The sequence below is a fragment of the Plecotus auritus genome (genome assembly GCF_963455305.1).
Source record: "Plecotus auritus genome assembly, chromosome: 6".
NCBI lineage: Eukaryota > Metazoa > Chordata > Mammalia > Chiroptera > Vespertilionidae > Plecotus > Plecotus auritus.
In genome coordinates, this window is record NC_137773.1 from 60859581 (window position 1) to 60931669 (window position 72089).

The window sequence follows — 72089 nt, forward strand, 5'->3', positions numbered from 1 at the left end:
GAATCATTGATTGGCTGCCTTCTGAGCCTGCAACCCGAGCATGTGTCCTGACCTGGAATTGAACCATGACCTCCTGGTTCATAGGTCGATGCTCAACCACTGAGCCACACCGGCCAGGCTCACACTACACTTTAAAAGCAGGATGCACACGTACTAAGTTATTACTGATCTGCCAGATTAGTTTTTAACTTGTTAAATAATCACAATCCCTGCTCTTTCTGAAAGCTGGCATTTATTAAGCTTACAGAGTTTCCCATGTTCCTGATGTTAGTTATAATTTCAGGGGTTTCACCTAAGTTAGAGTAATACATGATTACTCTCATTGATTGCTTACTGTTTGTAGTATCCATATATCATTCATTTAGTCCATCCATGCTGACAAAAGAAGTGGAAAATGTGAGGAATAGGCTTTTTGTAAAATGTCCAGTTACTTACATATAAAGCACCAAAGGCCAGTGATGATAATGTGGTGTGAGCTCAGCGGTGTGATTAATGGGTCCCTCTGTACCTGAAGTTCAATTGTAAAAAGAACCCGTCCACCATGGGTTGTCTTAAATAGTTCAACATTATATTTATAATCTTGTACAGAACTGAAATTAAAGTATTGATGTTATTATAAGCATGTTGGTTTAGGAATGTAACTTCTTAAAATATCATTTCAAAAAGAGCTGAAAGCATCTATAAAGTTGATAAAAAAAAGTTTTATTTTATATAATTGTATGGATTGCTATCTCATGAACATATTATTTATAAAAGGTAACAGGGCAAAAAAAATAAAGCCCACCAGGCATCTACAAATAACCACCTTCAAAAGGACTAAGAGGAAAATAAAAAATTGGTGCTAGATAAGACAAAGGCAAAGTCAAAGAACTGCTCAAAATAATAATAACAATAATAGGTCATTTGGTTATGACATTATTAATAACCAATTTGACTAATTCCATTGCTCACTAATATATAGTGACTCTTCTGGTTATTATAAGATCCAAATAATGTAATCTATGATGAAGCTACTCTGGACTGTCTACAATAGATACTAAATGGAAACCCCAGAATTCACCCAGAGTGTCTTCTGAGTGTGAAAAAGTGCCATGTGTACGTAAAAAAAATTTTAAATCCAACTTTTACCCACACTGAGAATTTTAGCAGTGTCTTCCCAGTGTAAAACCATGTCTTATCACTCCACTATATTCAGAATTTGTACTAATCCTGACAGAAATTGAAACCAGAGTCTCCATTTTATGTTTACTCAATAAAGGGCCTTCTTTCAGAGCTGGTGCAAACTGATAAGTTTAAACAACCAAAATAAATGAGTAGGTAAAAGTATTGTTTAAAGCACCCATTTTCATTGCTAGCGCTGTGAGGGTGTCAGTGGAAGTATCTGTCACTCCATGGATGTCAAGGTTGATCCAATGCTGTGTGCTCGTGTTTGGAATGACAATGACCTTCTTAGAGAAGTCACATCACTGGGTTAAGGTAGACACTTGTACATACTTATTAAAACAAGTTTCCTGCCCTGGCCAGTTTGGCTAAGTGGATGGAGCTTCAGCCTGCGGACCAAAGGGTCCCAGGTTCGATTCTGGTCAAGGGCACGTATCTCAGTTATGGGTCCTGGTTGGGGCTCATGCAAGAGGCAATCAATCGATATGTTTCTTTCACATCGATGTTTCTCTGTCTTTCCCTCTCTCTTCCACTCACTCTAAAAATCAATGAAAAAATATCCTTGAGTGAGGATTAAAAAAAACCCAACAAGTTTCCTAAAAAAAAAACACCCCAAAACAAGTTTCCTTAGGAGTTCAATGAGGCAATGTTATTAACCTAGTGTGCTTAAAATGTACAAAAATGCAATAAAATATATATCTCTAAAATATACTAGTCAGATTTTGCTCTGATTGACTACCCAATTTGGGCAAATTGATTAGATTTTCACAAACAATAATCTGAAATATAAAATTAAATTTGGGTTTAAAGTTTCTTGACATTATCATAAACCTATGATATCTATTAATTGGATGGTAATAAAAAAAGACACAGGATGCTGGAACTGACCCTTGACTGGTTTGACCCATACTAATTTCACATATCTTGCCAGAATTAACTATATTTTTAAAAATATAGTTACACTGTGCAATTATAGAGGTTAGTACATTTTTCAGACATAAACTCAATGACATGTTGCTGAAGTTGGCTTCTTCTAGAATTTGAAGTTATTTTAAATAGTGAATGAGAATATTTTTAAAAGATCATAAAATATTGCTTCATTGAATCTCATCAAAGTAAGACTCCAAGACCCTTATACTTCTCAAAACTTCTAAAGTCCATTATCTGTTTGGGTTGAGTGAAATTTACAGGTCAAAGTGTTCAGCAAAAATCTTAGCTACTTAGAGAAAGAACTGAGACTCTTCTGAGAGTCACACATTGATGAGAAACAAACTTAAAATAACCAAAATAGGCAGAAACAGTGATTCAGAAAGTGGCAATGTTGGCATAACTATCTGACAGTCACAAGTTGTGGACCACAAGTTGAACATGAATATGTAAAACAGCAGTGGAAACAAACAAAAATGCCATATTAGGCTGTCCCAAAGAGAATATGACAGATAAATCTGTTGAAGTTAGATACCACGAAGACCGTCTTTTGCCAAAGCTCTATGCAGTGCCAGGATAGCATAACAGCGGTGGTTAAACACAGCCAGACAGTTCTATCGTTCACTGTGGGGCAAGACCTCCCTGATTTGGAAGCCTGCCTTTAAAGTTAAGGGCATAGTTCAGAAGGCACATACTAGGTAAGGGATTCTGACAGGGAGGATGGGCCAGGTTTTGTTATTCGTTAAAACAGCCTTTCAAACACAAGGTCCCAAATTCAGCAGCAGATGTTTGGTGAACCTTATCTCCCCTCAGTGTATATGAGAAGCAGTAAAATAAATAAAGCTTTTATTCTTTGTTTCTTTCCTGGAATAAAGTATCAGGTGGCATAGATGACCTGAGGACTCCCCATTTGCTAGATTGCTTTAAATGTCAGAGTTTGAAAATTAAGGATTAACTGGAGATTGATATTACGTGAGTGGGAGTGATAAAGTGAAACTTCTGCATTTTGTGCCATTACCTCTAGCTCGAGGATGTCAACAAATACCACGTAGAAATCACGCAGAATGTCATCTTGGACGGGCTGATAGTGACTTCCTGGAAAGCTGAGATGAGGAGGACATGAAGCGTGTCCCAACACCGAGTGCGGTAAGTGACATCGGCCACAGATATTTGCTATTCCCGTTTTGCTTGTTTAAGTGACCTTAAAGATCTCAGAGACATACAAAGGTGGCAGATGACCCCCACTACCCATTCTCCCTACCTATATACTACATGCAAGGGAGCTGTAGTGAGAACAAAAATGAGCTTTGAGGACATGTGAACAAGTAGGGGACTTTAGCTGAGAAATAAAACGTTTGCTCTGTCATCGAAGATTCTTATGCCTCTGAGAAGTCCCCAAGAGTGACTCGATCTGGCTGACGTGGGTCCACAGGTCACCAAACAACATCTCCTCAGGACTGTGGACTCTCGCTGCATCCTCCTGACAGGTAGAAGCCAGTTTATCAACCTCCTGGGATGGTGTAGATGTAAAACACCTGCTTTGTTTGCTGTCTTCTCCGTGAGACACTCGCCTTGAGAAACCTTCCTGCTGAGTGCAGGTGACCTATCACTGGACTAATCAGAGGAAATTATCCAAGGCTAATGAGGTAACAGTGTGACCCAGAAGGAAACAGACAGAACAGCTGCCTGATTTAAACCCTGAGGAATGAAGCAGAAAGGTAACAAGGACGCAGAGAGCATGGCCAGAGTGACCGTAGTCAATGAGAGGTTGGCTGAGAGGAGGGAACATCCTTTGATTAGAGGTGACTGTATCCTATGGCTCCTCCACCCTCGGCGATGGATGTCAGCCAGGCCTTTCCCTTGGGCTTCTCAATAGCACATTCTTCCAAGTACAGGTGATGCCATCCCTAGGAAGAGTGGGCGTTGGGAGAAGCAGCAGAAGGTTCTTGTGTCTATGTTGATTTGAAATTAATTAAATCTGTATCCTCTTCATCCTCTGTTGGCAGGCCCAGTGGGCTCCCCCGGGCTGCTCCTCTTGGAGAACATTAGCACCATTCAGTTTTAGGATTCATTATCACTGCAAAAAAACAGAACAGTCAGTGTGTTTCCAAGAAGCTACCCAGAGCTGGTCACTCCACCATGGAGGTGACTCATGAGAGCATAAACAGTCAGCAAGCCAACAGCCTTCAGTTTACAATTTCTAAAACAAAGGTCAATTAGGATATTTTATTTGATCCCTGAGAAGAAAATCCATGAAGGCCAAGAAATAATCCCTAACTGTTGCTGGAATATCCTTCCCCCGTGCTGACGTGGAGGGAACCAGATGCAGTCGGGGGTTCCCCTTTTAATTAAATCTAATCCCATTCTCTATGAATAAATGCCAATTGCCTTTTTTTTTCTTTTTTAAAAAAATTTTCATGTGTTGTTTTCCCTGAAGAGTTTGTGGCTGGGGCATGATTTCCCCCCACCCCCCACACCCATTTTGTTCATATCCATAGGATCTGGAGGTGCCCTCTAGGGGTCCTTTAGAATCCAATCATCAGGCATCCTGGGGTGTGAGTTGACATTAATTATGGACGTGGTATTTGGACATGACCATGCTGGCTGGCTAACTTGTGCTTTGTTTCTAATGTGGCTATCTTTGCCACATATCTGGCTCTGTGGCTTTTCCCCAGTAGGACCAAGCCACTATTCAAGTCTCCTGGAAGGCAGGCCACTCTACCTCTCCTCTGCATCTCTCTTTACTTTGGTGTCCCTTCACTCAAATCCTAGCACAATTGAACTTGAAGTGACCTCTATCTCCAAGCAAGTGCCTGAATGAGAATAATCAACATTACCTGGTGTCTCCTTAGTTTATAGGCATACATAGTCAGCAGGAGATTATTCTTCTGACTCCTGCTTCGGTGCTCTCCTGCTCTGTGAAACACCCCGTGTTCCAAAAAGGACTCTGAAGCAACTTGATAGGTATAGACAGATAGATCCACGAAAAAGGAGGGAAACGTTGTGTGTGTGTTTGTGTTATGAAGATGGGGAAGATGTTGTGATAAGGAGGGACGATCAATGGGAAAGAAGGGGCAAGGCAGACATTGTCAAAAGGACAACTTCTGTACCAAAACTTATTTAAAATGGAAACCTAATTGAAAATTAAGACCTTTTTTCCTCAATCCTCACCCGAGGATATTTTTTTCCATTGATTTTTAGAGAGAGAGAGTTGGGGGGGGGGGAGGAAAGAGAGAGACAGAGAGAGAAAACATCGATGTGAGAGAGACATTTACTGGCTGTCTCCCTCACCCTGACCACGGACTGGGGATCAAACCTGCAATAAGGTACATGCCCTTGACCAGGAATTGAACCTGAGACCCTTCAGTCCAAGGGCCAAGGCTTAGTCACTGAGCCAAACCGGCCAGGGCTTTTTATTTTTTTAAATCTGAAGAGTAGATGTAACAACACACTTCACTTAAAACACCCTGAGCAACTCTTAAACTGGGCCAAGAAGTTTCATTTCTTGGAAATTGGTGGTAGCAAGATAAGATTTCTAAAATCCAGAGTTCATCTCCACAGAGCATGTCTCTTAATTCCATGTTTTCCTTTTGTTTACCTTAACATTTCTGCTGCTCTAAGCTGAGTGTATGACAAAGCTGGCTAGGAATGAGCACAATGTCTTTTTTGTCCACAACACTGATCCATGTCCAGCAGTTACAATAGAAGTGATATTAATTATATAACACCAATCCATATTCATTGTTGAAAAAATAGAAAATACAAATAAGCAAAACAAAAATATTAACAAGCTCACAACATTTAACATTTTTATGTTATCCCATGCATTTTTTGGTTATGTTTATGCCTGGGTATTTCACATCTTGTGTTGCTCTTATGGTAGTATGAATGCTGGATGTGCTAACAGTGGCTTTTTAGCCTAGTAGGTAGAGCACAGGGTCCGATGGCCAGATCTTGAACCATGGCTCAGCCACTTCCGTTTTCTGTTCTCATCTCATCTGTAAAACATACCTAATAATACCATGTACCTTATAGGGTTGTTGTAAAGAATAAAGGAGACTCTCAGATGGAATGGGGGGGGGGCAGGAAGAGATTAACCAAAAAACGTATATGTATATATTATATGCATAATCTATGAACACAGGCAATAGTGTGGTGAAGGCCTGGTGGAAGGGAGAGGGGCGTGGGGTGAAGGGGGTCAAAGGGGAAAAACAGGGACATCTGTAATACTTTCAACTTAGATAAAATTTTTAAAAAAGAATAAATGAGAAAATATAGGTAAAGTACTATACCCCAGGCCTAACATACAGGCATTTGAATGCATGTTATCATTATTAGTTTTTAAGCCGATAGCACTTGGTATTCCCAGGCAATCTCCTATCCAAGTGCTAACCAGGCCCGACCCTGCTTAGCTTCTGAGATCTAAGGAGATGGGGTGTGTTCGGTGTGGCATGGCCATAGACTGCATGCTATTCTTATTTTATTTTAAAGATTCTACACTAGCAAATATTTGTCTGTGAAACAGGAGCTGGAACATTGCCAAATTTCCAAAGCCTTTAAGAAACCATCTTCTGGAACAATCTTTCGATTTTTGAGCAGAATGTGCTTAAATGTGGTTTCTTTAGAACACTCTACAAGCATTTTGAAGGCTTAGTGTGTGACACTGCTCACCAACCAGAACTCACTTACTTAAAGCACCAAAGAGCTCAGGAGCTCACGCATGGCGCTTCCACCTACAGCTCTGCACACCCTGAGCAACGTGACAGACCCCACGACATGGGACAGTCCCAATGTGGGCACAAGTTGCTTCAGCTGTGGGGCATCGTGTCATTCCCAGTGTCGCAACTCTCACATGCAGACTTTCAGCAGTGGTTCCACAGCCTGTTAGTAAGTCAACAACCTGGGATCTGGCCTACCATCTGAGCCTGGAGGCATTCTCTCTCTCACGCATTCCTTTATTTAGTTGTGCTTCCTGCTGTCTTTGTGGCTATTTATCATCTCTGTGAAATAATCAAATAAGCCCAGACGTTTTAAATTCTGGCAAATTCTAGAGTTCCCTGTTAAAAATATCTTGGCAAGCTGCCCCAGAATTGCAACAAATAAAATAAGTCATCTTGCCTCAGACCTCTATTGCTTGCCTTGATGTTAATTCGTTAGGTCTTAGTAACTTATTTATGACAGCAACATTAGTGAGTAATTTTTCTAGGAGTGTATATAGATATTTTAAGAATATGGGACAGCTTTCCCCAAAGCCTGTGTAGTAACAAGCCTACAAACTATAAAAACAAATTGAACGGATTAAAACGCATCATCTAATTATTTTTAAGAAAGCACTTAATTGGAATGCTACCAGTTAAATGAGGACAGATGCAACTCTGACACCTTGTTTCATAACTGCCCCTTTGTTGCTGTCAGGATCAGATAAGCCATCTTTGTTCTGATCAGTTTATCGTGTAACAATCCCTCTTTATGACCACAGTTAATGTTCCCCTCTCTTCGAAGATGACAATAAACCTACGTTAAACCTTTCTTGCGATATGATGCTCTCTAACTTGCTTTTTGGAGAGTTCGGAGTTCAATTTAGCACAAAGTCACGTAACAAATAGATCATGCTCCCTTTCTCTGCATCAATATAATGTCCCTTCTCCTTCCCAAAAGAGGCCTGGTCCGGGTGAAATTACAGAGGTCACGCATCTGGCTAACATCAGAGTCAGGCCTAGAATTAGTCCAGAGTATATAGATCATGCTCATAGTGTAGATTTAATCTGGGCCACTATTCAAGCAATGCTGTGGTTTATTAAATTTAGTACATCTTCCCACCCTCCTCCCCACACACCTGCATTTTAACAGTGTTACTTGAAGTTATCATCTTGTAGGATTATAAACTGTTCCATTGTATCCCTCATAATACTTAGCTTAGATTTAAGGGAAGCCAGTTGGCACTTAATACACTTAATATTCAATCCTTCTTGACTTATGACTTTTGATGGACTAGAGAGGAAAAGAGGAAAGAGATCATAAAGAAAATAATCGGAAGTGTACACAGAGATTTACTTGAGTGGAGAGGCCAAAACAATTCATGCAAAATGCCTGTTTTCTTGCAATTAATGGTTTGGGTCTCGTCAACGACTGCACTACATGATGAACCATCATCTGCCAAATTCTTTCATGTATTAGCCTCATAGTAGCTGGCTTTCTTGCTGCTAAGGGTTATTGTTGTTGTTTTTTGTCTCCAATTTGTCTTTTAATTTATGGAACATCTCTTTTATTTTAACTAATTAATAAAAGAAAACGAAAAATGCAGTTTTAAAAGAAACTCTTCTCTAGATTAACCTTTATCATAAACTGATTGTATAAACTTGGACAAGTCAACTTCTCTGAGTTCCAGGTTTACGCAGATGAATTATTTCATTTTCAACTGGTTGTCTTGGCATGATGTAGACAGTGCCAGACACATATTAGGTGCTCAATAAATGTATTTTGAAAAATTACATCAACAATTGTACTTTCTCAAAAAAAGAAAAAAGACAAAGGGAAGGGAAGAAATAAAAAAAAATATATTAAACCTGGATTTTCCTGAAAAATATCAAAGTGATTCATTTTTCTAATGTCATTGAATTCAGACATGAATCAATAAACAATAGTTATCTTGCCCTGGGCTATGCTACTCTGTGGTTAGAGCATTGGCCGAAGGGTTTCAGGTTCAATTCTTGATCAAGGGCACATACCTGGATTGCAGGTTCTAGTCCAGGCCCCTGTTGGGACATGTGTGGGAGACAACCAATCCATGTGTCTCTCTCACATCCATGTCTCTCTCTCTCTCTCTCTCTCTCTCTCTCTCTCCCTGTCTCTCCCTGCCTTCCACTCTCCCTAAAAATCAATGGAAAATATATTCTTGGGTGAGGATTAACAACAACAACAACAAAAAAAAAACACCTAAGCATTGAACTTATAGAAAATGCTATCTATATAAGTGTCTTATTGTTGTTATTACTGTACTTAACAAAATTATAAATCCACTTGGAGGGTACCTAATCTAATTTTCCTCCTAATCTTTTCCAATGATTTACTGTGGCCAACAAGCATACAGGGAAAGAAGATAGGCACTTGGCTAATATTTGCAATTTCTTTTCTACAATTATTCACCTAAGCTTGCAGAGATAAAAACACCAAGCTTTCAGGAAATCATCTAAATATAAAGGCCTCGGAAGAAGGAAGAGGCTGGCTAGCCTGGAAGCACCGTAATAAAAAGGACTCTACCTTGCTTGCTTTTACCACTATCTAGTGGCACTCAGGAAGGTGTTGTGAGGGTAAGGTAGACAGTGAGGGAGTGCATTCTTTAGAAAATTTAAACAACAATGAAACCAACTCAGTGGGTTTGTTTTTTGTTATCACCATGAGCTGGCAATGCTTAACAATGTCAGTGATGAAACCTCTCCAACTCTAAGGCAGACCTCTCCCACCACCCGGCCCCACCCCTTGGACACTATTCCACTGACACTGTTCCCAATACCTGAGACAATGCCTGGCACATAACAAGTATGATTTGCAGGAGAAGGTGATAATTCGAGAAATAAGAATCTAGAACTCAGCCTCCCCTACAATTCCTTTGTCTTTTCATACTGAATTTTTTAGAAACGTGAAAACCATAATATAAATTCCCCATATACTTTGTACATCTCTGGCCCTTATTTAAATCCTATGCAAACTTTTAAATGAGGACAGGGCTGGCTAATGGGATATGTGGGGAAAGTTCAGAAAGACCTGAGAGTATGAATCCTAACAAGAGAAGGTTGAAGGGTTGAAGTTTCCGCACACAATGTGAAGCATTAAGTTTAGGATGGTGACCAGTTGAACTCCCTTTCCCCCAAAGCACAAAAGACAATATATAACAGAGTTTCTATGTCAGGCTGGCTTTCCAGCATCAAGAAGGGCTTAACTCTGTAAACAGACTCTGGAAGTCATCATTAGCAGAAGGATGGGGAAGTGTGTTTTCTACTGAGATCAAGCCTCAGTGACTACAATATACTTTCTGAAGCATTAGAGTCACCTGTAACTGCTTAAATGGTAGAGGAAAGGTGACTCATGTTGGTAAAAGCCAATGGGGAATTTGGGGGGGTAATGATGTGTCCAAGTAGGTTAACTGATTGTCTGGTGGGGGATCTCACTAGTGGGGGAGTCTGTGCCTGTGTGGGGGGCAGGGAATATATGGGAAATCTCTGTGCTTCCTGCTCCATTTTGCTGTGAACCTAAAACTGCTCTAAAATTTAGTCTTTTAAAAAGCCAGTTGGCAATGGAATACTACGCTGCGGTAAAAAGGAAGGAGTTCTTAACATTTGCAACAGCATGGATGGAACTGGAGAGCATTATGCTAAGTGAAATAAGCCAGTCAGAGAAAGATAATATCACATGCTCTCACTCATTTATGGAATATAATGAACAACATAAACTGATGAACAAAAACAGATCCAAAGACAGAGAAACATCGATCAGACCCTCAAACCTCAGAAGGAAGGTAGGGGAGGGTAGGGGTAAGGGAGAGAGATCAACCAGAGGACTTGTATGAATGTCTAACCAATGGACACAGACAACAGGGGGGTGAGGGCATGAGTGGGGGGGGTATTGGGAGGGTAATGGGGGAATGAGGACACATATGTAACACCTTCATCAATACAGAAATTTTTTTAAAAAGCCAATTGGGGGGTGGGGGAGCTGTTGCCAGAGCGTAGAAGAATTCTTTTCATTTGCATGATGGTTTAAGACTTACAAAGCGGTTTTTTTCTCTCATGAGCCCATGAAAATGGAAGAACAGGTGTCATGATTTCAAGATCAGGAAACTGAAGCTCAGCAAGTTAAAGTGACTTGTCTTCGCATAAGGAACAAATGACCATTCAAGTCATGTCTTAAAACTAGTCCTCTGATTCTAAGTCCAATGACCAATGCACTCTCCACCTGTATCTCTTAGGATTCACAAGCTTCTAGAGAAAAGAACAAATCTTATTTCTGCCCTAGATTACATATTCAAAGTTCTGAAACACCTGAGATAGTGGAGCCTAACAAGAGGAGGTTGAAGTCTTTGCACACAGTGTGTGCATTAAGTATAGGGTGGTGACCAAATCCAGTAAAAGTAAATTTCACCGATTATCAATGTAATTAAGACAGTAGTAGGAGAAAGAAATGTAAATGAAATCACAATGGAAAGTAAAAATTATCTAAACTATAAAATTATCCAAACTATATGCATATCCTTTGAAAAGCTCCAAACCGCTAAGCGGACTGTTCTGAAATTACCAACATTAATGGGCCAATGCTGGTAATGGAGAGGAATCAAACGTCTCCAGGTCATTCCTAGAAGATCAAACAAATTCCTCATTTCTCAGATCAGTGAGGTTCAGAGAAGTCACCTGGAAAACCAGGTGCAAAAATAACGCCCACCCGACAATCTAGATGTGCCTGGGCCTTAGGACACAGCCACTTAGCCCAAAAGACAGTGAGTCTATGTACCTCAATTTTAATTTATTAATAATAATAACCGCCTGACCGGTTTGGCTAGTGGGTAGAGCATCCGCCTGCGGACTGAAGGGTCTGGGGTTCGATTCCGGTCAAGGGCATATACCTTGGTTGCAGGCACATCCCCAGTAGGGGTGTGCAGGAGGCAGCTAATCGATGTTTCTAACTCTATCCCTCTCCCTTCCTCTCTGTAAAAAAATCAATAAAATATATTTTTAAAAAATAAAATAATAATAATTCATACTTGTTGAGAGCTTATTTTATGCCAGGCTTTGTTCTAAGCACTATATTTTCTTAGTTTTTGCTGAATAAAAAATACATTTGCTTTGCAATATTGTAACACCCTTTGAAGTAACCAGAAAGTGCCCATGGCACCAGACGTGGGACTTGCCACTCTGGTTTTATAACTCTGGTGCTGGCTTCATAGAGAGGAATGAGTGAAGGCCTGACAGTCATTCTGTGAATTACAGCCAGATGGTTCTGGGCCATCAGAAGAAGGTAATCGTTTCCTTTAAAGATAATAATTTAGCCCTAGCTAGTTTGTTCAGTGGATAGAGTGTCGGCCTGCGGACTGAAGGGTCCAGGGTTCGACTCCAGTCAAGGGCACATGCCTGGGCTGTGGGCTCAATCCCCAGTGTGGGGTGTGCAGGAGGCAGCCAATCAATGATTCTCTCTCTTCTTTGATGTTTCTGTCTGTCTCTCTCCCTCTCCCTTCTCTTTGAAATCAACAAAAATATATATTTTTAAAAAGACAATAATTTAGGATAAAGCAGATCTCCAAATTAGTTAGGGAGTTTTGCTTTAAAAGTAGAAATGGGCTAGAACTTATTTCTAAGAATATTTAGCCGAAACCGGTTTGGCTCAGTGGCTAGAGCGTCGGCCTGCGGACTGAAAGGTCCCAGGTTGGATTCCGGTCAAGGGCATGTACCTTGGTTGCGGGCACGTCCCCAGTGGGGGGTGTGCAGGAGGCGGCTGATCGATGTTTCTCTCTCATCGATGTTTCTGACTCTCTATCCCTCTCCCTTCCTCTCTGTAAAAAATCAATAAAATATATTAAAAAAAAAGAATATTTAGAAAATATGATTTCTAAACTTGCTCCATCATACAAGGCTCTAATGTTAAGCTTCAATGCTGTTAATAATTTAAAAAAACAAGAGAGACAGGCATATGAAACCACTGGCATTTTACATCATTTGACAGTACCCATCAGAGATACAGTACTTAGATATTTATAGGGTTTTAGTGATGACTTGAGCCCTATACTGGACATACCTAGTGGCTCACTTTTAGGTAAGATAAAAATGCAGGGGAAATATTCCTTTGTAATGTCCTTTGTGATACTCCCCCTAGCATTTTTTCTTTTATCTGTTTATTAATATCTGGTGTCTCATTTAGATAAGTCAGAATCTTTTCTGAAGCAGCAATACATTTTAACATGCAAATACCTGGTGAGGTAACAACAGGTAACAGCTGCGATAAGATATATAGACTCTGTATCAGAGCAGAGGTTTGCCGCAGTAAGATTGCGGTGGTTTGATGTGGGGACAGATACTATAGAATAGTGACTTCTTCGGTAAGGTTTAGGGAAAGGCGCAGAATAAGGGTCCAAAAGACGAACATCTGATTGCTCCAATAATCGGTCTTTTCCTGCAATGCTCTGACCTAGGGCCCCAATGATAAGTGGCTGCTCTGTGAAGATGATTGGCACAGGACCTCTGGTCAGCATGGAGGGAGCGAAGGTGGGTGCTATTTACCCTGCTCTGAACATTTATTCTGTTTATTCTGACAGAAGTGTAACGTCTCAGTCATGGGCTCAGTCAAGTTCTCTGCTCGCTGGTCATCTCGAGTCACCTCTGTCAACAGTTCGGTGCCTTCCAAATCACAGCAGTGCTCTGCGCAGCAGTCCCTACCCGTTGAACTGTCAATCCTGTTTCCTGCGAGCACTTCCCACGTCCTGACCAGACAATTTTCTTATCAAAACACCTCAAACATGGTAATGTCTATCCTCACAAAAGATAATATAATTTAAATGAGATTGTGGAATGTTAAAAGACACCCAAGCCCCATACACTAAAATTTTCTATCAAGCAGAGCCACCTAGTGGTAGAATGAAATTTTTTTAAAATTCTCCTTTAATTTCTCTCATATAATAATCCCATCCAGATGGGGTTCTCTCTTTCCCTCCCTCCCTCCCTCTCTTTCTCCCTCCCTTCTTTCCTGTTCATTTTACTCACTCCTGTTTTCAGCTACCCCCTTTGAGACTATCACCTCTATTTTCCTTACCGAACATCCACTCATCCAAGATAAACAAATCTACAGTTCGTTATAATGAGAAAGTTTTATAACTGAAACAGAAGCGGACTTAAAAGTCAGTGTCTCTTTAGAAGGGCAAGAAAATGTCAATACTAAATTATTTCTAAAGATAAAGAGTAACTATTTACTTTGTACCTTTCTATTTTCCAAAACTCACACTTCCTTTTCTCCACACTGCACACATATGCAGCCATGGAAAATGTCACATAAAATGTACAGGCAGAGAGAAGGTGAGCAAAAGTGCTCTGCTGGGGTCTCCGGTCCCCTCCCGTTATGTACATGGAATCTATGGCAGAAATTAGAAGTACCTTGGGTTGTGGTTTGACTCCTTTTCTTCTTTTAAAGTAGGTAAACATTCACTGTCGGCTAGGACAGAATGAAAGCAAATGCATTGTTAGTCACTGAAATTCTGTTTTCTATCCATAAAACTCACACAGTTAAACATCACTTTTCCCCAGTGATTTTGCAGAAATGGCCTCGCCAGGGAGTTGCAGAGGTTCAGAGATTAATGGTGGCAAGGCTCTTGAAACGGACAAAGCACTAAAGCACAGATGCAAGACTTCAGTGTGTGTCTAGCCCTGTTGGAAAGAGCACAGATAATGGTGGCTTGGTCATTCAGTCCCTGCAGAACCCCACTGTGGCTCCAAAAGCCCGAATCTGCATGATTCAGGATGCTCGCTGGAATAAAACGGCTTCACCTGAGGTCCTGATGTGCCAGGAGAATGACTCCAATCAGGATGCACCATCAGAAAGAAGCAGGTAAAGTGGGGAGCAACTAACCTTAAAGTCATCAGACGTCCGTTACACCACTGCCATTTTTAAGGGAAATAAGGAACTATTGGGTCTATCACCTGTGTGTCAAAATAACTGCTTTAGTGTAGAATAGAAATGCCTTTTCCCCATTTTATGCTTTTAGTGAGTGTACCAGGATCATGGGTTTGTATTTAAATGATCTCACCAAAAGGGAATACACCAAAAGTTTAAGAGAGGTCGTCTTTGAGTGGTGGAATTCTTTTCCATTCTACTTTTTTTAATTGTCTAAATTCTACTGTGTATGTATTTTACTTTTATAAACTAAAAACAACAAAATGAATCTACTTTAAGGATTGTTCCCTTTCCTCACATGCTTTCTAGAGTCATTCAATCCTCAATATTGGATTACGAAAAACTTCAAAATTATGCAAGTTAGTTAAGTGGTTCTAATCTTTTGGAAAACTGGTCTTGATAAGCCTCTGGTACAATAATTCTAATAACAAATCTTTAAATTATATAAACTCCATTGTAGATTGTTGAATCTGACAGACCCAGGGGTATTTTTTATGATAAGTGTTAAAAATACAAATGATATGACAGTATAAATAGTGGGTTTTATTAATTTAAGCTGAGCATTAAAAATAATTTATTGATTTTTAAAGAAATTAGAAAAACAGCTGTCATTATTTTTAAGTCCAAATATTTAGTGAAAACCAAGAATATATACTGCAATTACTGCCAGATATTAATTGGAAATTAGGTTATATGGGAATATTTATATCACTATTTATGTTAGTGCTGTCCAGTAGCTTTCTTTACAGTGATGGGAATGTTCTAGATTTTCACTATAGTAGCCACTAGCCACAAGTGGCTACTGTGGCTAGAGTGACTGAGGAACAGTATTTTAAATCTTATTTTTAAAATTTTAATCTCAATAGCCACATAGGGCTAGTGTCTATTGTATTGGACAGCATTGATCTGTCAACTATATTTGATAAAGTTTATAACCAGATGCAGATTAAAATCATAAATCTCTAAATATAAGGTGATGCCGAAAGCTAACTTTTTCCAGATAATTTGGACTCCGATTTCCTTGCCTGAAAAAAGACCATTTTCTTCTTGAAAAAGATCATTTGAGAAACTTGTACAAAAATAAAAACAAGCAGCAATGATGCGATTATTAAACTGAATATTTAAGGATGGTCAGACCCAAGTGTGTTATCTGTGTGTACCAGAGTGTATGTGGACTGGGCTCACACGGTTCCACTCCAGGATTTATGGGGGATTTATAAAGCTGTTGCAGCCTTCTGTGAGTAGAAAGGACAGAAAAAAAACAAGGTTACCACATACCATTTCTATGCATGCTCATCCATTTATCAAGCTCTTCCATCTCTATTTCCATAACAGAGGGTGTGTCTTCCTCAAAAATAGGGCTAGAAAGAGAGCAAAAAGCTTGCTGAAAGAAAGGTATGGTGGGCTGAATTTCTGTGGGGGCATCTAGCATGTTGTCTGTGAAGAAGATGAACTTGATTCAGTGTCTTACACTCCAGGGTAGATGAGCCTGTGCCCTGTTCAAATGTACCAAACTCTAACAGGGAGAAAATAACAACAATCTTGACCTAACACTGGTCCAAAAATGGAGGGCGCATAACCCAGCACAACCCAGTGTGTTGAGGGGGCGCGGCGGGGAGGGAGGTGAAAGGGAACCGGAGACTCTGCTCCCCGGAAGGCACACAGGGGAGCACACAAGGCTTCCACTGTGCGCTCCTCCAGGGAGTTGCCACATTTAGCATGTTCACCTTGCTTAATTTCACTTCCCTTTCTTTGGTGTTTTTGATCAGTACCCCCAAGTCAAGAGGCTACAGTCAACGAATTGCTTGCATCACTTCTCCCTTCAATTCCCATGCTTTTCTGTCTTGGAGAAAGCGAGCAGTTTCTTTGAGAAATGCACTGCCCTCATTTGCCAGGGTTTAGAGGTTAAGAGCACCCAGTTTGGAGAAAGAAGCCCCTGGTTAATGGAGGTGGGGACGAGGAGGGGGGTCACCAACTCTGAACAGCTGCAAAGGTGTTACACCTTGAATAGGAAGCAAGCCAAGTGTCTGGAGTAAGGCCGCTGTGGTTGGGGTGGGGGCTGGAGGAGGATGTGGGCATCGCTCTAGAACATCCTCCCTCCCGCCGATTTTTCTTCCTTTCCCCTCCATTCCCCTTCTACCAGGGATCTCCTTCCTTAATACCAGCTGAAGTATCTTCCCTGGTGATAAAAATTTTAATCCAAATAAATGAAGCAATGTCTTTGAAAACCACCCAGCGTCAGAATATTTACGATGCGTTTGGAATTGGCAGCAGGAGTCAGAAAAAGATTCTTTTCTGAACAGAGGACCCTGTCCTCAGCCCAGATCCCCTTCCAGGTTGAGGTTTGAAGATAGGAACATCCTTCCAAAGGCTGTAGACCACGACAGGCTGTCTTCTGGGGCTCAGGAAGCAAGAGGTCCCCACAAGGAACAAAAACTCATAAGGACTGATGGTCCTCTAATCTGCTCCCCTCCCTTACGTCCTTGTCCACGCTGAGCAGGGCCAGAGGGAGTGGGGAAGACTTACACTTTCAGGTTGTCGCCTCCCGGTTCATCTAAAAGGGAATAAACATAAAGGTCATGCTGGCTTTGTTTGTCTGAAACAGCTTTTTATTTCAACAACAGCCGAAATCTGCTTCACAAAGAGAACAGAACGGCCTGAAGTAAATTGCGTTTTTAAAGGAGCAATAATTAACCTCTAAATCAAACATGTGCTGATTGCCATATTGAAATGAGGTCCCAATCCATTGGAAATCTGTTTTTTTTAGACATGAGGTGCTCCGAAAGCACTCACTTCAGCTCAGATATTCATCCCTCTTTGTTTTCTCCACACAAAGAGGACCAACAGTGGTAAGGGGGGAAGAAAAGGGTCTTACAAGAGGGCTCGCTCCTTGGCCCCCTGCTCCAAAATGTCCCAGTTCAAAGCACTGCTTTTCATCGACTTGTGACACACTGAACCCAGCACTGTGACTGTCCCTTGGACCAGAGTAAGATGTGGGGACTCCATCCAGAGCTCCCCTCGGAAGTGTCCTGGCACCTGCTCTTTGCATGGCTGGAACCCTCACTTCTATCCTCAACTTACACACTTTCCTCAGGGAGGCCTCCCCCAACTCCTCTGCCTGAAGTAGGGCCCATCTTCCCTACTGTTCCCCAGCTGAACACTTTGCTTGCTTCCTTCATAGCATTGGCCCCAATTTGTCACTGATCGATTCATCTGTTTAATTCCTTTCCATCGGTTTTTTCCAATAGACCATTGCTCTCAAAGGGCAGAGATTGTGTCGGTCATGTTTGTCAGAGTGGCCCTCTCCTCCCATCCATCCAGTACAATACCTGGGAACCACACAGTATTCATTTACTGAGTAAATGAACAGATCGTAATCTGGATTTTGTCCAGCGCTGGGTTAAAGTCATGGCTGGTGTTTTGGACTTAACATTATCAAATAGTGAAACTTCCAACAAGTCTGCTGTTCCTTGCTGTTGGCTGAGGTAAGAATCAGACCACAGTTTGCAAAGCAGCTGTACTGCATGCCTGCTTCCAACAAGCCAGGTTTTCCCTGCCTTTCCCTGCTTTTCCTGCTATTGGTTGAGGTAAGAGTCAGACAACAGTTTGCAAAATGGCTCTGATGCATGCAGATCAGACTCCAAAGGAACATGTGGCAGGAGTCAGAGCCCAGCGTCCCAGCGCATGTTGTGTTTTGTTTGGCAGGAGGATCGACGCACCCACAGAAATGAGGCTGTGACGTCAAGCAAGCGGATAGCATAGGCCCGCTGCACCTTTTATGATGTGGAAACCAGTAAGGAACAAACCACTTTGTAGAGGTCCACCAAATAGTTGGATGTTCCTAACCCTTGGCAGTCAGAGGCCTCATTTTGTCTGGTCTGCAGAAATGCAGGTCCCCAGTTAGGGGACATAACCAGCAGGCACTTGGAACTGAGCTCCTGGCCGCAGCTGGGAGCGGCTGTAGTTTTCTGTGGGTTGGCAAGCTTGAATAGCATTGCTAATCCAGGAAAGCTGGGCACAGATGTTAAGTTTCATGCCATCACTGCTTACCTTGCAGGAGCTGTAGGTTATGTCCTCCTGATTCCCACCCGCTGCCCCCAAATAGGGATCTGAAGATTCCTGCAGAGGCCTGACTCCTCAAAACTTTGGAGGAAGGGGAGATGTACATCGTATATTTTATATTTATGTACACCATATATATATATATATATATATATATATATATATATATACACACATACATACACATACATATGTGTGTGTGTATGTGTGTGTATGTGTGTGTGTATGTATGTATCTATACTAATATATATTTTTTTCATCTAAAATTTACATGCTGTTTCCTTAAGGGCTTTTACTATAAATAAAGCCACTACAGGTGACCCATAAAAATCCCCTGTTTTGTCATTCCCTCTCCCTCTTCCCTGTTTAATACCCCCCCACCCTGCTAATTTCTCAGGGAGCAAGTGTCCCTGGAGCCCCATTGTCTAGGACATGGATTTATCTCTATAATCTGAGCGCCTGCAGGCTTTGTGGTGAGTAAAAGCCAGCCCTCACTGCAGATGATGGAAAAGTTTAAAACCCCATTACCAAAGTGCTCCAGAGGCACCAAATGGGAAGCTCCTATAATCAGTATTCAAACAGAGCAAAAAGCTTTCTGCAGCCTCATCTCCCCTGCTCCAGGACCATTACCCCTGCCCCAGCCGCCATGGCAACAGAGAAACATCTGGGAGAGAACACCAGAGCAGAGCATTAAACCAGGAGGAAGACCAATTACTTGTCCTCAGCAATCAGGCCATGCCCGCTCCACTCCACCTGGCCTAAATCTCTTTATTAATAGCCACCTACTCCCCTGCATCCAGGAGGCAAAGGTTGCTCTTACACAGCCCCTCACCCTCACTTGCTCCCATTTTCCCTCCCATCGCCTCCCGTTTCACATCCTTCCACCCACTTTGTCCTCCTCTTTTAGTTCCTACATTGCACCCGCTTGGCCTGACAATGCCCCCTCTCCCGCAGCTACCCTGTGCATGGGATGGTGGGATTGCTGGGGTGCAAGGATGGGGGCAGAAGCCCAGCAGAGGACTGGCTTGCTTATCTTGTTTCCGTGCTGAACAGTGAGCAAGGGAGACAGCCTCTTTCTAGAGATTTACTGAGCAGAGCCAGGTGTCATGTGGCCACAGCCTGTTTAAAGTGATGGTTTACTGCCAGCTGTTTCCCCTGCAGCTCTTTCAAAGAGACACAGCACACCAAGACATTTAATAATAACAACTGCAAATGCAATGCCTGGAGGTGTAGGAAGAATGTTCTACACAGCATTTCCCTTTTCCTGGACGGGAACCTGACAGGCCCAAAGAAAAAAAGCAATTCCCAAATGGATGAAGCGTTCTTCCTAAAAATGTTGGCCAAGTCATTGCCAGTTGTCAAATATTTAAAGACTTATTTTCTGGTGTAGAAGAATATGTGAAGAAAGAAACCGTGTGTTTATTGCTAAGCCTGAGGGGACATCATCCATGCCCTCCCACATAACAGTCCTTTGGGAACTTTTTAAGTCCCTTGGAACTTTTCTTTTTCCTGGAAAACAAATGTATTTAAATCAGATTTTGTGAATTTAAATACTATCCTTTTATTGGCTTGCTTATGATATTAAATATGAATGGGTAGAATTCAGTGGGCAGTCATCATTAACCCTTTAGCATTCAGTTTGTCTGAGGAGATATGCAAGTGTTAAGCAGTTAACCACCTGTGTCTATATCAAAGGAGTGGATAGTAAAAGAAAATATTCAAGTCAAACTCTATATATTTATTTACTTATTTTGTAATAAGCAACTTCTTCAAAATGCTAAGCTCTCTATGTTGTGTTTTCTTAAAGTAGGGCATATTTAAACTAAATAGAATGTGCCAATTTAGTAAGGCTATGTGAAAATTTTGTTTTTTAATCTCTGAGAATAGGTGTTCTTTAAAATAAGTTATAACGTTGTTCCATTTACTCAACAAACATTTATTGAGCAGCTAATCTATATGTTGGGCCAGGCACTATGTTATGTAAAAGGGATAATAATAATAAGCTAATACAATATGCCAGGTATTGTTTTTTTAAGCCCTTTCCATAGATGAATCCATTTAATTCTCACAACAACTCTGTGAGGTAGGTTTTGAATTCGTCCATTTTACCGATGAGGAAGCTGACAAAGAAGTCACAGAACTAGGAAATGCAAAAGCCAACTAGGCAGTGTGGTTCCAGAGTCTGTCCTCTCCACCTCCATGCCACACTGTTAAACAGATAAATAAGACAAGTTCTTGCCTCTCTTGGACCTTAAAGAGAACGTAACCTATTAAGAAAGACCAAAAAAAGGCAAGTCTCCAATTTATGCCAATGCAAATACTGTGCACATTGTGACCACAGCCTATGCGAGCACAGGAGAGGTGGTGATTGATTTTGCCTGAGGAGTGATTACTCAAGGCTTCATGGAAACTTTAGAAGTGAGCATTGAAGGATGGGGCTGCAGTTTGCCAAGCAGACAAGAAGGCAATCCAGGCAGAAGGACTGGCATCACCCAGGCATGAAGGCATCCTGAAAGTACAAGCCCTGCTCTGGGAACAGCAAACACTTCAAGTATGGCTGCAGTGTAGGATGCATGGGCCATGTCTGAGGATGAGGCTGGTTCTCACTTAGATGATGGCTTCTGAACGTTGAGATTCCCACAATAAAGTTCAATGAAAAAACCCTTTCTGGATTTAGAGCCTAAGAGTATGACCATTTGACTGGATACCCCCAAATTCCTCCCAACCCCATGACCCCATTAGGTAAAACCAGCTGTGGGGCTATATGGTTTAGGCAGGAAATTCTCACCTTTCCTACTAAAAACAAACAAACAAAAAATAGGCCCATGAAGCTGTATACTTTTTCTTTTTCTTTAGCTTACAAAGGAGCTCCCATGTGATCATGGTTAGTAGGTCACCCTGAAATTTCAAGCAATGGAGGAACATGTGTATTTCCTACTTCCTTGAAATCTATTATATCAGCCCCTATCGTGAAAGGTAACGAACTTCAGTGCTTCTTCCCCAGCTCACATTTGCTGTACCTGAGGGCATAATGGGAAAAGACCATTTACAGTTCCTGCTGAGAGCTTGAAGGCTTTCCTGGTGCTAGGACAATGAGCAAGGCCTGCAGGCCAAGGGCACGATCTCAAAGCCAGAGATGCCTTGTTAATGGGTGTGAGGGACATACAGTGAGTTTTGTATGCACATATGAATATGTATCTTATTAGAGAAATTCTCATCCCTTGAGTGATCTTTGGAGTGACTAAAGTCTTCAACTTAAAAATCTAATTGGTGCGCTGGACAGTGTTGTACAGTGGTTAGAGTGTCGGCTCGCACACTGGAGGGTCACAGGTTTGATTACTGGTCAAGGTTTTTCTCCCTGGCCCTGGTGATATATCTCTCTCACATTGATGTTTCTCTCTCTCACCCTTTCTCTCCCCTTCTCTCCCTCCCTTCTACTCTCTCTAAAAATCAATGGAAAAAATCCTCAGGTGAGGATTAACAACAACAAAAAAATCTAATAGGAATCATTTTTTACCAGCATAAGCCAAAAGTATCCAAGTCTCCTTTGGACCTAGATACCCTAAAATCTAGTATGTGATGCTCCTGGAATAGGAACTGAATACTTTCAGAGTGAATCTCTGACCTGGTGAATTTTCCATGAGACTGGTTTTCTAGGAGATTGATGATAACAATCTTTAGCCAAGTAGGACTTTGCTTATGAAAGTTAGCATAGCTTTCATGGGAATAAGAACAATGCATCACCCAGGCCTTTTCAAGATCAAATTGGAATGTGGCATGGGGGAGAAAACAATATCTGTGGCAGAAACATAGGTGGAAGAATCCATTCTTGCAGAATGATGCCATGGTCTCTGCCTTCCCAACCCTGACCCCACTGCTTCACCATCCTTACCCTTTCCTCCAACCGTAGGAACATGTTACATTGACCTATTGGCCAAGATTATACGAGGGCATTATCTGATTAGGTACAGAGCTGGTAGCTGTGTATATTAACTTTCAATTTAGGCTAAAAACATTCTCTTTTTTAAAAAGAACAAAATATGGCATTTTTAAACTTTGGAAAATTTCATTGAAATATGTCATTCATGACTTTTTATTAGCCTATATAATAAAACCCTAATATGCAAATCGACAGAACGGCGGAAAGACTTGCGGAATGACTGGTTGCTATGATGTGCAATGACCACCAGGGGGCAGACACTCAGTGCAGGAGCTGCCCCCTGGTGGTCAGTGCTCTCCCACAGGGGGAGCGCCACTCAGCCAGAAGCTGGGTTCATGGCTGGCAAGCATAGCAGTGGTGGCAGGAGCCTCTCCTGCCTCCTCTGCAGGTGGGAGGTAAGGAGTGAGGTGTCCTGGACTGCAAGAGCCCTGGACTGCGAGAGGGATGTCTGACTGCCGGCTTAGGCCCAATCGGGCCTAAGCCAGCAGTCACACATCCCCCAAGGAGTCCCGGACTGCAAGAGGGTGCAGGCCAGGCCAAGGGAACGCAGCCCCCGCACCCCAGGGCACAAATTTCATGCACCAGGGCTCTAGTTTTATATAATCCTTGTTGCTTAACTTAAAACCTCTCAGTTCCTTTTCCTATCCTATCCCCAACTCCAGGCAGGTGTTAGGATAATACTCACATGTCTGTAAAACACTCAGAGATCCTTGGCTAGAAGGCAGCTCTGTGTAGAAGCAAAAAAGTATTTTGTTTTAGTGTTTGGCCATTGACCCATGAAGCAATTGTCTGGGATTGGGAACACACAAAATATTTACCTTGCTTAGCTTTTTCTCTTTTATAGTTGATTACAATGAGTACCACTGATATGAGTAGGAGTGCCAAGAAAACCAACGGGACCAACACCATCAGTATAAGCTCTAGCTGAGTATCCTCATCAGTGAGGGTATAATTCCCATAGTCATATTCTATTTCTGTGGTCAGTGCAGCAATTGTACTTATAACAGTAGTATCTTCATCTGTAGGTTCCACTTTCTGGGTGACATCTGTTGACTCATCTTCTGACTCTTTTTCTGCCTCAGAATACTCTGTGAGAACACACACACAAAATTGAGATTGCCATGGAGACAAAGCTAGTTAGTTATGTTTTCAATGATATTTTAAAATTTTTTCTACATGCATCCAGTGTTAAACTTGATTTCCTGAATTGGACCTTCCAGTTCAGTGTGATACAGAGTTTTGAAGTAACATAAATGGAGCTCAAGCTGGGAGTACATTGAACATGGAATCAGAGTCCAGATAAACCTCCCACAAATGCAGGCAGTTTAGCCTTGACCGATAATTTAGATACATTTAATCAAAGGCATTAAGAACCTTTGCCCTGTCATGGGTGATATTCCGCGACATCTCCTATAGGTTGTCATGTTTTAATAACATTTCTGAATAAATCGAAGCCTGTATGTACTGAAAGGTAGGTACTTGCCACATAACACTTTTAATAAAAGGCTACCTATCAGTGGAAAAGAATTTTTTGAAATTGCGGTGACTGCTTCAATTTCAGCGTCAGGGCTCACATTCTGCAGAGAAACGTGTCTGCCTCTGAGATTATCTGACAGAATCCTCCTGGATTCTAAATAAAAATACAATGTGTACTTCCTTTGTAAAGTGAAATTCTCAAGGGGAATTCAGAGATTAAAGAAACGGTACCAATATTTAAAAATATTTAGTAAAATGAATCTTTAGAACTTCCCCTATATAGAAACTCTAAGCAAGTTAATTCTGTTTGAACTTCAGATTGTGTTGGAAAACCATCCTGTGGTTCATCACAGCACTGGAAAGGACTGTTATTTGAAAGATCTTTCCTTGCCTGGCTATGTGGTGGTCATGGGTAGGTGGGCTAAAGGTTTTCACCTATCATGTTACAACGTTGCCATCATTCAGTTGTGGCCCATGGAGGAAAATAGAATATGAGTTTAGGCTACAGAACACTTATCAAATGAGTTAATTTTTGTGAAAGCTCTTTCTAAAGTGTTATGCAAATGGAAAAGTTGGCTGTTTTAAACTATGCCCTTTTACTGCAGGCTAGACCAGTGCTCCATAGAATGACCTAGTTGGCCACAGCAGAGGCAATCCAGTAGATTGTCTAGATCAGTGGTCGGCAAAAACTCATTAGTCAACAGAGCCAAATATCAACAGTACAACAATTGAAATTTCTTTTGAGAGCCAAATTTTTTAAACTTAAACTTCTTCTAACGCCACTTCTTCAAAATAGACTCACCCAGGCCGTGGTATTTTGTGGAAGAGCCACACTCAAGGGGCCAAAGAGCTGCATGTGGCTCGCAAGCCGCGGTTTGCCGACCACTGGTCTAGATGCATAACTGTATGACAACGGATTCCTCTGACTTGATTTATAAAACCTTTGTTTGATCACAGTCTAATTATTTTGGTTATATATATAAACATTTCCGTTTTCCCCAAGAGCAGGGAATCCACTTGATAATCACATGAGTGATCCATGCAATGACAAACTGCAGAATATAACTAACTGGTGCTCCTCACCTGAATGTACCAAAGCAGGATTAAAAAAAAAAAAATCTACCATTTATTGATCTCTGTCTTCTGGATTAAGTGACTTTGTCCTATATTTATGTCTTTGAAATAAAGTAAGTCAATGCTGTATTCACTCAAGCTTTGATATATCACATATCATCCTGGGTCAGGAAAAGATATTTGTCTACCAGTGCAGCGTCCTCATTAAACTCATTCGCTTACAGGACTGCTAGAACCAAACTGCATTCTTTACTGAAAATCCAGGCCACTGAAGACCTGACTGGCGGGGGAGGGGTGGTGGTGAAGGGGAATATAGGGGAGGGGTACGTACACAAGTGGAATCGGTGGTAATGACCCTTTCCCTTGAGGTCAGTGCTTATGGATCTTTCTCAAACATCCAGATTCCCCTTTTATTTCTTTTGCTGTCTTCTGCTATCGCTGTAGCTGCCACTACCATTCCAAGCGAACCTTTCTAAAGAACTTACTAAGAGCCCAGTCCTGTGCTCTGCCTTTTAGCTGGATGAATTCATTTTGTCCTCACCACTTTTTCAGATAGAAACTGGGGCCAAGAGGTTACACGACTTGCCCACGATCACAGAGCTATCATGGAGGAGTGAGGGTTTGAACCTAGGAGGGCTGATCACAGAACCTGGCTGGAATGTAATGATTACAAATCATGAAGTGGTGAACAAGAGAGGGGACCTCATATTCTTGCCCATCATTTTCTAAGGAGGTGGCTTCCTGGCTTAAAGGGCAAGGGAGAGGAAGGGTTCCCAGAAGCCTCGGCTTTGCCAGAGCTCTCGCTAAGCTTCTCAGCCCAGACCGCTGTGAACAAAGCTGCCCGGGATACAGGGTCTCTCAGAGCCTCTCCAAGGAAGGCCAGCAAGTTCCCAGTGGAACACTCAGCGCACTGAGTCACCACTTGACCCGTGGCCCCAAAGAAAAGAAAATGGGAAAATAAAAAAGCTAGCAGGGAAAATGAGGGCTTTCTGACGATAGGAAATGAAGGAGAAATGGAAAGAAGGGCAGCAAATGGTCCTGGGTTGTGTACATTTATTTTTCAGCATAAGAGACAATGCTGGTCATTGGTAGCCATTAGTGGCCTTTTTGAATGAAAGGGGCCAGAACTTCTCTCTACAATATCCCTCTCACACATATGTTTTCCATGTTAAACATCATTTACTCAGTAAGATTCTCTAGTGGCTAAATAAATGAGAATCAAGTCTCTCTTTCTTTTCTTTACTCTGCAAGCCATCATCTCCAGACTCTCCTATGACAACCTTCCTCACAGCTCTCCCTGCCCAAACCCTCCACAATAGCTTCAAAGTAATAAACAACAGCCACTGACATTTATCAGGTGCTTAGTATGTGCTAGGTACCAGGATAAACATGCACTACCTAATTTAATCTTCATAACTTTCTTGTTCATATTTAAAATATATATATTTTTATTAATTTCAGAGAGGAAGGAAGAAAGGGAGAGAGAGAGAGAGAGAGAAACATCAATAATGAGAGAGAATCATTGACTGGCTGCCTTCTGCACATCCCCTACTGGGGATTGAGACTGCAACCCGGGCATGTGCCCTTGATCAAAATTGAACCCAAGATTCTTCAGTCTGCAGGCCAGAGCTCTATCCACTGAGCCAAGCCAGCTAGGGCTCTTGTTCACATTTTACAGTGTGAAGAAACTGAGTCTTGAATGTCTCGGGCTGGAGTATAACCCTGTCATTTATGCTGTTAGTCCCACTGATACATAGGGTTTTTGAAGCTGCATTCCCTCGAGCATAGGTGCCCAGTGACAGTGAGGGGCTTAGTCATCACTTTTCACTTAGTAAGTGTGGGAATTTGGACAAATAATTTACCCCTTAACGATAATGTTCTAATCTGTACAACAGGAGCGATCCCCAAGTTCCCATCTAGTGCCACATCTTTATGTTGATTCTAAAGCCTTGATCTTGTTTTTCATTAGAATTTTTGAATAGGTGCTGTACACATGGTACTAAGCTCAGCAAGGAAATTTCTCTACCACCCTTTCCCCAGTTTGTTACCCTCCCTAGAGATAACCACTGTTTCTGCTGCCTTCCCAAGAAACTCTGTGCCTATACAAGTATCATTTCTTGTTTTATGAACACAAATGGTAGCAAAAGAAGTTAAATCTTGTTCTGCCTCTTGTTTATTTCACTTAAAATTTGACTCAAATATTCTTCCATGTCTGCATATAGAAAGCTGTCTTCTGTTATTTGGAAGTATCATAACCTATTCCTATTAATAGAGATTTAGGTCATTTCTTTGTATTTTTAATGATGCTACAACAAACAGCCCTGCACACGCTCCAGTTTACACATTTGCAAGTATTTTCTGCAGTGTATCTCAAGAGGGGGGCTGCAGAGAAGGGGGTGTTGGGTGTAATGGGAAGGGGAACAGCATCAAACTACTCTTGGTGGTCCGCTCTCACAACTTCTCCAAGACAACTCTAGCTCAGTTGTCATACAAGAGAACTGGCAGAGATGAAGTCAGGAAAGGGCTGGGTAAGCAGGGAGTCTATGATGGGAAAGAGGGGGAAGTTGTAAACATTGGGGATCAGCCCCAAGAATTTGTGCCAGAAGCATCAAATGTCTTCAAAGGGAACAGGAAAACCAGGTGGGCCATAGAATCAAATCAGTAACCAGGAGGACAAAGGTGAGAGGAAGAAAACCAGAGGTGGACACAATCAAGGTGGAAACAAGAGAGGAGCCAGAGTCACAAGAGCAGGGATGGAAGTAGAGCTGGCAGAGGGCAGCTGGGGGACTTTTCCCGAAGCATTACAAGTTCCTCCCATGGCCTGTGGGCTAACAGCAACCCTTAACCCAGTGGACATGGGACCCTCTGACACTGTGTGGCCTAAGACACCAGGGACCCAGCCTTTACCAAGAAGCACTTGCTAAGGGCCATTACAGTCAAGAGTGATTTCCTGTAGGAGCCATCCTACGCTTCTGGGATAGAAGTGACATGTACAACCTTAGGAGCCCAACACCACTACTGAGGAACCCAGAACTCTCTTTTAGGTAACGAGCTGAAGGATGAACCCTGCAGAAGGTGTAGAGCAATTCCTGCATTGTGTGAGGACTTCCTGGGCATCTCCAAGGCATCGTGGAGAAAAGGATTTAGATTCAGAAGAGGAGGCTTGACTCTGTAGGGGGCAGGGGGTGGAAGGGAAGAGATTAACCAAAGAACTTACATGCATATATGCATAACTCAGGGACACAAACAATAGTACAGTAGGGTGTTGGGTAGATGAGGGTCAATGGAGTGATAAAAAGGGACATCTGTAATACTTTCAACAATAAAGATAAAGAGGAGGAGGAGGAGGAGGAGGAGGAGGAGGAGGAGGAGGAGGAGGAAGAGGAGGAGTGGGCTTGAGACAGTGCTGCCCTCTCCAGCTGTGGGGCCTGGGAAGAGCCCCTCACTTCTCCAGCCCTTCCTTTCCTAAAGGCCAAAAAAAGAGGCCTGCTGCTCTGCCTAACCCAAGGCGTGTGAATGAAGAGCAAAGGAAATCACAAACGTGAAAATACTGTATAACCCACAAGGTATCACACATATGCCAGGTGTCCATAGATTTGCTATTTCCTCTGTCCTCCACCCATTTCTTTCCCCATCTATAGACGTATCTGTTTCTCTGCTGTTTCTCAGGAGACTAATCTGCCTGATGTAACTTCTTCATTTTAGTGTTGTATCTTCTTATCTAAATTTGAACATATTTCAGAGTAAAAGGGGTGGGGCCGGGGGGTAAAAACAGAAAAAGCTGCAGTAGATGAAAAGGATCACATGTGAGAATGAAGAGAGAGGCATCAGCCAGCAAAAGTACAGAGGAGAAGAAAAAACAAGGACAGTGTATGAAGAGCAAAAGGGCTGTGAGACAGTCAACTGGTGTGGCTGTGTACCCTATGTGAGACCTGCCTGTGGAATGATGAGGGTGGGGGCAGGGGCGGGAGTGGGGGCTCAAGGAAGCAGGCTGGCCCTAGCTCTCTCTTCCTTTCAGGTGGCCCATCACGGCTATCTCAAATGACCCCAACACAAACTCTCCCAGGAATTCTCCCTCCCACCATTTCTCTTTCTCTGCTCAGATAATGGAGCATTATGAAGAGATCATGGGAGTGGTCATGTGAATGATGAAACTAAGCTAAAGTATTTCACTTACTTTTAATCCAGATAATAAGCTGCACCGTGTATAGAGTCAGTTACAAATGATTTTTGGCAATATCCATGCAAACAATCTGGGACTTCTATTTCACACATCTGGTGAGGACCCTGGGGGAATCCTTGTAAGTGGAAAAATGGGGGAAATGTGTGAGTTGAGCCTGGCAGCTCTAGCAGCAGAGCGGGCACGTGGTCACCTTTATCACTGCTCTCAGCATCATCACTAAGTGGAAATGACTCTGCTTCCCGGTGAAGCAAACGACTCACTTCCCTTTTTTTGAAAGTGGAGGACCTTGGTGTTGAGCCATTGGAACACCTTCCTGCATGGACCCCTTCCTGCATGGTCACTGTCTCTGAAGTGCTCTGTCTTCTCTCTGGTTTACTTGGTCTCAAAACAGTATTAACTCATTGTTTAGTGTTTGAAATCATCACTCATGTACTGTAACTGCTTATTGTCTGTCTCCTCCTCTGTCTCACACTACATCTATCACAACACCTGGAACCTGTCTGCTGTGTAGTGGCCAGCCTATCTAATAAAGAGGGAATATGCTAATTGACCATCACGCCTTCACAAAGATGGTGGCGCCCACAGCCAATAAGGAGGGAATATGCTAATTGACTGCCACACCCTCAAAGATGGCAGCGCCCACAGCCACAAGATGGCAGCACACAGTCCTCTCAGTCCTGCCTGGGCGGCAGGCGTGCAGCACAGCTGGGCCCAGCCGCTCCGCGGCCTGCCTCTGGAGTCCCCCAGTCTCCTCAGCCCCCCAGACGCCCAGGGCTGGCCCAAGGTGCAGGCAAGCCTCAGATGTTGTCTGCCCAGCCACCCAGGGCCGGCCTGAGGGATGACCAAATGATTGAACAAGCAGGCTGTGTGGGGCGACCAGGCTGGCAGGGGGGTTAGCGAGGGATGACCAAATGACTGAACAAGCAGGCTGCGTGGGGCAACCAGGTTGGCAGGGGGGGCAGTTGGGGGTGACCAGGCTGGCAGGGGGGAGGTGGCAGTTTGGGAACAGTGAGGGGTGACTAGGCCAGCGGGGGGGTGGGGCAGTTGGGGGCAACCAGGCCAGTGAGGGGGGGCAGTTAGGGGTGGTCAGGCCAGCAGGGGGGCGGGCAGTTAGGAGCGACCAGATCGGCAGGGAGGGGGCAGTTGGGGGTGACCTGGCCAGCAGTAGGGGGAAGTTAGGGGCGACCAGGCCAGCAGGGGGGGCAGTGAGGGGCAATCAAGCTGGCACGCAGAGGCAGTGAGGGGAGATCAGGCCGGCAGCAGGGATCAGTTAGGGGCAACCAGGCAGGCAGGCAGGTGAGTAATTAGGAGCCAGCAGTCCAGGATTGTGAGAGGGACATCCCCTGAGGGGTCCCGGATTGGAGAGGGTGTAGGCTGGGCTGAGGAGACCCCCCCGCCCATGCATGAATTTCATGCACCAGGCCTCTAGTTCATAAATAGTTGTTTAGGAAATGAAAAATAGGCCATATTAGCCTGAGGTAAAAAGTCACACCACTCACCTTGTTATCAAGAGTCTAACATCCACTTGGCCAGTGTAGCTCAGTGGTTGAGCATCAACCTATGAACCAGGAGGTCACAGTTTGATTCCTGATCAGGGCACATGCCTGGGCTGCAGACCCAATCCCCAGTGTGGGCCATGCAGGAGACAGCAGGAGACAGCCGATCAATGATTCTCTCATCATTGATGGTTCTCTCTCTCCCTTTCCCTTCCTCTCTGAAATCAATACATATATATATATATATATATATATATATATATATATATACACACACACACACACACACACATATATATATGAATATATATGAGAGTCTGACATCCTCCTCCATCTATCAACCCCCTCTTAGGAAAACACACAGGGTATTCTTTTTTTTTTTTTAAATATATTTTTTATTGATATTTCACAGAGAGGAAGGGAGAGGGATAGAGAGCTAGAAACATCGATGAGAGAGAAACATCGATCAGCTGCCTCCTGCACACCTCCTACTGGGGATGTGCCCGCAACCAAGGTACATGCCCTTGACCGGAATCGAACCCGGGACCCTTCAGTCCACAGGCCGACGCTCTATCCACTGAGCCAAACCGGTTTCGGCCACAGGGTATTCTTTATCATGAAGAGAAATAGGAATCAAAGGTGGTTTTCTCTAAAAAAAAACTACATGAAATTTTTAAAGACACTGGGGTATGAGAGGAATTGCTTAATGCAAAGCTGTGAATCCCTAGTGATGAAACTTCATGTTTCTATTTTTTAGTTTTGTTTATTTATGTTTTTGGCAGGGGGTTTAGTGTTCCTCATGGTTTCCACATGTAGAGGCCAAGGGACTTTGTTCTCCTGGGAGCTGGATGCTCAATGCGCAGAGAGTGTAGTTTTCATTAGAAGCTCGGTTGTACTGCGTAGTTGACAGTTTTTATTAAGTGAAAACATTCGCTTGATATGCTTTTCCTGACATACTCACTTGAAGAATATAGGGTCAGAATAAACAGCTGGTTTAACAGATGCAAGGAAAAGCATGCACAGAATGTTAATGGCAGATTTTACATATTGAAGGGTAGTTTAGGTAAAGCAGTGCCAACGTTTTGTACACCCTTTCATGTCAGCCATCGGCAGTGAAAATGCGTTGTATTGAAAGACTCTTAAAAATATATTTCTTTTGCTTATTTTGAGGAGGGTCATCTGGTAAGAAGCTTTCACGCAATCATCTGCTCTGGGAATTGACTTGTGAAGCCAAATTGTATTTTTACCTCATTGCCTTAAGAAATGCACACCTGCATTTGCAATTTATTATCAGACTAGATTGTATGCAGGTATGGTCCCTAGGCCTAGCCTTCGATCAGGGCCATCTTCCCTGGCTGCCGGCAGCTGGCCCCTGCCCACCGCTGCCACTCACCCTGGTTCCCTGTTTGCTATCCAGTGGTGGGAGCCTGACGGCTGGGGGAGGGACTGAGAGGTTGGCCATTCCCATCCACTCGTTAGCCCCACCCCCGCCGCCGGTTACCCTCTGTGTGTGCGGAGACGGGTGGGGTAGGGGCCGTGGCCTGGTGCCGCCACGTTCCCCACCACCCATCCTGGGTCACTGTTCACCATCAGCAATCGGAGCCTGCCAGCCAGGGAAAGGGACTGAGAAGTGGTCAGTGCACCTCATAGTGACTGGTTGAGTGGTCATTCTGGTCATTCTGCCATTATGGTTGCTGGGCTTTTATTATATAGGATTAAAACACACCCCACAATGGGGGCCCACTAAGCTCTGATGTCTGTTTCTATTTTATTTTGATGTCTTTTTTAGAGAAAGTTTGCTCATATCTAATCAGACTTTCCAAGACTCTCAGGTTGTCTCTAGTTTGAAGTTAACCACCTGGGGAAGCTGGGTTTTTCACCATCCGACTACATTTTTGTGCACTGCAATCCTATTCTGGCCTGTAGTGACTAGAAGATTAAAGGAATGTATGTATTTTTTAAATCTATTTTTATTGATTTCAGAGAGAGAGAGATAGAAACATCAATGATGAGAGGGAATCACTGATTGGTTGCCTCCAGCATTCCCTCTACTGGGGATCAAGCCTGCAAGCCAGACATGTGCCCTGATAGGGAATCAGACCATGACCTCCTTGTTCATAGGTGACACTCAACAACTGAGCCACACCAGCTGGGCCAGGAATGTATGCATTATATATGTATATATACTAATATAATATATCTAATCTAATCTAATAAAAGAGTAATATGCAAATTGACGGTCACTCCAACACACAAGATGGCTGCCCCCATGAGGTCAAAGATGGCTGCCCCCATGTGGACACAAGATGGCTGCCACAAGATGGCCGGCAGGGGAGGGCAGTTGCGGGGGGGACCAGGCCTTCACAGAGGACAGTTGGGGGGGACCAAGGCCTGTAGGGGAAGGCAGTTGGGGGGACCAGGCCTGCAGGGGAGGGCAGTTGGGGGAGACCAGGCCAGCAGGGGAGGGTAGTTGCGGGCAAGATCAGCCTAGCAGAGGAGGGCAATTATGGGGGAACAGGCCTACAGGGGAGGGCAGTTGGGGTTGACTGAGCTGGAAGGGCAGGGCAGTTGGGGGTGACCAGGCCTGCAGGGGAGGGCAGTTAGGGGTGATCAGGCCAGCAGGGGAGGGCAGTTGGGGGTGACCATGCCTGCAGGGGAGCAGTTAGGCATTGATCAGGCTGGCATGGGAGTGGTTAGGGGGTGATCAGGCTGGCAGACAGAAGCAGTTAGGGGCAATCAGGTAGGCAGGCAGGTGAGTGGTTGGGAGCCAGCAGTCCTGGATTGTGAGAGGGATGTCTGACTGCCCTAAATGGGCAGTTGAACATCCCTTGAGGGGTCCCAGATTGGAGAGGGTTCAGGCTTGGCTGAGGGACACCCCCTGTGCACGGATTTCATGCACTAGGCCTCGTGTGTGTGTGTGTGTATATATATACATATATATGTATGTATGTGTGTGTGTATACGAATCCATGCCCTGGGCCTCGTGTGTGTGTGTGTGTGTGTGTGTGTGTGTGTGTGTGTGTGTGTGTATACATATACATACACACACACATACACACACACATACACTAGAGGCCCAGTGCATGGATTCGTGCATGGGTGGGGTCTGGCTAGCCTGCCCCCAATCAGGACAGATCAAGACTGGACCTGTTGGGAGGAGGAGATGGCGGGAGGTGGGCCAGTCAGCTCGCCCTGATCAGGGCCCAATCAGGGCCAGGCCAGCTGTGGGGAGGGGCTGTAGGCAATTGGCTGGTGGGCCCCACCCCTGAATGGGGTGGGGGGTGCCAACTGGGGCCAGTGGCCTGGGGGAGGGGCCATGGGTGGTTGGCCAGCCAGCCCTGACCCTGATCAGGGTGGGGGCACTGATCTGGGATGGGGCTAGGTTGGGGGAGGGGCTGTGGGCTGATCAGGGTGGTGGGGGCCCATTGGGGTGGGGCCGGCCATGGGGAGGGGCTGTGGATGGTCGGACAGCCAGCTCTGCCCCCAAATGGGGTGGGGGTGCCAACCAGGGGCCAGCGACCTCAGGGAGGGGCCATGGGTGATTGGCCAACTAGCCCACCCTGCCCCTGATTGGGGTGGAGGGTGCAATCAGGGGTGGGGCTGACCACGGAGAGGGGCTGCGGGCCAATCAGGGTGGTGGGGGCACATAGGGTGTGGGGACAGCCAGGGAGAGGGGCTATGGGAGGTTGGCCAGCCAGCCCTGCCCCCTATTGGGATGGAGGGTTGCAATCAGGGGTGGGGCCAGCCTGGGGGAGGGGTTGCTGGCCTATCTTGGTGGGGTGGGCCAGCTGGGGGGAGGGGCCACAGGAGGTTGGCTGGCCGGCCAGTTCACTGGCCACAGTGGGCATCATAGCGACTGGTCATTGTTTGTTCCGGTCATTACAGACCCTGGCTTTTTATATATATATATAGTTATTTTAATTGATTTCAGAGAGGAAGGGAGACAGAAACATCAGTGATGAGAGAGAATCATTGATCAGCTGCCTCCTGCATGCCCCCAGGGGGGATCAAACCCACAACCCAGGCATGTGCCCTTGACCTGGAATCGAACCCTAGGACCCTTCAGTATGCAGGTGGACACTCTATCCACTGAGCCAAACCAGCTAGGGCAGGAATGTATGTATTTTTATGGGGCAAGATACAGACACACTTTTAACATTTAAAACTTCTTCCTACCATCAGTGGGATAGTAGACACAAAGTGCTTTAAAAATGAAAGGATCAAGGATTATAAAAGGAAATTATTATCGTTACTAACCTGAATAGGTTTCTGTTGTTTATTATATTTCCCTCTCTCTCTCAATTTCAAAATTACAATTTAAAAGAGTAACTTAATAACCCATGTTCCTCGCCATGCCCTACCCTCTACCTGCTGCCTCGCCAGCCTTCCTCTGAGTGGGGAAGGGAGAAACACAGCCCATGGGATGAGTGGCTGGGCTCTTGTGTGGGTCACCTCAGCCCTCCGTCCTGGCATGGCACCAGCACGAGCTCAGCGTTGCCAGAGAGGCAACTGCAAGACAGAGACACACCACAAAATAAGTGGTAGATGTATGTTTGTGATAAATCAGAGAATAGGAAAGCAGGGAAAAGAGATGTGGCTACTGATGTACCTTCACCATGAGCTACAGGAAGAATGAGGAGAGGGTGCAACCAAAAGTTCCCTGTCACCCACCTATGGTGGAGCAGAGAGCAAGAGTCTGTTTACTGTGTGGTTTCTTGGAGGGTCAGGGAGGAAGCAAGTGCCTGAGGTGTCTGAGGGGAGCAAAATAGTGGGTGAGGTTTTCAATGATAGGCAAAGCCCTTGAACAACTCTTCAAAGCTGGCTTGCTGCTGATCCTATTTCATCTTGAAAGAGAATCAATCCTGCCTTTCCATCCCAGGTAGTTAACGGGCCTCAAGTAGTCAGAATTGTAGTATTGCAGCTTGAGTGACTGATGTTGTGCTATTCTCACTCTCTTATTAACCTCTTTTCAATATTCATTAATGTAATCCTATTATTTTGTTCTCATTTAGTTTTAATGGGATGAATCACATGGATAAATTCTCTAACGGTGGTCCATTCTTGGATTCCTGGTCTTATTCTACTTAGTCATTGGTAGTTTCTTTCTTTTTTTTTTTTTCCAGACATGGTTTCTTGTTATTTCAATGACTGATCTAGGACTCAGGCTAAATATTCTTCTAACATTTGTTAGTTGGCAACATGGTGTTGTAAGACCCATGAAAGAGGAGAGTTTCAATAATTGGTTAATTAAGCTAAATGGCACAGAGAAAAGCATAAATTAAGGATGGAAATGGGTCCTGTGGATTAAGCTATTAAGAGGCAGTGGTACCCCAGGTAAATCAAGTGCTGTAGTTGACATAGTAGCCAGATTGCAGTGGGCCAAGAAAATGAATGGAAAGTGAGAAAATGAAAATGTCTTTCAAGGAGATTGGGGAAATCTCTAAACAATGGAGGAGAGCGAGATGGGGACATGGGAGTGCTGGGAAAGAACACAACAGGCTCTCGCATTACTTTTCATTGTGAATGTATACCTATCAAAAAGAAGAGAGAAAAATGAAACGGATAACACGGCATTATATTAAATATTTCCACATTGACTAGAGTGGTTGGCAAACTTTTTCTTAAAGGATCACAGAATAAATATTTTAGATCTTGAGGCCAAGAGGCAAAATACAGGCTATTATGTAAGTTCTTAAGAGATAATTATTTTTTTAAAAAATCATCCTTAGCTCAAAGGCCAGTTACTATTTTTTATTATTTTGAGGTTACTATGGAGTTGGTTGAGACAGCAAGAGCTGTGAGGAAGGTTGTCACAGGACTGTCCAGAGATGGAGGCTTGAAGATTAAAAAAACAAGAGAGAGAGGGGCGGGATGGAGGGAGGGAGAGAGAGAGAGAGAAAGGGAAAGAGGGAGAAAAAATAAGCAACTGCAGTGATTTCAGTGAAGTTCAAAGTCCCAGTCAGGTGTGCCACCCCAGGCTGATCCACCACCATCCACCATCCTGACACTGTGGGCCTGGCCCCTCCTCTGGTTTTGGATTTGGTTTTGTCTACTTCTTTCTCTTTGGCAATCACTTCGGTTTCCTTGATTACCTGCTTCTGGTTAGCGACGTGGTTTGCACTTTTAATAAGGTTTTAGCACCTCCTTCTGTGACTCCTGAAGGCTGACCCCAGAGGCCTGCCCCTCCCCATCCCAAGCTGAGGTTTAAGTCTGAGGTCCAAGCACCGGCCCTCCTCAAGCCCAGCATATCCCTGTCTGAGTTTCTTTCAAATTCTATTTTGTGGTATCAGGGCAGGGGTTGTATTGGTTAAATATTTACAGTAGCTTGGTGATAGGGTCAGAAAATTTAGGGTTCTGCTACATAGGGTGAGTCACCCTCTGGGTGCCAGGTTCTGCCCTCAGTGGCCCCAAGATTTCCATCACGAATGGGAGTTGACAGATACAACAAGCAACAAGAATAATGGTAGGTCTACAAAATCTTCAGATAAAAGTTATCAAGTAATAATATGTTTAAAATAAAGACATAAAAGAAGAAATAAATAACATAAGATAATAAAACCAAGACACAATATATGTAATATATTGTAGATGAAGGATTTTCTAGAAATAAAAAATATGATAGCTGAAATTAAAAGCCCAGTGGATGTGTTAAGCAGCAAGATAGACTAGGTGAGGGCACTAATCTACCCTCCCACCAGCGGTTCAGAGTTCCTGTTTCTCCACATCTTTGCCAACATTTGAGGGTGGTGCAAACTATACAAACTATACACGAGTAGGCAAATTGCAGGCTGCATTGTTTCCCTATAGAACTGAGCTCATCCCAGCCAAGATCCTGCCCTCTTCTAATTTCCTGGGTCATCCTTTTAGACGCAGAGGGACTTTAAGCCTCAGTAAATCCCTCTCTGCGTGTGTGTGTGTGTGTGTGTGTGTGTGTGTGTGTGTGTGTGTGTGTTTGGTCCTTGGGATCAGTTCTCTCCCACAGCAAGGCTGGGCTTTTCCTCCCTGGTTCCCACACCCTGAAGCCTCTTATCCAGTGACTTCAGCGTTGGTCTACCTGCTTCTGGTGTTAACTATGCTAATCCCCAGATTCTGTTTTGTTCACTCTATTACCTTTCAGCCCCTTCCTTCCTCCTCTCCAGGCCAAAGTTTAACCCAACTCTCACCACTCCTTTCCCTGTCAGCCGGTCTCTGACCACACCACAAACAACTTCTTTATTAACATGCGGTAAGTAACCTTAGAGACCAGCCAAGAGTTTATGTGTCTACATATAGTTGGGAAGGCACCAGAGACATATTTTTCCAAACCTGAAACTAGACACATAGCCTGAAAACCCAGAGGCAATATAGTACTGTATAAGGTTAGAGCACAGACTCCTGAAGCTGAATCTTACTTAGATCTACTACTTAGCTGTGTGACCTTGGGCCAATCATTTACCTCTCTGTGCCTCAGTTTTCTCATATGTAAAACAGGGATACTAGTACCCATTGTATAAGGCTGTGAAGAGAACTAAATGAATTAATGGAAAGTGTTTAGAACAGTGCCTGGCATGTAATGAGCACTGTATATGTTCCCTGTCATCATTATTACTACTTCATTGGGACTGTCCCAGAAAATCGCAGGTGGCAGTCACACTCATTGAAACGAGGACAGTGTCAGAAAGGGCCACTTCGTTTATGCAACTGGTATTTTCTTCTGTTCTTTATCTTCTTCTCAAGATTCATTAACCAGTAATTACATGGTTCTTACTCTTCTGAAACAGCCCAGACTATCTCCCAGGCCTCTCTGTCAAATCCGGTGTTTGACTCTGGCCACCCAAACAGGGGCAGCCACCTTGTTTCTGCCTTCTGCCCTTGACTTTCTTTCTACAAACCATCCTGCCTTCAGCAGCTAACAAGTCCCATGCCTTTGGTATCTGAGAAGTTGCTTTTAGCTTGCTGATAGTGTTCAGCTGACAGTGACAGGGCCCAGGATAAGGCATGAGGTAGGCGTGTCTCCTTTCACTCCAGGGGCAGAAGCTGAACTTTCTGAGCCTCTGACACTGGCCAAGATACCTGGGCCCACAGCTTTCCTTTAACTCTGCTCTTCTGTTTGGTCCAAATCCCAGAAAAGCTGTTTTCTCATTTGCCTCCTGGTGATTTCTAAGTGGATTATTCACTTGGGATAGTAATCAATTCTTCATCAGGCTCTCAATCTACATAAAGAGAAAGATGCTGGCTCAGAGGTAATGAGGCAGGCCTCAAGGCACTGCAGGTGTTAGATAATGTTGCCTGATTGTGGTTACTAAAGGCCTCATTTGAGACGTATCCCTTAATATGCTCACAAGGGAAAGTTGGGCTGTTCAGGAGATTGGATTCTCCACCAGACAGTTCCAAGGAAATACAAGTGTGACACCTATAAACCAACTCACATCCTCAAGTCTTAGGCACCATCAGATCAAATGAATTAATTAAATTAATTAGTTTAAAAATATATATTCAGTCTTTAATTTAGAATAGCCTTTTCCTCGACTAATCTCAAAGAAATACCCTTTGATTATACATGCATTTTGCAAGTGGCATTTTTGTATTTTCAGACCTGGGGAATCCAGGAAGGGCCCAATAAATGTGTTGGATTAGCTAGATAAGCCCTGTGCTTGACTACAATGCAGATTATCATCTGTGATTTAAATGCAGCTTTTTGTCTTTGACTTCTGACATGCGTACACTACCTGTTAACTCTACAGCTCAGTGTGACTAGAAGGGTGTGGCTAGGGAGTGGGAGGACACGTGGAAGGAGGTGCCACTGGGAAGGAGATTGGTGTGAGTCCAAGGAGCATAAATGAGGAGCCACTGGAAGTCTTTAAGTGGAAGAGTCACATGATCAGGTAGGGTCTCAGAAAGAGAAGTTTTAAGGATTGAGTCTCTTCAGATTTTCCTTCTGCATCTCCCCAATTGCAAATACTTCTATTCATTTTTAAGAAGCTCAGGAAAATCCTCAGGCAAGGTTAATATTTCTCTCGGGGGTGTTTGTGGCAGTCATAAGGGTTACAAGAGGTGGAAATGGGATGGCTAGGCTCCACTTCCTTGGGTGTGCTGAGGGGTGCCCTGAGGAAAAGGAGTCTAGTTCAGTGGTCTTGGCAGGGGGCGTGGTTGCCCCCCCCCCCCCCCCCCCCCCGGGCGAGAGGAGAGAACCCTGGAGTCCACAACAGAAAAGCTGACTAGCAGGGATTCAGACGTCTCAACTTCCTCTGCCTCAGTTTCTTCCCCTGGACCCTCAGGGCAGCTCGAGCTGCATAATCTTTAGGCTCCCTTCCAGCTCCAAAACTTTGTGCATAAAACATTGTCCCCCAAACTTATTTTAAACACTAACCTCAATTTCAACCAAACACCTTTTCCGTTGGAATGGTTTGCCTTTCATCTTTCATTTCCCACCTCAAAAGCCTGGATGGACCATGTGGAGAGCACTCCCACGGACAGAGAAATTGGAGGGGTGGGGGTGGTTGGATGCTGACTGCTAATCTCCAGGAAGTTGTGACATCGGTTAGATCATCAGTGCCTAATGCCCCATCCTATTTAAAGAACTGCAGCTTGAGAACTTTCCTGTTGCTTCAAGTTCTGCCCTACACCAGAAGCAGATAGCATGCACTGAAGAAACCATGGGCAGCAAGTTTATTTACCCAAGAGCCAGTCAACACAACCGTAAGAGGCATTTGAGGGTGACCATGCTTGCTGTAACAACTGTCAAGGGTATAAACCGATAGCTGCTCTTAGCTCAAAAGAATTAGATTTAACATTTTGCCCTTTTCAATAGCATCGATTTGCAATTATTATCATATCACTTTTTTAAACAAAGCATCAGTAACAATCAACTCAAAGAAATTTTCAATTTTGTTACTTCCCCAAAGTAACAAGATCAAATAAAAACAAATGAAAGACCTTTCTTGAAAAGTTAAGAGTGGATGCCTGGGAACGCCTCAGATAATTTCCTGTTTGCATTTTTCTAAACTTATGTTTTTCTTTCGTATACTTTCCAGTAGTAAATCTCCATACCACAATTTTTCGAGGAGTTTTTGAAACCAGCAGACTTCTCAACCCACACTATTAAAATCAAATGTATTATTATTTCTCTGTTTCAGCTGAAAGAAACGTTCTTTTCTATGAACTGCCAAAGACTTTATGGTTTTCTTAATATGCCCATTAAAGCTGGTAAATTACAGGGACCCACATATCTTAGAAGACAAAAAGATTGCAGGGAGGCCACAGTAAGCGATCGAGCTAGAGCACGATTTGATAGCTGCAGGGAAAGGCAAGTTCACCCTCCCACCCCACTACCTTAAAAAGACAGTTCGAATTTCCTGCACTTCTTTCACAAAAAAGGATTACATTTTCTGGGTGTTAGCCTCCCCAGCAGAGTCTATAGCTTCGGGCACCAAACAAGGCTTCATTACCCTCCTCCCTGCAGTGGAGGTAGCTTACCCTGAGCCCGGCCAGTAAGGAAGAGCGCGATTATCAGGGCACAGAGGCGGGCAGCACGAGGGGCCTTCATGTCAGCTGGGCTGGGCGCTCCCTCCCGCAAGCAAGATGCTGCTGCGCTGGCTTCAGCCTCCTTGAAACGTGAACATTTCCTGTTTCCTGCTTGTTTGGGTAGGTGCTAACTTGAAGAAGTGTTGCCTGTTTTTTTAGGAAGTGATGTAATTCTGCAGGAGCCTGTCAGACCAGCAAGGATTGCAAAAGAGAAGTTGCTCTTCAATCGCTGATGCAGTTAGCACGCCTCCCGAGCCCTTTCCAGCCCCGGCCCAGCCACGGGCTTCAGCCTTTGGAAATTGTCCGTTGCTCAGGTGTCATTCGGAATCTGAGAGGGGGTCCTGAACCACATGCATTCTTGATTTGTGATTTTACTCAACCGGCAGGTGAGTCTCTGTGGCTGAGTCTAGAGCAGCATTAGCCAGCAGGACTTCCTGAGGTGATGGAAATGTTCCAAACTGATGCTGTCCAGGACAGTAGCCATTAGCACTTGAAATGAGGCTAGTGCGAACTGAATATTTAGTTTTCTGCTTTGTTCATTTAAGTTTAAATAACTCCGTGTAGCTAGTCCTGCCATGGTGGACAGTGCAGGAGCATCCGCACCATGAGATCATGGCCAGGCCACTTCTCTCCAGCCAGGCCCAGCCTCGTTCCTCAAGGCTCACGAAGAGGGAGAGTACCATGCCACACCCAAGCCTGGAAGGTGTGCTCTGCTTCCCTGGAGAGAAATGATCTTTTTATGTTGGTTTTGGGGAGTTATTTTCTATTCATTTTGTTTTTTCCTTTTTTTCTTTATAAAGACTTTATTTTTTTTTTAAGTCTTTAGTTTTAAGTTCACAGAAAAATTAAGAAGGTGCAGAGATTTCACCCATAACCCCTGCCCCCACACATGCATAATCTTCCCTATTATGACCATCCCTCATAGACTGGTACATTTGTTACAACTGATGAACATGTCATAATCACCCAAAGTTCACTCTTGGTGTTGTATATTCTATGGGTTTGGACAAATGTGTGGTAATAATGACATGTATTTTCATTGCAGTATCGTACGGAGTAGGTTTACTGGCCTAAAGATCCTCAGTGTTCCACTCAGCACCCTCCCCCAACCCCTGACTGTTACAGAATTTACCAGGGGAATGAAAAATATGCAGGAGTATCGGAGATACAGAAACAAAACATTGTTTTTCAGATGTTTCACATGTACTAGTACAGTGACTCAGGGGAGACTGTTCCTCTCCAAATCCTGAGCAAACCAATATGGTGGAAGCTCTTTTTTTATCCCCTTTGGTTTCTTTGTCCCCCAGATACGGATGGGACTTCCGGACCTTTCGCGGGCTTTGCAAAAAGCCCCTTGTGTTGGGATGGAGGCCGTGATACCGCACCTAAAGGCCTGGCCTGGTGCCAGCGCTGATAACCCCCTCCAGGGGTTGTATATTGTTCATAGCTTATGGCCTCTGTAAAATGGGAGTACTTAGGCAAACAGGTCTTGCAAGACCAGATTGTGGAGAAAGGGGCAGTGACTTAATTGTAGGCTATCAAGAATGTACATTAGGTTACTGGCACAGATTCGGATTGCTAGCCCCCCCAAATGTCTTATTTTCCCCATCATGACAAGCACTGATCTTTGTACTGTTTCCGTAGTTTTGCCTTTTCCAGAATGTCATATGCTGGACTCATACAGTATGTAGCCTTTTCAGATTGGCTTCTTTTACTTAGCAATATGCATTTAAGGTTCCTCCTTGTCTTTTTATGGCTTGATACCTCATTTCTTTTTAGCTCTGGATAATATTCTGCATATACCACAGTGATTTATCCATTCACCTACTGAAGAACATCTTGGTTGCTTCCAAATTTTGTCAATCCTATATAATAAGAGGTAATATGCAAATTGACCCTCACACCATTGCACAAGATGGCCACCCCCATGTGGTCAAAGATGGCTGCCACAAGATGGCCGGCAGGGAGGGTAGTTGTGGGTGATCAGGCCAGCAGGGGAGGACAGTTAGGGGTGACCAGGCCTGCAGGAAGGGCCGTTGGGGGGGACCAGGCCTGCAGGGGAGGGCAGTTAGGGGCAACCAGGCCTGCAGGGGAGGGCAGTTAGGGGTGACCGGGCCTGCAGGGGAGGGCAGTTGAGGGCGATCAGGCCAGCAGGGGAGCAGTGAGGCATTGATCAGGCTGGCAGGGGAGTGGTTAGGGGGTGATCAGGCTAGCAGGCAGGCGAGTGGTTGGGAGCCAGCAGTCCCGGATTGTGAGAGGGATGTCCGACTGCCGGTTTAGGCCCAATCCCACCGGCAGTCGGACATCACCCAAGGGGTCCCAGATTGGAGAAGGTGCAGGCTGAGCTGAAGGACACCCCTTCCCTAGTGCACAAATTTTGTGCACCAGGACTCTAGTTAAAAATAAGCTACCATAAACATCCCTGTGCAGATATTGGTGTGTATGTAAGTTTTCAACTCCTTTGGAAAAATACCAATGGGCCTGATTGCTGGACCATATGGTAAGAGAGAAAGGATCTTTTAAAGGGTGTATTTCCAAAACAGAGTATGTTGTGGGTTGGGGGTGGGGGGTGGGGGTTGCATTTTACCTTTCTTCCTCTTTGCATGACAATAAATTTCTCCGAGGTTATTAACAACAAGCAAAATAGGACTGAGTTGGATTAGAATGGGGTGGAAATTCTACCCGATTAAAACAATGCAGGAAGGAGGTGTCTGTTTAGGCCAGTATTCAGGGAGATTAGAGTGTTAGGTTTTTGTGTTCTAACTGAAGTCCTTCCATTGGTTAGGGTTAGGACCTAAGCACTAGAGAATGCAATTTCATAATCATGGTTGTTATGGTGCTAGGAGAGACTGGGCAGACAGAGAGGGGCATCAGATACCTATCTGTAACCCTTTCCTGCAGGTTACCATGAGTCACCACTTTCCAGTAGGTTTCATCTGCAGTGATCTGGTTGGTGTAAACTCTCGAGGTGACTGGAATGTCTCCGCCCCTGACATAGCCATTATTTTTTGGTTCAGTGCATTGCTGCTTTTTAATGTCATTAGTCACTGTTTGTCTCAGTTCATATGCACAAGAAGTAGGTTGGTGATTTGTGTAATGAGCAGTTTACTAATGGGTTTACAGTATGGATTTTATTGTTTTAAACTGGCAATTAAGTCAACTCCTGATTTAATATGCCTTTGCCCTTTAGGTGACAACACAGAACAAATGGTGGAAGAAAATAGACGCGATCAAAACTGGATGATTGATTGGAAAGCAACAGGGAAAGAACTATTCATCAAACGCTTGCTGCGCAAGTGAATAGGCCACTGGCTCTGAGACCCTCCAGCACTGAGTTTGGTTGGCAGTTATTCCTGTACTCGCATGCATTTCTCCAGCTGCCACACACGTGCAACAGAAGAGGCCCAGGGCTCGGAGCTCTCTTCATTTCGCCACATACCCCCTGTTAAAACCATTGTTGGATCCCAGGCTCAAGGCACGTGTTTGGCAAGGGCGAGGTGTCAGCCTTGGTTTCTTTGATTTTAAAACTACAGCTGGCAGGAGGCTTTGCAGAGTCAGGTATCTGTGGCTGGACCACAGGTGATCTTATTCTGCAGCCCTCTGCAGAGGCCCACGGCCTGGCCAGACAGTTCCTCAGAGCTGCTTGCTACAAGTGCACCGTGCGTTACTTCTGAACAAGCACAGCCCTCCATCAGTTAGAATGATGTGCAGAATAAACTGAGGCCGCGGACACATCCTGCACAACCATATAATTTTCTTTTGACCTCTGTGCTCTCTGAGACCCTTGCGGTGATTAAACTGATCTTAGGGGGAAGAAAATTACCATCATTGATCAGAAAATGGCAGCACCTGGTGATCTCTTTACTGCAGTTAAAATCACAGGGAGACTGTGTGGTAGGTAATGGGCTATTTACCTCTGTTTGTTCTAATTTTACCAACCTTTAATTTTGGCAAGTGGCCGCCCAGCCTCAGGTTAAATCCTGATACACTCGTGGCAGGAAGTCAGGGCCCCAGTCTCAACGGGGAGGCACCGGGAGCCTCTGCAGGGAACAGCCGGCACACAGCAGGGGTAATGACGCCTGAGACCACCTCACACACAGGAGGGCATGAACAGAAAGCGCTTGCTGGTTCTGGGGACTCTTTATTACTTTACCCCAACAAACCCGGCTTTTACAATCACCTCTCTGTGTTACAGAAGAGACTTTCATCCAATCCCTCCTCCCTTCCCTCCTGTCTCCTTATCTCCCCTCCCTCCCGTCAGCTCCAAAACAGAAGGGACAGACGCTAAGGCAGTGGTCGGCAAACTCATTAGTCAACAGAGCCAAATATCAACAGCACAACGATTGAAATTTCTTTTGAGAGCCAAATTTTTTAAACTTAAACTTCTTCTAACGCCACTTCTTCAAAATAGACTCGCCCAGGCCGTGGTATTTTGTGGAAGAGCCACACTCAAGGGGCCAAAGAGCTGCATGTGGCTCCCCGAGCTGCAGTTTGCCGACCACTGCCTTAGCGGCTAAGGGAACAAACCCAGAAATGATAAGATTTGTAGTCAGTGCAAGCTACCCCTACATTCCCTCTTACCCCCAACTTTGCCATTTTCCCCCCAAAAATAGACACAGACAGGCACACACACTCACACACACACACACTCAGACACGCTCACGCATGTACACAGCACTCCCTCTCACACGCACGCACACTGTGGAAATCCATGGAGACCAACCAAATGAGAAGAAGCAAAGGCTGTTTATTCCGGGCTTGCTACAGCAAGGGAGCCCGCCACCACCCCTCGCACTTTGGCTGAGACTGCCAGGCAGGCAGAGGAGCGGAGCATTTCACAGTGGGAAAAGGCAAGGCTTCAGGTGTGCTCTGGTGGGATGCTGTTGGCAGGGGAACTAGAAGGGAGATTGAGTTACTGCTTCGGAGGCACATATTTCTCCTCCTGAATTGAAAGTGGGAGGGGAAATTGGGGCCAATTGTTACAGGGATTGTGGTTACTAGAGATAGGGTCTGACTTCCTGCACATTGACTTAACAGCAGGCTGGCTTCCTGGGTTGTGTGTTGCTGATGGTGGGTCTGGCCGTTGTCCGACTGTACTCAGTCTCTCAACACCTACCCACATGCACACTCAGAAATATACACACATCTCACACCCACACAAACACACACCCACACTGACACACTGGCATACGCTTTCTGGGGCTTCTTGTTCTGTCTGAACGCTGACCAGTGGCAGCTGATGGCTCTTCAGTGTTTGCGTCACAAAGTGGCCAGAACTCAGCTATGGTAAGAGTAATAGGTGTGCCTGTCGCTCACTCTGAAGCCAGTGAGGAGGGCACAGGGGGCAGGTTAAGGTTCCAGGCTCTGAAGGAGTTGCCAGAGAGATACATGGGCATGGCTGGGGCAGAAGGATTAAACGGAACCCCAGCGTGAGCAGAAAAGCTGCAGCTAGGAGAGAGGCTGGTAGCAATTCTCCTGTGTCCTAGTCAGCTCAGCTGACACAACAGACATTTATTTTCTCATCGATCGGGAAGGCTGGAAGTCAGAGACTGGGGAGCCAGCACAGTCAGGTTTCAGTGAGAGTCCTCTTCCTGCCTGGCCACCTTCTCACAGCATCCTCCACTGGCAGAGAGAGGGAGCACAAGCTCTCTGATACCTCTTCTTACACAGTGCCAATCTCAGCATGAGGGCCTGGCCCTAATGACCCATCTAATCCAATTATTTCCCAAAGACCCCATCTCCAAATATCATCCCATTGGGGGTTAAAGCCTTCAACATCTGAATTTCTTAGGGGTGGAGAGGACACAGTTCAGCCCATAGCACAGTACCTTTGAAGCTGGGAGCCTACACACCCACGTCCCCCCGAACCTGCCCCTCTGCACTTATCAGAACCCTCAGTGGCCTCTGTCCTTGCATTCTGACTGCTGACCCTGGTCACACACACGTCAGCTAGTCATTCGTAGCAGCTGCTACAGGGTTTGGAGACTCCTGGGGGCTTCCACCCTAGGCATCAGCCTGGACCGCCTCCATGACAGAGTCCCAGGGCCTAGGCACATAGCCTGGTGACCAAAAGTGAAACTGAGAAGGATTGTGGGTAGGATCTGAAATCCTGTGGAACAAGGAGCAGCGCTCTGGTTTGGAGGCCCTTGTGGGCGGCACCTGAGGGGCAGGGGCAGAGCCTTCAATTCTGTGGTTCTTCCCTAACTGACCAGAGTGTCTCTGAGTGCAAGGGGTTTCTCTGTGTTGTTCTCTAGTCTGTACCTACATTTAGGACAGTGCTGAATGAATAACTGAATTATAATATTCCTTTTAGCAGGGCTCAGTGGTTGAGTGTTGACCTATGAACCAGGAGGTTACCGTTTTATTCCCAGTCAGGGCACATGTCTGGCTTGCAGACTCAATCCCCAGTGTGTGGCTGGGAGGAGGCAGCCGATCCATGATTCTCTCTCATCATTGATGTTTCTATCTCTTTCTCCCTCTCTCTTCCTCTCTGAAATCAATAAACATATACTTTAAAAATTCATTTTACAGTAGTATATTCTTAAGTGGGCTGGAGAGGGCCACCTCCATCAGAATTATTTGGGGAGCTTGTTAGAATTCAAAATCCTGGACCCCACCCTAGAACTATTGACTTAGAATCTCTAGAGCTGAGGTCCCATGATGTTTGGGGGATTTTTTTACACAAAAAAAATACTTGAGGATCATTATTCTAAAGTTTCATTTTTAGCACTTAGAAAGGCATGTCCCTTTTCTCAGACAGTAAGACATAAATAACACAGTAGTTCCCCTTTTGGCCAGGAAGCCCAGGTTTTCTTACACTTCTAAGAACATTTCTTTTTCTGGCAAACTCTGACTCATCCTTCAAGACTTAGATCAGGAGCCATCTCCACCACGGAGCCCCGGCCTTTCCAGAGCCTTCCCTGTCCTTGGGCTGGACTAAGTGTCCGTCCTCCTCCTTACCCCCAGGTACCCATCAGAATATACCAGGTCTCTGGTTACGTCCCCCGGGACTGACTGTCCCAGTCTTACTCATTGGTGGGCCTTCCACTCCTGCTCAAAGGAACCCAACTTCCTTCCACCGCTGTTTCGTTTTTGATCAAATCCTGTCTTTATAACTTTTTTTTCCAAAGTCTCTTCAAGTATTTTTGAAGTAGGAAATATGTCATTAATAAGTATATAGTTATCTATACCAAAGTTCACTTCAGAGTGATAAATGCAGATTAGTGGTCTCAATGCTTTTTCCTGGTTTTCTGTTTAATTTGACTTTCCAGATTCATAGTTGATGGTATCCTGGCCCACTAACTCCTCAGCAAACCTCAGTGAGATCACAAACCTGATTCCAGCCTAGATTAGCCAAACCCCATGGACTTAGGGACCCATGATTGTAAGCTACTGAGAGATTTAGGATTGTTTGTTACTGACTAATATATCTTTTAAGATTCTTCATTCACAAGTTGTAAGCTTGAATGGAGAGAGTCAGATAAGAAAATAAGAGCTGCTGTTGGCAAAGCGTTGAGTCACTGAGAAATATGGCTATCAACCTTTTCTGTAGACACAGAGATAGGACTTGTAAAGACAGGGCTGTTCACCCCTAACTCACTACTGCCATCTTCTTCCCTCCTCCTGCAGGGACCACTGCTCAGTCCAGAGCCAGCAGAGGTATGTGTCTGAGTCATGCTGTGGAATGACCCCTGGCATTCCTGGACCTCTGAGTCCCTGGATGGTTGCTAGAACCTACGTCCATGGCAGTGTTTATTGGAAAGGAAGTATCAAGTAGCATCTGCATCATTGTAGCTGTACTCATGATCTTACCGCATTATGCTTGGATTATATCATTTAGACCAGTGTTCGGCAAACTCATTAGTCAACAGAGCCAAATATCAACAGTACAACGATTGAAATTTCTTTTGAGAGCCAAATTTTTAAACTTAAACTTCTTCTAACGCCACTTCTTCAAAATAGACTCGCCCAGGCCGTGGTATTTTGTGGAAGAGCCACACTCAAGGGGCCAAAAAGCCTCATGTGGCTTGCGAGCCGAGGTTTGCCGACCACTGATTTAGACAATCTCTTTCTGGCCCAATTGACCACGTGCTTCTGGAATTAGGAGCCATGTCTAAGTTAACTTTATGCTTTCCTTCTACTCAAAACTCTGCCCTACAAGATACGGAATACATTAATTCAACATGTATTAATGAAGCCAATTAATACACGTTGAATGAACAAACAAATGAAAGAAAGAATCTAAAAATGGCCCTTATTTGCTCTGGTCAGGTGGCTCAGTTGGTTGGAGAGTCGTCCCATGTACCAGAGGGTTGCGGGTTCGATTCCTGGTCAGGGCACATACCTAGGTTGTGGGTTTCATCCCAGTTGGGGTGTATGTGGGAGGGAACCGATCCATGTTTCTCTCTTATATCAGTGTTTTTCTCTCTCTCTATCCCTTTCTCTCTCTCTGAAAATCAATAGAAACATATCCTCGGGTGAGGATTAAAAAATTAAATAAAATAGGCCCTTATTCAAGGCGGATTTTTAAAAAAATCTCTTCTCAGCACTTGGGCACCTCTTTTTGTAAATAATCATAAGTTACCAAATAAGAAACTAAACCAGGGAGAACACTCAATGGAATGAGCCCCATGCACACCCTGCCTCAAGTCTCCACTGGTGTGGTCTTCCTCCTGGCCCACCCCCCCATTACATAAACCTGTCTGTCTCCTCTCACAGACTCCTTTGCAAAACACATCGCCTCTTTTTTTAAAAAATCAAACACAATAGGATAAAGGTTTTAATGTTGTGGGTGTTGTGTGTGGCTACCTGAAGGGGTTTGCTTGGCTGTGTCCGGAGGCCTGTTCAGGCTGCTGGCAACTCCAGCACACGAGGCGCCTCTGTGGGGCTCTGGCAGGAGGGGGAATCTATTTTTGATACCTGCAGAGCACTAAGAAAACCTCCTCTTTGGCTATCTGTTGGGACTGAGAATTATTATGGCCAGGGAGAGACTAAGAGGAAATCATTGTCTTCACATACAAACAAGAGCATGTTGAAAGGCAGTGAGAAAAAAAGTATGCTTGCATATGGACAGAAAACAGGAAGGATTGGATCCACTGGGAAGGAACAGTGTAATCCTGGAGAGGGACATAGAAAGCTGGGGAAGGAGGGGGACCAGGAGGAGGAAGAGGAGAAATGAAGAGGGCAGATTTCCTTTAATAACATTGATGTTATTTGGGGGGAAGGGGTGGAATGTAATGCCACATATTACCTTCCTAATAATAATAATAAAAAAAAAGATGTGTGAGGAGAAAAGGAGACCTGTAATTCTGGAATGACTTTTAGTCCCATGGGTAGGTAGTTTGGTGATGCCAGTGGGGAAGAGATGACTGGAGGAAAAGGATGTTTAAGGGAACTTGCATGTCCAAAGTAGAACTGGCTAGTAAACAAAGATGGAAGGGATGAGTTAGAAAAGAAGAAGCGTTTTTAAATTCAAGGTCCAGGAAATGAAGTTTTGTTCTTGGAGATTCTGTGGAAGAATCCAGAGAAGTTACCAAGTCTGCACATGGACAACTGCAAAAGCATCTCTGTACAGGTCGGCAGGGTCGGGGAAGGCCTTCCAACAGGGAAGTTTAAAAAGCCTTGTTTTTTGAAGACCAGAAAAGACCGTGGATGGGGTTTGGGGGGAAAATTAGAGGGAAGAGATGAAAGGGTGGCCAGCATACAACCCTAAAAGCTGTTATGAAACCAGTGGTTCTCACCAAGGACGATTTTCTCCCCAAGGACATTGGGCAGTGTCTAGAGAGACATTGTTGGTTGTAACAACTTGGTGCTACTGGTAACTAGTGGGTAGCCATTCTGCGACACACAGGCCAGCTGCCCCACCCCCATCTAACACAGAGTTATCCAGCCCATAATGTCCGCAGCGCTGAAGCTGAGAAACCTGTGTTAGCGAAAGGGAATAATGAGATGTATTAAGATGTTAACACCTCACACTGTGCGTGTTCTACGCTTTACAAGGTGTTTTCATATCTATTTGCTCCTCATCCCAAACCCTGAGATGAGCAGGGCAGACATCCTTATTTTCCCGGGGCAGCTGAGGAAGTGCAAGTCCAGGGACTGACCCAAGGCCACACAGCTTGGAGTCCAGGTCTTTGTCCCTACCCCCATGCGTGGCCAGCTCTCTTGTGGAAACACACTGCCGGGGGTCTTGTTCAGCATCTAGAAGGGTTCAGGAATCTGGAGAAGGGGCTGCTGTAAATGATTAAAGAGTCCAGAGATGAAACATAATTTTAGAAGGCATTTTGGGGAGCCAGAGAAGACTTAGCTAAGGAAACCAAGTCCTGCTGTCTCTCTGGACCTCTTGCTTTTTATTAACACAAATTGTCCAAAGGCAAAGTAGATATACAGATCAAAAGCAAGATTTAGTATATGGAATCCATTGTCAGATTGGGGGAACTGCCTATGGCTGTTCAGGTGTTTGGCCAGTAGGAGGCAATAACACGTAGATTGAAATGCCCTCAGTTGTCTGGCAGCAACCAATCATCTATGCAGATCTTTAGGTGTGGGGAAATGCCCTTAGCCATTTCCAGCAGTCAATCCTCAAGGTTCCATCAACCTTTTGATGAAACTTCTTGCATTTATGACGTGCTGGAATTAGCTTCCAGCAGCACACATGACACATTGAAGATGTCTTTGAACTAAATGTTGAGTGAATATGTGCTGTACTCCAGAAGGTGGCTCAGGGAAAGGGACAGCCATGGAAGCAAAAAGTAGAAAAGTCCCGCCCGGCCTGTGAGCATCAACCTACGAACCAGGACGTCATGGTTCAATACCCAGTCAGGGCACATGCCCAGGTTGCAGTCTCAATCCCCAGTGTGGGGCATGCAGGAGGCAGCCGATCCATGATTCTCACTCATCATTGATTTTTCTATCTCTCCCTCTCTGAAATCAATAAAAAAATACATTTTTTAAAAGTAGAAAGGTTGAAGTGCAGGGGTCCTCAAACTTTTTAAACAGGGGGCCAGTTCACTGTCCCTCAGACCGTTGGAGGGCCGGACTATAGTTTAAAAAAAAACAACTATGAACAAATTCCTATGTGCACTGCGGGCCCGGGACAAGTCGGCTGCTAAGCAGGACAGGCAGCGGCACCCGGCGGGCCAGATAAATGTCCTCGGCGGGCCGCATGTGGCCCATGGGCTGTAGTTTGAGGACCCCTGTAAGTGAGTGGAAGAAACTGATGGAAAATTATTCAACTTTCCGGGAAATAGCTACAGAGTTTTCTCTCTGGAAGTGGCTTGTGGCCACATTTTGTGGTACCCGCAGGAAGAATTTTTGATACACAGAGATCTGAATGTGCTAGGCCTGCTCAGGGAAAGGCAGTTATGTGGTTAGAAGCGGGGTGTATAAAGAGATACGGTGGGCAGTGAGGCTGGAAATCCTTTACAACAAGCATGTCAAACTTGCAGGCCCGCAACAAATATTTTTGCAGCCCAGCCAATATAACGGTATGTGTTAATGTAAAAAGCCATTGAAACCTGTAAAGAATTTTTGTGAGTTTATTTGAGCCAAACTGTTGACATATGCTGGGAAGCAGAACCGCAATGAATTGAGATAATGCTCCAAAGAATGGGGAGTTCTTATCTTGTTTTTTTAAATTACCATCAAAAGGAAAATATGTAAGTGGGTTACATGAAACGCATTGGTGCTAGATTAAGGAGGTGGGATAAAGCAAAGCTGGGGAACCTCTGGGATAGGATAAAAAGTGAAATGATGGACGTGTGCTTCTTTTACATAGATGGATACAGGATAGTTTAACAGTTAACAGTTGTTTAGATAACAATAACAATGAGGGAATGTCCTGGTGCTATTTGTTGTGCCCTGAGGGGTCCAAAAAAAAAAGAAAAAAGGAAGTTACAAGTTACCCAGACATATCAGATATGTTATCTTAGATGCAAAAAGACAAAGCAGCTCAGTAAAGATCTAAGTTGATCTTTGTCAGGGAAAATACTGGCCTAGCACGTAACTACCCACTATAACCTGTTTTTAGTTAAAGTTTAATTTCAGACCATCCTTTGTGGTTCCTTAGGTCTCTGATTTTGCAAGACCGCCATGCAGGCCTTCCCTGAGCTTGTCAGGTTAGCATGTGGCCCCTTTTGTCCACATATGTAAGAAACGTTTTAAGAAAAATTTTGTAACTTAATTTTTACAATATCCTGTTATACATAATTATTAATAACGAACGACAACGTTCACTAATGACTGATTACTATAATCGTGTTGCATTCATTTTCCTTATGTGCCTTATGCACAGGCGCACCATTTCTCTCCACTAATACTGGCAGCGAATATTTTAGCAGCCGATTGCCACATCATTAGTCTTGTACTGACTTGTTTGGTGTGCGCAACAGGAAATATTTTGCTTTCGGAGAATAAGAAAAATAGGTTTATTTGCCTTACGCTTATTAATTTGTGCAGTTATTCAGTGTCTGGTAAGTTAATGTTCAAGAGAAAATATTAATTTTTATTAAAATGTTCTGTTATTTTGTGTTAACGACTACTCATTTATTTCAGTCTCTATCGAAATAAACCTCTGTTTTTATGAAAATGGAAGCTTTTGTTTTTTTGCGGCCCCCATCAACTTCAACCTTGTTTATGTGGTCCATGTTAGCCTTTGAGTTTGCCATGCTTGCTCTACAAGTTCCTGGAGATCAAGTTATGACTGGAACTGGATTCTGTCAGCAGTGAGTAACCCTGGACATTTTTAAGGGCAGTAGCGACGTGACTTAACTGGTATTTTAGTCAGCTTACTCAATGAAGAACATTTCTTTTAAATAACATTTGTTCCTCCTGACCATATTACAAAACAGGTTGTTCTTTACAGCATTGCATTTGATGTTGGTGGGTTTTCATCGAGGGACCAGTGCTTCGCTCCGATTTGGAGGAAACAATTTACTGAGAAATTGAAGGCAGATGAAAATAGCTTCGTGCACAGCTGTCCTTTTGGGTGGCTATTTAAGTACAGAGTAAGTGAAGTCACAGCACAAATACTCACATGAGTAACTATCATCTGACACTAACCCAAATAGGTTTATTGCTACAATTCTAAATCCACATGAATCAAAACAGGCTACAGTGTGTTCCCAGGGTGTCTAATGTCAGTGACATTGGCTAACCCTGGAATGGAGATCATCATCTTCAAAGGCACAAGAAAGGAAAGTCCTTATGCAGTTTTGGCACCATGCAGGGTACTTACTGAATAAACTGCTCTTTTCTGCATATAACTTTTGACTGCCCAAAACTTAGTTGTTCCTTGGTATCCACAGAGGTTGGTTCCAGGATCTCTCCGCAGATACCCAAATCAGCAGGTGCTCAAAGTCTCCTATATGAAACCATGTAGATCAATGCATACAGTTGGCCCTCTGCATCCATGGGCTCCAAACCATGGATTGAAAACAGCAGCTGAAAAACCCCCACATGTGTGTGGACCTGCACAGTTCAAACCTATGTTGTTCAAAGGTCAACTGTACCAGTATATTACTTAACGCAAGAAGGCCTTCTGTGCCTGTCCTTAAAATCGCCCCCTTCTCTCTTCATATTACATTCTTATATGTTCCTAATGTTTGTCCTCCTAATTAAATATTTAGCTCCATGTTCTTCTCTATATCAGTAAATAAGAGTTCTTTGGGAACAGAAAAACAACAAAACAACAAACAAACAAAAATCTCCAGCCTCCCACTCCTGCCCAGGGCTTGGAGAAAACAAGGCAGCTACCAAATCTGTTCTTGGACTCAAATTTTGTGAACAGGGTGAGAGCACTATTCAAGGGCATCTAAGAACAGCACATACTTAGTAATAATTTCCTCAGCATTCTTGGGATCTGCAGGGTATGGGTAAGAATGGAATACACCAACTGGTAAGTCTAAATGACTTATAACATCAGCAAATATACCATAATAAATACATGTAGATTTCAACAAACGAAACTTTTATGCAGCAGCAGCAGCAGCACCTAAACAACATTCAAAAAATTAATAGCTGGAATTTGAAGCCCTCGGCAGGGTAATAAAATCTAGCAATTCTCTGCTCAGGTGAGTCTGTTTAGGGGCTCGCAGCTGTGCAGTTTCAAAGGAGGAGGATTCTGCAGCGTAAAGCCAGGGCCCCTTGAGAAACAAGCCCCGGGTCCATGTCTCTTCCAGGTAAGATCTTTCTCCAGTAAAACTGGAAACGCCAGGCGATGTCCTGGGCTGTGGTGAACTCGCTCGGTCACACCAGATGCCCTGAGTCAAACCAGCAACCCAGGTAAAGGGACGGAGGGCCTATCCTCTATCCTCAAAGCAGAACCAGCTTTGACCTCTAATGCCATTGGAGCCAGGAAGGAAAGGACTATGTCTCCTTCATGTGAGTTTATGGAAAGTATCAGCGTGTCTGTGTGTGTGTGTGTGTGTGTGTGTGTGAAATCATTCACTGAGCAAAAGAATGTTTGAAACTAGAATGTCCCTAAGCTTGCAAATAAAAATCTATACATCTTCAAAATACAATCATGAGCATGAAAGCAATTTCTGGCCCAGGTCCCAACGCCTAAGCCTAAGCGTGTCTGTCACCTAGACAACCCTCCTATGGAAAACCAAGGAACCGCCCCTCCTCCCACCTGCTGGGCCTGGCCTGAAGGCTGGTTGCTCAAAGGAATGACGTTTTCTGAAGATTTCTTAGGGAGAGCAAAAGTACTGAAACCATTTCCTGTTGGCCCTCTGGGAGATCAGCCTCGGGCATTCTCAGCACTTCCCCCAGCCTTACCCACCTTGTCACCATTAGACATGTGGTGTTGGAACAGAGCATACAAAAGAGAAGGCTTCCCAGACCCTGCCCTGCAGGCGGAGGAGCATGGTCACTGATTGCAGGTGGGCACCTACTGGCCAAGAGCAAGGCAGCGCCGTGCTGCATTTCCACCGGGCGCTTCTTGGAGATATTCTTCTGAATTGTATCTTGGCCCTATTACTGAACTGATTACACATCAGACTCACTTCCTACTTGAAGTGGATTTTTTGGACCGCACCTGTGCGGAGGGTTTTTGCTCCCCACCCCAGCCTGACTTGCTACTGTAAATGAAATCCGCATTGCAGTCCAAGCCTTCAGCCGCCAGCTTGTCCATGACTCGTTCCGTCTCCACCTCTTAGCGTTCAGAGGGTCTGTGCAGACGGAAGCTCCAGAAAGACTGCAGGACAGCAGCGAAATGGCCAGCCTGGCAGCACCCCACATGCTGAGCCCTTGGCTCAAGCAGTGCTGAGAGCGTTTCTTGTTAAGAGGTGAAAGCACAGCGTTAGCTATAACGCCTCTGCTTTAGCAGAGAAGCAAAACCGTTACCTTATAGCCACAAAGGGGAAGAGGACTATTGGAAAGATTCTTTAGGAACTTAACAAGACGCTAAATACAACAAGGCACAAAGTCGTTTTTTAGCCAGTCTCATACTTAATTCCATGTTGTGTTTATAACTCCTAGCCACTCCATATTATTACTTGCCTCCTTCTTCTCCCAAGAGGCCCAAGGCAACAGTATCTCTTGAGTATCCCTTCTAGAGTAGCAGAATGTTTCTCAAACTGCCCCCCTCCCCACCCCCTAACCTCCTCCGCTGCAGGCAGCATACCTTTCCTCCTCCTATAACAGAACCAGGCTGTCCTTTCCCTTCCTGTCCTCCGTCTCGTAGAGCCATCTGAGAAAACATTCACTGTGCCTTTCTACATTCTAACTAAACACCCTTTCTTTTGGAGCATTACATAGCTCTCTGTAATCCGCTCTCCCCTGCCCCACCGGTTTCTCAGGGTACACTGCTTTACTTTTAGATTCTAAGGTGGCTTGTGCAGGCAGGTACAAGAGAAATAGCCCTGTCGTGTGGAGAAACTCCATCTCAGCTACTAAAAAGGAAGCTAGAGGAAAGCATTTGAATGGGTCGCTTAGATGCATGGCCCACAAGCACATCAAAAGATGCTCAATATCATTTGTCATTAGAGAAATGCAGAAAACCACAGTGAGGTACCACCTCCTATTAGAATGACTACAAACAAACAAAATGAAACTAACAATACCAAGTGCTGGTGAGGTTGTGGAGCAACTGGAACTCTCAAACACTGCTGGTGGGAACATAAAATGTTACAACCACTTCGGAAAACAGCTTGGCAGTTTCTTATAAAGTTAAACACATGCTTACCATATGTCCCAACAATCCCACCTCTAACTGGAATAAAAACCTATTCTCACAAAGCAACCTGATGTAAATGTTTCTGATAGCTTTATTCAAAATCTCCCAAAGCTGGAAACAATACAAAGACTGTGCTACATCCATATATTAAAAAAATACTCGGCAATGAAAAGTAATGAACTGCCGACACATGCTGCAACATGGAGGAACCTTGAAAACATTATGCTGAATGAAAGAAGCCAGACTCAAAAGTCTACATATGTACTCCATGTCTCCATTTATATGATGTTTACGTGATATTCTTGCAAAGGCAAAACTTTATGGACAAAAAAAAAAAAAGTGATTGACGAACGAGCATGAAAGACTTCTGAGAGTGAAGCAGCTGTTTTATATCATAATAATAGATTAAATTTTAAAATATAAAGCCAGCCCTGGCCAATGTTGCTAAGTGGTTAGAGCATCAGCCCACACACCTGAGGGTCTCGGGTTTAATTCCCAGTCAAGGGCATATATCTGGGTTGCAGGTTCAATCCCTAGCCCTGGACAGAGTGTGTGCAGGGGGCAACCAATCGATGTGTCTCTCTCATACTGATGTTTCTCTCTCTTTCTCTCTCTCCCTCCCTTCCACTCTCTCTAAAAAAAAATATATCAATTAAAAAAATATATCCTTGGGAGAGGATTAACAACAACAAAAAGATAAAGATCCTTCCTATATTAAAAAAGGCTAATATGCAAATCGACTGAATGACAGAACATCGCTATGATGCGCACTGACCACCAGGGGGCAGATGCTCAATGCAGGAATGTGCTCTCACAGCAGGAGCACCACTCAGCCAGAAGCTGGGCTCGTGGCTGGTGAGCGCAGTAGTGGTGGTGGGAGCCTCTTCCACCTCCATGGCAGCACTAAGGATGTCCCATGGGGAGCAGGCCTAAGCCATCAGTCAGACATCCCCTGAGGGCTTCCAGACTGTGAGAGGGTGCAGGCCGGGCTGAGCGACCCCCCTGAGTTCATAAATTTTGTGCACCCGGCCTCTAGTTTATATATAAAGTCTAAGTCAGACTCTGTCTTCAAGCAGGCTGAGTAAGTGCCCATGATGTCACATCTTTAGTCAGCCTTTCCTCAAGGAACATGTCACTGCTTCTCTCCCCCCACTTTAGGAGAAAGGTCACCTCAGAGCCACTGAACGTAAATGCAGCTTCCCCATGGGCTCTGGCTCTGGAGGACACTGCCATTGCTGCTTAGTTGACGGGGGTACCACTAGTAAAGAAAGTCAGTGTGTGTGGCTGGTTTAATCCAACACGAAGGGGCTCTGTCTGGGCTGCCCTTTATAAAGGATGTCATATAGTCAGTGGTCCTGGAGTAAATGGCAGCCACTGATGTTGAACATGGTTACCATAAGCCACTGAACACCTCCAGGGTCACAGTGATTGGAGGCAGCCCTGCCTACCAAGCGGTTGGCACAAGACCAGCTCATGACGCTTCTCAAACCCAGGTTACCCTCCATCCCTCCCCTCCCCGCACACAGTGCCAGTGCCCTGGGGCCACTGCCCCGGGCAGCGGTGCCTCACTCTGCCACCAGAAGGCTGCCTGGCTTTGGCTGAGAAAACAGAGAGCCGGGCACGGCTCGGATTGGACAGGCCTGTGCTGTCCCCCGTCTCTCTGATAAGCAGGTCTGTTTCAGAGCAGTTTGGAAGGGCGAGTTCCCTCCACCACAGAAAGCAGATGTTCCTGGGAGCCAGCCTGCCGCTGCTTCTGGAAAGAACCTTTGGACCACCTGCCTGTAGTGTGGAGGCCAAAGCGGGTCAGGCTTCCCCTTGCCTCGCCCGGCTCCAGGCTCCTCTCCATTGTTCTTTTCTTCTTGTTGCTCCCGGTTAGTCTGCCCGGCAGCTTCTCTCTTTCTCTCTCCGCCTTCCTGAGGTACCAGTGACATAGGACGCACTGCACATGTAAAAGTACACAGTTTAATAAACTCTGACATGTGCACACATCAAGGAAGCCCTCACCGGAATCAAGATAAAGAATACATTTATCACCCTAAAGGTTTCCATGTGCCCCCTTGATGACCCCTCCCTCCTGTCCTTGCCTGTCCCTCATTTGCAAGAACTGCTCTGCTGCCTGTCACTGTAGATTAGTTTGCATTTTCATGAGTTTTATTTAAATGTAATTATATAGCGTTCCTATTTTTACTTGGGGGGGAGGGGTCTGGTACACACCTGAGGGTCAGGAGGACGCTGCCATTATTCTGAGATTTATACATATTGATGTTTCTGTCTGCATTTATCGAAATCGCATTCCTTTTTTCTGCTGAGTAGCATTCCAGTATAGGGCTACACCACAGTCTGTTTATCCATTCATCTCTTGGTGAACATTTCAGTTGTTTCAAGGTTTAGGGCAGCCTTTCTCTTAAACCAGCCTGACTGGCATTTCTTTAGGAAACACCCAGAGCTCCTCACTGCCCAGGCCACGGGGAGCAGCGGGAATCATTCCACAGAGCATGGAAACAGCTGTGGAAAACTGACATGCTATCTCCATACACCACTCCACTCCCCCCTCCTCCCCACCACCTCATCCCAGCAGTCTCTCAAATCACAAGGGCCCCTTGACCTGAGCCAGGAAGGGAGGGGACCACAGGAGGACTGGGAGGAATGGGCAGGGCAACGGTGACACCTTTTCCCACTGGTGGCTCTTTGAGAAGGCAGGTCCCTGCAGAGTGGTGGGTTGCTGACAGCTTTTATAATACTGGGACTTGGAACATGTTTTTAAGAGACCAATAGGGAATGTCTAAGGCAGTGCTTCTTAAACTTGGATGCAGACACGAATGATTATAGGGTGGTGCTAAAACTCAGGTTCTGATTCAGTGGGATCTCAGATTTCGGATTTGTAGCAAGATCCTATATGATCTGACGCTACTGTTCTTCAGACCACACTCCTGGAAGGGTCAGTCACAGGTGTTTAATCATTTAATAATTGCTTTTTAACGAGTGTTTAATCACTACCTATAAAACTCTGCCAACCACAGGCTAATTCCAGTCTTCCTCTACCCTGGAGATCCCTGCAGCTATTCTGAGTTGGCCAGGGCCTCCTATGCATATGCAGACCTCCAGGATGGGCACTAGGGCCAGATGGTGTCAGAATTTAGAGCGATAAGAACAGCACCTCTTCTTGGCAAAATGTTTGCTGCTTCTCATGTTTTATGCCTTATGTCTTAGTTCCTGGGAATTATTAAGGTCTGGAACGAGATGACTTAGGCTGCAGAAATGAGTTATAGGTTAGGGTAAGAGACTATAAATATGAAGAAGAAAAAGAAGGAGGAGGAGGAGGAGGAGGAGGAGGAGGAAGGAAGGAAGGAAGGAAGGAAGGAAGGAAGGAAGGAAGGAAGGAAGGAAGAAAGAGGAACAAGGGTATTGATAGGAAAGGGAGGGGGAATTCCTAGTTATGCTCCCAAGGCTGATTGATTCAGCTTGAGGCCCAAGGACTGAGTGGTGAATCTGAGATCTAAAACCTAGTCCCCAGGCAAATTGAGAGTTTCCAGATGGATGGGGAGTGGGGGGCGGGAGGTGGGGGAGGTGAAGGGAACAGGTGAAAAAGGTGAAGGGATTAAGAAGTACAAATTGCCAGTTATAAAAACAGTCACAGGTATGTAAAGTGCAGCATAGGAAATAAAGTCAGTAAAATTACAATAGCCATGTATGATATTAGATGGGCCACTAAGCTTATTGAGGTTATCACTTATAAGTTAGATAAATATATAATTACTATGATGTACACCTGAAACTGATATAATGTTGAATGTCAACTATAATTTAAACATAAAAAATATAAATATAAAACACCTAAAAACAAAAAACCACCTAGATTCCCCAGGCAAACTTTCCAAATAGGCCTCACCCAGTCCCCTGGGCCCATTAAATGCCCCTACCCTTCCTTTCACTGCCATGTATGAAGGACAGCTGTATGTATTTGGCTCATTCTTTAGGCAGTATACACTTTGCCCGGAGCATAACTCTAATGGAATCTTTTTTCCAAAGGGACCAATTATCACATACCTATCTAGGGTGGAAATGAGCTGGTAATGGTAACTGGAAATAACAGATCTCTGGGTGCAAAATTCTGATAAAGTGATTCATTCAATCATGCAAATGAATGTTTATCTCCTGTCATATGCAAAGCACTGTGAATACAGTACCTTCCCTAAAGGCAGGACAGGACATAAACTGATATATCTATGCTCATTCATGTTGGGGAAAAACAAACTCAGTGTTTCAGGAGATCGGAGAAGAAAAGAATTACTTCTAGCTATGATAGTCAGGAAGGAGGCGATGGTAATAGGAGCTGGTTAGGAGGAAAGGTAGGGAGAAGGTATTCCAAGAGAAAGGCACAAAGGTGGGATGCCCACTGTCTTTGGGGAAAGATGTTGCCCATCTTTGCATGGTGAGAAATGGAACAAGAAGGTGTGAAGGGAGGCCTCTGGTACCACCTAAACCATATTTTGTGGCTATTTGAAGAAACAGAAATGACAGAACCAAATGAGTGCTTTAAAGTTGACTTGGCCTTAATGTGATTTGTTGGATAAGGGCAGGTGAGTTGGCCCTGGCCAGTGTGGTTGGTTGGAGCATTGTCCCTACTCTGAAAGGTTGTGGGTTTGATCCCTGGTTGGGGTGCATACGGGAGGCAACCAATCTATGTTTCTCACACAGTGTTTTTCTCTCTCTCTCTTTCTCTCACTCTCTCTCTCCCTCCCACCCCTTTTTTCCTCTCTAAAATCAATAAACATATCTTCAGATGAGCATCTATAATAATAAAAGCATAATATGCTAATTAGACCAGACGTCCTTCCGGATGACCTTACAGATGAAGCCAGGGCTGCAAGAGAAGCTGGGTCCCGGGTGCCAGAGGGAAGCCGGTGCCGGCAGCTGGGGGAAGGAAGGCCTACTCTTGCATAAATTTCGTGCATTGGGCCTCTAGTCCTATATAATAAAAGAGTAATATGCAAATTAACCATCACTCCGCTACACCCACAAGCAATGCCCACTAGCCAATCAGGAGCGAGTATGCAAATTAACCCCAACCAAGATGGCTGCAGCCATGGAGAGAGCAGGAAGGAGGCTTGGGTTTCCCCAGCGATGGAGGAAGCCAAGCTTTCTGCACACCCTGGCCGGCCCAGGCCTCTGCTTAAGGCTACAAAGTTTCAATTATAGAAGATACATAAACCCCAACAGAAATGGCTGCTGCCACGGAGGGAGCAGAAGGCTTGGCTCTGCTCCAGGTTACAAAGTTTCAATTGTAGGAGATAAATAAATCCCAGATACCAGGGCCTCTGCTTGGGTTGCCGGGGGGCGTGGCCGGCCTGCAAACCACCACAGGCCCCTCACCCAGGCCGCCCCATGCCCCAAGGGAACCCCCACCCTGATCTGGGACACCCTTCAGGGCAAACCAGCTGGCCCCCACCCGTGCACCAGGCCTCTATCCTATCTAATAAAAGGGTAATATGCAGATTGACCATCACTCCAACACACAAGATGGCTGCCCCATGTGGTCAAAGATCCTGCCCCCATGTGGACACAAGATGGCCGCCACAAGATGGCCAGCAGGGGAGGGCAGTTGGGAGGGACCAGGCCTGCAAGGGAGGGCAGTTGGGGGTGATCAAGCCTGCAGGGGAGGGCAGTTAGGGGTGACCAGGCTGGCAAAGGAGGGAAGCTGGGGGCAAACAGGCTGGCAGGGCAGCAGTTAGACATCAATCAGGCTGGCAGGGGAGTGGTTAGGGTGTGATCAGGCTGGCAGGCAGAAGCAGTTAGGGGCAATCAGAAAGGCAGGCAGGTGAGTAGTTGGGAGCCAGCAGTCCTGGATTGTGAGAGGGATATCTGACTGGTGGGATTGGGCCTAAACGGGCAGTCAGACATCCCTCTAGGGGTCCCAGATTGGAGAGGGTGCAGGCTGGGCTGAGGGACACCCCCCACCCCGGTGCACGAATTTTGTGCACTGGGCCTCTAGTTACAATATAAAAGAGTGGGTGAGTTGGCAGGTAAGGAGAACAGTTAGGAGGCTACTGTCTCAATCTAGGCGGGAGGGCCTTTGCCAGTGTGGGGTTCTGGGAATAGAAAAAGTGGGTTGGATGAGGGAGTGGGAAAGGAAGACACCCCAGGCTTGGGTGGCTGCATGTCAGGGGTGATGAAGAGAAGGCAGTGATCATGCTGCTATTTTGAGTCTTTCTGGGAGAATGACAGTTCCAAACCATGAGTTTGGTTTTAGTAAAAACTCAGACATGTATGTGAAAATTTCCAGCAGGCAATTAGAAAAATGACTCTGCAGCTTTAAAAGCAGGGCTTCCTGGAGACAGACATCTAGGTCACCCACACTGAGGTCTTTCTACCAACAAGCAAACAAAACAGGACAATCTCTAGTATGCTACTCTCTGGGGCTACACAAGTGAGAAAGACAGAGTCCTGTGTGCAGTAACAGATTCCGGGGCGCGGGGGAAGGTCTGCAGTAGAGGTACACGCAGGGTGCTGGGGGAACACAGCTGATGGTGGGGGGACCCTTGGGGAGGATGAAAGGACTGAGGAGGATGGGAGGGAGGGGGCGGGCTCTTTTCTCTCAGGCGTACATTTTTTGAGTGCTTACAATGTGCCTGGCTCTATGCTATGCACTGTGCACACTGTTCCACTAAGTAATGTCTGCCTTCTGCAAGCAGAAGAGATAAATTCCGGGGAGGAAATGGAGGGGGAAGGTCTTGGGGATAGGAAATCAAGGTACTGAGTTGCCCCTAAAATAAAAAAGAAAACAATTTCAAGAGATAGCAGTGGTCATCAGTGTCAAACGCTATCAAAAAGTCAAGAAGAATCATAACTGAGTGGAAATAACTGATTTGGGGGACTTAGAAGTCGTGGTGACCTTGGGTAGCAATTTCAATTACAAAGCATCAGAGAAAGTTATATTCTAGGGATTAAGGAACAACTGGGCTATGAGGAAGCAGAGGACAGATGTGTTTTTTGAGAACTTTGGTCGTAAAAGGGAAATGATGCTGATAGTTCAAGGTGAGGATTTTTACTTTTTTTTTTTTTTTTTTTTTTTTTCTCAGCTAAGGAGCCTGGAGCATGTTGGTATTCAGAGAAGAAGGAACTCAGAGAGTGGGAATATTCAAAAATCGAGGAGAGGATGAGCGAACTAGATTCCAGCAGGGGAGTGTAAAGTTTTCCTTGGTTGCTCGCCTGGGTTGGTTGCAGCCTTTGGTGGGGAAAACGGGGACCCCAGTCGACTGGCCCCTGAGTTTTCCTGGAGCCACCATGCCCTGATCAGTGGTCTCTCCTTATACTCTGTTTTCCTGAGTGAATCAGGCGTCTGCAGCTCAGTTTCCTAGTGTTCTCACCTGGATATAAACTCTTGACCAAAGCCAAACATCTCAAGAAACTGGTATTCCTCGTCCTGAACACCAGACTCCCCTGACATCAGTGACAGCTCTGTTAGTGCCTACCGTCTGTCCACCTAGATGTCTATGAACCCCAGCTTTTGACACCAGGACTAGGGCCTTGGTTTGGAAAGTTTGCTAGTTGTGTTCTTCTCCTAAGAGACTTTACAGAGAAGCCACCTTTAAACCCACAGCTATCAAATATCCTGCCTTATTTACACCAAATAACCGGCAACCAACATGCTCCAGTTTAGCTTCGCCTGCTGTTGCCTCAGCTTCAGTGCTGAGAGCAGGAGCAACTGTGATAAAGAGGTGAGTGGGGGTGCACCTTCCTTCGAGGAGGTTGAAAGGAGGCAAAAGATTAGGGAGTTTTAGCAGGTCAGCCTCGCGCTCCATTCCAGCCCATCAGCCACCCACCTACCCATTCATTCATTCATTCATCCTCTCAATCATTCATTTATCTGTTTACCAGTTCACAAAATTTGTGAAGCTCCCGTAATATGCCAGGCTCCAGAAAAGAGACAAGAACACCAAGAAAGCCTCAGGAAAGACAGAAACTAGCCCATCAGTGACTCAGAGACCGAGACTCGCCCAAATCCTCTCTTGCTTTTGGACAGGAAGAAATCGGAAACCTGTTTTATTCACACATCTCAGTGGGGCTTCCCTTAACCAATTAGGATCCCAGGCCTCACTCACCACCAGTTCTCCCCCAGGAGGTGTGAGCAAAGCCATTATTTGGCAATTCCAGGCCATAAGGCAAACCCAGGATGCCAACTCATTTAAAGACCTTGACTGAGCTGCCAAATTCGGAGGTGGGATGAACGCTACCTGCCTACTAATGCTTCCTATTCATCATGGCAGCAGGAACATGAGTATTTTGTAACATTTGAAACCCAGGTCTACTACCAGGCCCTGCTCTGGCAGAAGCCCCATTACCGAGGGCTTCTCAACCTTCACTGCTTCACAGTCAGAGCCCAGCAGTGGCCCCCACCCATCCCAGTCCCAACCTGGGGATGCCTGCTTCTCTGGTTCCACTTCCTTCCCAAAAGGGATTCCGGGACTCAAAATCCCACCAGCTTCATCTGGTCCTGCGTGACCAGAGTAGAGCCCATCCTTGGGCCAGGGATATCAACCACGAGGTGAAATAAAATCAAAGACTAGCAAACAAGCAGGAAGGAAGTTCCATCTCACTCTGCCACTGGCAGGGGGTGTGCAGCAGACCGGAGTCTAAGTAACGCTTGTTAAAAATAGATTTTTAAAACTTCTGATTAAAAGCAAAAAAATATTTTCCTGGTGGAAATTTTGTAAAATATTGAAAAGGATTGAGAAGAGATAAAAGTCACCCAGAAATAAACACTGTTAACCTTTGGTCTGTTGCCACTCTTTTTTTCTTTGCCTCTCTTTATACGTATTATGTATTTACAAAGTTATTAAGAGTATTATGGATACTCTTTTGTACTGTTCTCCCCCCCCCCCCCCCCGCTTCATATATTATGTCTATTTCCTCATGTTTTTAGATGTTTTTCTGCAACCTATTTAGTGGCGTGTTTATCCTCAGAAAGAATAGTAGTAACAACAGCAACCAGAATAATAGTAATATCAGTAATAATAGTAATAATAGCAGCATAAACAATACTTAGAATATAGCAGGCACTTTATATAGACTAACATACCTAATTCTCACAATAACTTAATGAGGCAGATGCTATAAAATTATCTTTATTTTACAACAGAGGAAACGGAAGCACAGAAGAGACACACAGCGCTGAGTGGAGAGGCAGAATTTGAACCCAGGCAGTCTCATAACCACTTACCTATGGGCAATGTAATTTACTGGACCCGTTCCCTTATGATAGATAGCATTCCAACACACAGGCTTTTTGCTATCATAAACAATACTAATTTGAGCGTTCTTGACACACACTTTTATACGCATGCTTAATTTTTTCTGTATGATAATTCCTAGGCTCAAGGGAAAACTTACTTTTAAGGCCTTTGATACATATTGATAAATTTCAGAAACATACCAAATGATAGTCTACATATATAGAAGTACTACTTTTTATGACTGCTTCATAATGCTGGTTATATTTTCTTGGCAATTTATTTGGTGAAAATGGTTCCTCATGATTGTTTTAATGTGCATTTTCTTGTTTGCTAGTTTTATAGAAATTTTTTTTCATAGAATTATTGGCTATTTCAATTTTTCTTCTATAAATTGCCAATTTGTTTACATATTCTTCTATTAGGGTATTCCCTTTTATTTTACTATTTCTAAGAGTTCCTTATCTATTAAGATTTTAAATCTTATTTCTGCTATGTATATTAAAATAGTATTCAAAATTGTCATTTGCCTTTTAATGTTGTCTATAGTGGTTTTTTAAAAATATACAGACATTTTTAGTTTATAATAAATGTCAAATTCAATTCTCTGATCTTTCCCCTTATGTTCTATCTTCAATGCCATGATTAGGAAGTATTTCCCTACCTCAAGAGAAGATGAATTCCTTCATTGATATTTTCTTGCTGTTCTCTCCAAACAAAAATCATTTAATCACTTTATGATCCTGTGAGAAAAACTGCAGAAAATCAAAACAACTTATTCAATGACTTGATTGATTGTCCAGCTTAGTATCAACTTTGCTGCCATTTAAAAAATGTCTCTCCTGCGGGGAGAGAGGACTCGGTGCCATTGTGTGGATCCCCTGGGAGCCACCTATCATTCTGATCAGGGGCTTCCCTTCCACATCCCCCGGAGGCTGCGTTTCCCATCTCAGAGGTTGCCTGCTTGAGTCAAGATGATTCCTTTGCTGCTGTTGATGAGAACCGGAGATTTACCACCTGTGTACACTTGGACCACTTTTCTTTCCTCTCCAGGCTCCTCCAAAGAATATATTTAGGAAAAACAAACACCTAAAGCTTCCAAAGACTTTGAAAACTTGGCCCAAGAACTCCAACATTTCCTTTCCTGAAAAAAAAAAAAAGATAATTGCCTTGTAGATGCCCCATAAACCTCGTCCCTGCAGGGACAGCCCCACCCAGGGACCACTCTCTACATGGCTGTGGTTCTAACAGTAAGATTGTTTTGCAGGCCACACGGGGTGTTCTTCCCAGGTGACGGGAAGAGTCCGGTACTGAGCTGCATTCTCCCAGCAGCCACGGGAAATCAGAGAAAGATAACAGGAGCACGAGAGTCACTGCTGGCATAGGGTGTCTTTCTAGATAAACTGGAGCAGGTGGGGAATGCACAAGAGACATCTCACATGCCTGAGCAAGAAGCGGACAGTCAAGCAAATGGAACCATTGGTGGGTAAATAGCCTATGAATTCACTGTCCTTATAATTATTTCTCCCTCCCCGTTTTGAATACAAGTAAAGAAAAATGTTTTCTCTGCCTAAGAGTGTGCCATGTGGAAATCTTGGAGAAAGAACATTCCAGAATAAAAACCCAAAGCAGCGAAGCCTTGCAGGGTGCCCTAGCCAGGCAGCCAGCATGGCAGAGCTAAAGACCTACATTTTGGATTCCTAAACCAGACAGGTGTCCCTTACGAACTCCACTTTATCTCATTACAGCGTTTATCACAATATGAACTTACTCTGCTCTGTAATTTGTTTCTCTCTCCACTAGAATGTGGGCTCATAAGAAAAACCTTGTTTTTCTTTCTTACCCCATACCCCCGTCTCCCAGCACCTAGGACAGTGCTGCAGCAGTGGGATTTAGTGAATATGTGCTGACTGAGTGACCAGGTATGAATAAGTGGTCAAAATGACCGTTGCACTCAAGAATGCCTCCGGATCCATTTCTCCCTTGTTCTCCAGCACGATGCTGGCCCAAGGGGAGGAAAGGAATCAGTGGTTTCAATCACAGGGACTGTTCAGATCCCCTACTGCAGAGAAAGCAAAGGGTGAGGATCGTGCTATGACTAGAATGGTAAATATCAGTGGAAGAGATGGTGGGGGTGGGCAGAAGAGGAGGATTAAAGAGAGGAAGTTGCTTTTCAAATCATTCCATAGAATCAGTTTCAGGTTGGGCCCCACCCTCCCTCCCCCTTTGTGGACCCTCCTAATGTAGTGGAGGAGGGATGCTGGGGGTCATGTCATCTTTTCTCAGCAGCCATCTCTTATCCATAACAGGAATTCAAAGATCCGAGGGTTAAAATACCACTCAGATCCTCACCAGGCTCTCTAGTGGGCTTCATAACCTCTTGGAATAGATCCCATAAGGTTTAGGGATCACCCCCGCCCCCCGGCCCCCTGCCACATGCCAACTGATTTTATTATAATTTTCACCTGTAAATACACAGTAGCAGGCTGGATTTAAAGGGAGATTTACATTGACCTGCTGAGAAGGTTGATGATCTGGGAGAATTCAGTGGGATCCACAGCTACATTTTTTGTTTTTTTCATTTTTGGCAGACATGCCTATTCTCGTGCCAAGAAAAAAAAAAAAAAAGAAAACAGCTGTCTGGGAGATAGAATAAAATGATAATTCCGGACCTTAGAAACCAGAGCTGGATAGGTGCCACCGGCTCAGCACTCATGTAGAGTGAACGTGCTTTAAGAACAAACAGCAGGTGTTTAAGTGCAGCACCACATGTGGCGTGGGCGAACCGGTGAGGCTGCTTCCCCTCCTTGTGAAAATGCACGCACTCATTCATCGGAAAACACCTCGAGATTGCCAAGCATTAAAAAGTAAAATAGGACGTGTCATGTCATAGAAATAGGATTTATGGGCCAAAGATGTCAGAGCAAACACCTAGCATCTAAGGAGCTAAACGCTTAAAATATCTAAAGGGATTTTTCTATCATTCCCCAAAGCCAAGAAAACAAAATAAAAATGATGCCAACTTCTCTCTTTCTTTTCTTTTTATTTTTTTTTTTTACTAGACTAGCTGTGGTGCGATGCCAACTTATTTCAATGTTTCTCTCTGCTAGTAAGTTTTAAATCTTTTCAGGGAACAGCCCATCTGTTTAGATGAAGAACAACAGTCGCCTGGCCTTGACACAGGTAAAACTTCCTAAGAGACTTGGCCCTTTGCCTCAGATAAAAGCTGGACGCGCCAGCTCCACAGACACAGAAATGGAGCCGATTCCTTTCCAGGAAGAAATATCAGTGTAGGTATTTACCAAGTGAATAGGTGAGCGTCCTGTTGGCAGACAGATAACACTGAAGCAAAGGGACAGCTTGCAAGTTCCTCTAGCTTCTTACAGTCAAAGAAACAGGAAGTTGGTTATATAAACCAGCCAATTACAGGACTAGAAAAACTGGCATTAAATACTTGATTGCAACAGATCTTGTATGATACAAATGACTAATCTAACCAATCTAAACACATCTAACAATAAATAGACATCTGCTTTAGAAGCATTGTCATCTAAATGTTCTTCTTAAGTCAGCATCAGTTTTAAGAACAAACTTAAAACGACTAGCAAGATCAAGCAAATTTCTTCAGATGGTAAACAAGGATCTAAGGATGACCTAGGAACGTACAGAAAGGCTGAGTTTATTGTCTTCTTTTTCTTTGGGTCTTTATTTTGTTTCTCTCATGCTGAGACCAGTGCTTCCCTAGTACCCACCTAATGTCTTAGAAACTAAACAGGAAAGAACACATCTAGGGACATATGCTGCTGAGATATGCTCCAAAGCACATGACTGAAATGATAACAGTATTTTTTTTAAATAGTTTGCAACCTGAAACTATTTTCTAAGACTTATATATTAATATTAGTCAAATACCCTTTTAAATGGGACCAGGATTCTGTGAATTCACTTGGAAAAAAATGTTTGCTACATATGAATGTTGGGACCAAAACAACTTTAATTTTTAATCTCCTTTTCTTTAGTGATATAAATGAAATAATAATTTCTATCTTATTGCTACTGGTGGATAGGGAAAAAAATGACCTCACATGGAGATTCTCAGCAAAGAGGGCTAATCATGTGTTCAGCTTTGGTGTCTCTTGCCTATAATATGTACCATTCATCCTTTCTCTATTTACTGAGACCTACTATGTGCAAAGAAATGAGCTGAAGGCTTTGGCTCGTTTAGAGATGGCTCAGATGTGGATCATTTTGCATTGGATGTCTATGATTAGAAACAAGATTAGGAACCAGGAGATTGCGTTCTAATCTTGGCTTTGTCACCAATTATGAGACTCTTGGCAGATCACTTAACCTATCTTCACCTATGAGGGAGAAACTATGTCAGTATTTCTTAACCAGGGGTCCATGACCCCCAAGGTGTCCAAGGATAATTTTCAGGGTCTATTACTTGTATGGGGGAAAACTGCAGTTTATTTCCACTAACTTCTAACTGAAAATGGGCATTTCCTTCCATTGTGAATGTAGGCAATAAACCACAGTAGTATTAACTATGTATTACCTGTGTTTTATCACCCATAGAAATCACAAATATCTTTATACTATATGGCAATTGTTGCAGGTATCTTGAAATATTATTTAAGCTCATTATTACTTAGAAATTATGGAAGGTATTAGGCCTGTTGCTAGAGTATTTTTGTAACTAATATGTTATTTAGAAGCTTACATTTATACTATATTAGAAATTTGTTTTTTTAAAATATATTGAAAATTTCACCTCATACCAATTAGGATGGCTACTATTAGAAAAAAACAAAACAGAAAATAACAAGTGTTGGAAGGATGTGGACAAATTGGAACCATTGTGCACTGTTGGTGGGTATGTAAAATGGTGCAACCACTATGGAAAACAGTATGTTGGATCTTCAATAAATTAAAAATAGAATTACCATATGATCCAGCAATGTCACTTCTGGGTATATACACAAAAGAATTGAAAGGAACTCAAACAGATATGTGTACGCTCATGTTTAAAGCAGCATTATTTACAATATCCAAAAAGTGAAAACAACTCAAATGTTCCTCAGTGGATGAATGGATAAATAAAATGTGGTGCATACATACAATGGAACACTATTCAGCCATTAAAGGGGAGGAAATTATAGCACGTGCTACAGCACATGCTAGGTGCAATAAGGAGGTCACAAAAGGGCAAATA

The 72089-nt window shown here is 44.2% G+C and overlaps 1 protein-coding gene across 1 annotated transcript; it reads right to left on the minus strand.

The window, feature by feature from the left end:
- Positions 1-682: 682 nt before the first annotated feature.
- TMEM154 (transmembrane protein 154) lies at positions 683-41611 on the minus strand. The gene is made up of 7 exons (XM_080672246.1): positions 41423-41611; positions 23557-23826; positions 23424-23465; positions 17263-17290; positions 16015-16097; positions 14220-14277; positions 683-4165 (listed from the first exon to the last, which is right to left on the minus strand). The coding sequence occupies exons 1-7, from the start codon at positions 41490-41492 to the stop codon at positions 4150-4152; spliced, it is 567 nt and encodes a 188-aa protein (XP_080528372.1). The 5' UTR covers positions 41493-41611; the 3' UTR covers positions 683-4149.
- Between the last annotated feature and the right edge of the window lie 30478 nt (positions 41612-72089).

What these genes read in the sequence shown, in the direction of transcription:
- TMEM154 (XM_080672246.1), bottom strand. Translation starts at nt 41,492, where the DNA reads ATGAAGGCCCCTCGTGCTGCCCGCCTCTGTGCCCTGATAATCGCGCTC. An exon ending in CCTTACTGGCCGGGCTCAGG is followed by an intron (nt 23,827 to 41,422) that starts GTAAGCTACCTC and finishes GTGTTCTCACAG; the next exon opens with AGTATTCTGAGGCAGAAAAA. An exon ending in GATGAGCATGCATAGAAATG is followed by an intron (nt 14,278 to 16,014) that starts GTATGTGGTAAC and finishes ATTCTGTCCTAG; the next exon opens with CCGACAGTGAATGTTTACCT.